This window comes from Mustela lutreola, chromosome 9 (genome assembly GCF_030435805.1).
Source record: "Mustela lutreola isolate mMusLut2 chromosome 9, mMusLut2.pri, whole genome shotgun sequence".
In the NCBI taxonomy this organism is placed as follows: Eukaryota; Metazoa; Chordata; class Mammalia; order Carnivora; family Mustelidae; genus Mustela; species Mustela lutreola.
Genome location: NC_081298.1, coordinates 92,443,526 through 92,514,157, shown reverse-complemented (window position 1 = coordinate 92,514,157; position 70,632 = coordinate 92,443,526). Strand labels below are relative to the sequence as shown.

The window sequence follows — 70,632 nt, the reverse complement described above, 5'->3', positions numbered from 1 at the left end:
AAAGGGTGACAGGGGTACTTGGTTTAGACTAGGGGGAGAAGGCTTCTGTGAGGAAGTAATGGTTCAGTTGCAGCCTGCAGGTGAAAAGCCTTCTCAAAAGAGGAGGCAGCATGGGCAAAGACCACGAGGTGCAGAAGGCCCAGAGCAAGAGGCAGTGGGAGAAGGGGTGGGAATGGCTGAGCCAGCCCAGGGAGGGCCCAGGGACCAGATGCGGCAGGCCTAGAGGAAGGATTTGGGATTTTATCCCAAGAGCAGTGAGAAGCCATTGGAGTTTAACCAGGTGTGTGTGTGTGTGTGGGTAGGTGTGTAGGTGTGTGGGGAGAGGAGAGGGGGAAAGATTGAGAGAGATTATTTATTTATTTTTACATGAAAGGAAAAGTACATCCAGGGCGAAGATCAAGAGTCAGGAGGTTCAGAGGAATAGAATATTTTTTATTTATTTGACAGAGAAAAAGAAAGAGAGAGTGTGCATGCGTGAGCAGCGAGAGGGGCCGTGGAGGGAGACACAGACACCCCGCTGAGCAGGGAGCCCGACACAGGGCTTGGTGCAAGAACCCTGAGATCGGGACCTGAACTGAAGACAGACGCTTAACTGACCGAGCCACCCAGGTGCCTGGCATCATGTTTCTCATGTTTTCTCACTGAGGGTCCAGCTAACATAAGCCAAGAAAAGGTCATTTATTGGAAGACTTCTAGCTGGTAGCCTTGAAGAAAGGGTCAGCTCTGAAGCTTCAGGAAGACCAGAAAACTTGGACCTGGGTTTTCAAGAAAAAGAAGGCTGCCATTAGGTAGAAGCCATGCCAACCTCTTTGTGTGATCGAGACAGAGTCTCACTGGCTGGTCTGGATCCTGTCCAGACAGTCCCACTGGGGATTGAGGGAGATGGAGTTCTCTCTCAGAAAAGTGAGGTGCTGTATCCAGAAGAATGGGGAGGGGGGAGATTGCTAGACAGGCAGAACTGTTGACCATCACACAGGAGACTCCCCTCTCCCCCATCCTGGTGCTCCTGTAGGCCTGCCAGGTGAACCCTCAAGTGCAAAACGATGTAACTACTGCTCACCTCCCCTGTTTTCTTTTAATTCCTCCATCAGTTTTCCATTTCAACACACTCTGCCCAGCTGGGGCCCACTCTGCCTTGAGCAGGAGTGTGGCATCTTTACTCAAAGGGCTCCCCTGCTCCAGGGCCTCCAGCCTCCTCCCTCACCCTCTCCAAGGGTCCCAGACCCAAATCCTTACCTGCTCTTTACAAAGTTCTGTACACCCCACAGAAAAGAACCTCAGGCCAGTTTTAAATTTTTCGTTAGCTTTTTCCTACTTATACTTTTTCAATACTGACTCTTCTTTTTACTTTACCCTTGGCCCAGTCCTGCAGGAAATGTGTTCTTAGGAAGGCTGCTGGGAGACCTTGGGTTTCCAGTAGAATGAGAAGGCTCAACTGAGACTAATGGAAAACCCGAGTACTGACAGTTGCTGAGCGTCCTTCAGTACGGAGCCCTCCATAGGGCTGGAGGAGGGACCAACTCCCCACTTTGCCAGTCCTTTCTAAATTCCTCCTCTCCCCTTTTTCCGTGCCCCATATTCTACTGCAACAATGTCATCCACTTGAGGTGTCTAAAAGGCCTCTAAGCCTGAGGGTGGCACTTGGGAGGTGGAAGATTTTGTGATGACCACCTCAGGCCCAAAAGGGAGAGAGGCCCACCTTCTCAGTGCTGCCCAGTCAGAATATTTGCCTCCTAGAAGATTCCTAGCTCCAGTGCCCTCATACCCTGCCAAGGCTTGTCCATTCTAGGAACTTATTGCCTGCTGTGAGCCTGCCCCATCCTTCTGCCCCTATTAAAGCTTCTCTATCTCTTGTCTTATCAGCCTGCTGTATGTTAGATCAGTTATTCCCACAGAGGTGGTAAATTCAAAATCCCAGAAAACTTGTATTTTATAGGGGAGATTTAAAAGGACAGAGTGTCAGTTTCAAAGGGTAGCTCTAAGGATTAGCTCCTTACTGTGGGGGCCCCGTGGATAGTATAGTTTTAGTGCTAGAGGGAGGGAGGGAAGAAAGGGTAGACAGATGAATGAGCTAATGAGGATGGAAGGAACCAATGGGGAGAGATTCATAGTCACAGTCACCTTCTCAGAAGTCTGTCTGTCACAGAAACGAACGGCCACCTAGGTGTCTGCCGACATGGGCCTGGCTTGGGGGGCAGCCTGAGCATCACTTGAAAGTACGGAAAAGGATTTTGTGAAAGAAAACTGTCAGAAGCAGTGAAATGTGGCATCCACACAGGGGAATTTTTTCCTTTTCCTTTTTTTGAGATATAATAATCCAGAAATCACAAAATTTAGCCTTTAAAGTGTATAATTGAATAGTTTTTAGTGCATTTGCAAGGTTGTGTAACCATTGTCACTAATTGAAGAACATTTTCATTGCCCTAACAAGAAACCTTGGACCCATGAACAGTTGATCCCCGTCCCCCAGCATCCAGCAACCACTAGTGGACTGTACTCTCTGTCTCTGTGGACCTGCTTATTCTGAACGTTTCATAGGAATGAAATCCTGTAATAAATGCCCTTTGCGTCTGGTGTCTTTCACTTAACATAATGTTATCTACATTGTAGCTTGTGTCTATGCTCCATTCCTGTTTCCTGCTGAGTAATATTCCATTGTGTGGATATGCCACATTTTGTTTATCCTGCTGGATGTGTGAAGGGGTTCTAGTTTTTGGCTATTATAAATAATATTTCTATGGATATTCATGTACAGGCTATTATAAATAATATTTCTATGGATATTCATGTACAAATGTTATTGTGGGCATATGTTCTCAGGTTTTTTTTGTTTTGTTTCATTTTTAGTTTCCTTGAGTGTATCCTAGGAGTGGAATTGTTGGGTCATATGGTAATTCTGTTTAAGTTTTTGAGGAACTGCCATGGTTGGGAATTTTTGATGTCTTTTTTCCCTGATTATAAACAAAAGTTCATTGTAGAAAATTTACAATATATACAAATTTTGTGAAAGAAAACTGTGAGAAGAAGTAAGATTCTCTATATGACCCATTAAGAACTACCTTTAACATATCAGTGTATTTCTTGTCTTGTTTATGTACATCACTTAAAAATTGTATTGAGTTTAAAAAATATATAGTTTGTATCTTAATTCTTTCACTTTACCTTCTATTGTAAGCATTTGCCATGTCAACAAATATTATAATATTATTTCTGACCACATTCTGTCATCATCTGATGCATTATAACTTACTTAATTAACCGGCTATTCTTGGACATGTAGATAATTTCTACATTTTTGTGATTATCACAGGTGGTTCAGTATCTTTGTATGTAAATGTCCATCTACCTCTCTGATAAGTTTTTTTAATATGCTGGGGATTCGTTTTTTGTTTTGTTTTGTTTTAGTCTGCTAGGTGTTTTTGTTGTTTTTAAATATATATTTTTAGGTAAGATCTATGCCCAACATGAGGCTTGAACTTATGACCCCAAGATCAAGGTGCCTGGGTGGCTCTGTAGGTTCAACGTCCGACTCTTGGTTCCAGCTCAGGTCATGGTCTCTGAGTGTTGGGATCAGCCTCACATCAGTCTCTGTGCTCGAGCTGGGAGTTCCTTGAGATTCTCTCCTTCTCCCTCTGCCCCTCCTCTGCTCGCATTCTCTCCTTAAATGAATAAATGTTTTTAAAAAATGAGTTGCATGTTCTACTGATTGAGCCAGACAGGAGCTCCATATATCTCTGAAAAGTTTGAGATAAAATCTTAGAAATGAGATTTTTGGGTAAAAGAATGTGAACATCTAAAAAATAAACCTTTTGGGATGCCTGGGTGGTTCAGTTGGTTAAGCGGCTGCGTTCAGCTCAGGTTGTGATCCCAGCGTCCTGGGATTGAGTCCTACATCGGGCTCCTTGCTCGGCAGGGAGCCTGCTTCTCCCTCTGCCTCTGCCTGCCACTCTGCCTGCCTGTGCTCGCTCTCTCTCCCTCTCTCTCTCTTTGACGGATAAATAAATAAAATCTTAAAAAAATAATAAACCTTTTGCTTTGAAATAATTTTAGATTTATAAAAAGTTGTGAAGATAGTGCAGAGAGTTCCCATGTAGCCTTCACACAGCTCCCTCTAACATGAATATCTTACCTAACCAGAGTATATTCATCAAAATTAATAAATTAACTTTGGTACATTACTATTAACTAAGCCCCAGACTATATTTGGCTTTTATTAGTGCTCTTACTAATGTCCTTTATCCATTCCAGGATTCAGTCCAAGACAGCATGTTGTATTTAAGTGTGTGAATATTTTTAAATCTTTGGGGTTGTGTGTGTGTGTGTGTGTGTGTGTGTGTGTGTATGTGTTTAGGAAAGTTGTGTCAATTTATATTCCCGTCAATAGTATAGGGGAGGGCACCTGGGTGGCTCAGTTGGTTGGGTGATTGCCTTTGGCTCAGGTCATGATCCCAGAGTCCCAGGAGTAAGTCCTACATTGGGCTCCCAGCTCCATGGGGAGTCTCTTTCTCCCTCTGACCATCTCCCTTCTCATGCTCTCTATCACTCTTTCAAATAAAATAAAATCTTTTAAAGAAATAGTATAGGGGAAAGACTTTGTCAACCTAATAGGTATTATAGCAACAGCAATAACATCAGTTTATTGGACATTTATTTTTCCTTTTTTTAAAGTATATGGATATGTTATTAGAGAATATATGCAGGAGAGTTTTGTGGTTTTATTTTTTTTTTAATTTTATTTATTTGACAGACAGAGATCACAAGTAGGCAGAGAGGCAGGCAGAGACGATGCAGGGCTCTGTCCCAGGACCCTGGCTGGGATCATGACCTGAGCTGAAGGCAGAGGCTTTAACCCACTAAGCCATCCAGGCGCCCCTATGCAGGAGAGTTTTAAAACCACTTTGTAAATGAGGACCTTTAAGTGTATGATGCCAGTTATAGAAATAAACATACAGTTTTGGAAACAATGTTTGTCAGTCTTTTAAAATATTATTCTTTCTAGATTTTTTTTCTCTTTTTAATTAAAAAAATTTAAAAATGTGAATTCTGGTATAGTTAACATACAGTGTAATATTAGTTTCGGGGGTGCAGTACGGTGATTCCACAATTCTGCACATCCCCCGGTGCCTGTCACAAGTGCGCTCTCTGCCCCTGTCACCTAGTTCACCCATCCCCCACCCGTCTTTCCTCAGTTTGTTCTCCAGCTGTTGGTTTGTCTCTTTTTTCATTTGTTTTCTTTCTTAAATTCCGAATGAGTGACATCATATGATATTTGTCTTTCTCTGACTGACTCCATGTAGCGTGATATTCTCCAGCGCCATCCATGTTGCTGCATGCGGCAAGATCTCGTTCTTTGGGGCGGCTCAGTAGGGTTCCGTTGCATACGCGGCCCCTGCCATATATCCATTTCTCCATCCGCGGATGCCCGAGCTGCTTCCATACTTTGGCCATTGCAGAGATGCTGCTTATAAACGTAGGGGTTTGTAGGCACATATCCATGTATCCTTTTGAATTAGTGTTTCTGTATTTTTGAGGTAAATACCCAAGCAGGCTGACTGCGGGATCACAGGGTACTTTTATGTTTAGCTTCTTAAGGAACATCCATACTATTTTCTACAGTTGTACTGATTTGCATTCCCACTGACAGTGCACGAGGGCTCCTTTTTCCCCACATCCTGACCAGCAGTTGTTATTAAGAAATTTTTTATTTTAGCCATTCTGAGGTAATATCTCATTGTAGATTTGAGGTGCATTCCCCCAGTGATGCGTGATGGTGAGCGTCTTTTCGTGCGTCTGTTGGCTGTCTGTTTGTTTTCTTTGGAGAAACGTCTGTTCGTGTCTCCTGACCATTTTTTAAGTTAGTGAGCATTTCTGAATGGCAAGTGGCTTTACAGACTTTTTTCATCTGTTTGGTAATTACTTGTACTTGTTTTTTATTTCCCAATCATCGGTAGGGGCTTTTGTCAACATCTAAGCCTTTAGCTTCCATTCAAGCTGACATAGAGCCAATGTCAGATGAACATCCAGAAAGCCATCACGGGATCCTGCAGAGTCACCGAGGCAGTGTCACCCAGGAAGGGAGGCCTGCCAGATGTTTCCTGACGGCCTTGTTTTTCCTGCAGGGGCCTGCCCAGGGCTGTGGAACCTGGGTGCTCTCTGAGGGAGCAAGCTCTGCTGGTGACCCAAGGCCAGCTGTGTCCAGAGTGGTCCAGGGCAGGCAGTGACACGTCCTAAACAGCACTGTCCAGGAGTCCGCAGAATGGCGGTTTCATCCTGGTTCTCTTGCTACCTGTGCGAACTTAAGCAGATCTGGCCCATTTTCTGGGCTCTCTTTTTCTCATCTGGTTAGTGGTCAGGATCTCAGGGACTAAACAGACTATTGCAAAGCACTTTGAAAAGCACTGGACAGGTGGGTACAGTACAGTCCTAGGAGATGCTGTCCTGAAGCGTACTGAGGAGTGCCTTATGTGGATAGTGCAAGCCTCAATCCACCATCCCAAGGGGGCAAAAAAAGCTCCTGAGATCAATTCAGTTCCAACCCTGGACTCACATCTTACCTGATGGGGAGGAAATTTATTGCTGTCATTATAGGCCCCCTCTTAATAAGAGTCACCCCAGAAACCAGGAGGCTTTTGGTGCTTCCCAGAAAAGGGGCACTTCTGTAGGCTGTGCTCTCTCTCATGGGCCCTGGTACCCTGTGAAGCTCAGACTCTGCTTGCTTGCTCAGGCCTTGCTTGAGGCCTTCGTCCCTAGGGCCATGCCTCCCCACCGCTGAGGCCCACTGCTCTCTGAAGGTGCAGAGCACTAGTCTGGCTTCTCTTCCCACTTCCCAAGATCCCTCTTCCTCTCCCCTTTCACTTTTTCCCTCCCAGCGTGGCCTTTAGAACACTCCTCTGAGTCTGCAAGTAGCTCAGGCTCAGGAAAACAGATGCAAAGGGGAAAAGGGCCCAGGGGTGGCTTCTGTCTAGTCCTGAGACTCCAAGAGGACAGATCCCAGGCCTTCTTGGAATGAGAAGGCAAAGGAAAACCACAACCATCTAAACACAAATTAATATCTGAGAAAATAATCTGGCCACACCAAGAAGAAATTGGAAAATATGTCCTCTTGCCCAAATACTGTCACAAACTTGTGTGTCCTCCGGCATGTCATGCATTGTCTCCGAGGCTGTTTTCTCCACCGTGCAGTGAGGGGCTGGTTTCATACCCTCTAGAGCAACCCTGGACCCTCACCGTCCTACAGTCAGTACTTCCTGAGAAAGGCTGAGCTTTTCTTTTATTTTGACCTTGTTGGTCTTTTGTAGTCACTATCACGTGACCTGAACATGACCCCTGTAGCAGCATTGCCAACAGATTTTTCCTGAGGCCTGTGGTTGGTCTGATCTATGATCATTTCTTTTGTTGCTCTGTGTAATCATCATGGTAAATGGGAGCTAGCTCTGGGCTTGGCCTCAGCGCTTTCTCTGCATTATCTCATTTAATCCATGTAACTGTTTGTTGGGTTGATCCTACTGTTGTCATTGTATGAAAGAGGAAACAGAGGCCAAGTAGCTTTCCCACAGCAAGATGGTAGGTATGGGACAGAGCTGGCTTGATTCTGAAGCTGAGTTTTCTAGCCCACTGGGTTGTGTCTCCTCAGGGAGGCAGAGGGAACTGGAAGACAAATGTTCTGGGAAGATTGTGTGATCTTCCTCAGAACCAGTCTAGGAAACCTTCCCTGAAGCAACTCCCAGGTACTCATGTCTCCCCAGGGCCTGCAGAGACGGATACAGTGTTGGGGGGAGCATGGGAGCCCCCTCTCTAGAGTTCTCTGGGGGTGGGTTGCTACCTGGCCGTAAGCTCCGGGACCCTGGCTGCATGCTGACCCTGCAGAGGGCTGTCCTCCTTCCTGCCTTCCTTTTTTTTTTTTTTTTCCTTTTAAAGATTTTATTTATTCATTCATGAGAGACAGAGGGGTTGGGGGAGAGGCAGAGGGAGAAGCAGACTCCGCACTGAGCAGGGAGCCCAATGTGGGGCTCAATCCCAGGACCCTGACCCTAGGATCATGACCTGAGCTGAAGGCAGATGCTTAACTGACTGAGCCACCCAGGTGCCCCTGTGCTCCCCTCTCCAGTGGCTGAGGACAGGCGCCTGGCTAGTTGTGTTCATGCAAAGGCGGTCTGAGAGTGCGCCAGTGTGCTTCCCTCTTGGGCTGGGGTGGGAGCGATGATGTCGGGTTTACATCCATTCACTGGGCAGATACTCGCTGCTGTCATCACCACCCAAGGGCAGGGATGCACATGCAGGCTCATTACGTAGAGGCAGGTCCAAGGCAGCCTGGAATGGGGTAGCTCACACTGACACAAGCAAGTCTCCCCCTCAGTGGTTCTGGCCCATCAGTCCCTTCACTATCCCCTCAGAGTTACTCCTACTTCTCTCCTTTTCACCCCATGGACTAAACATTGGCTATGGAAAAAGAGAAAACCGCAACATCTTGTTACCTTCCTAAGATGCATTTTATCCAACTTCCCTGATGAACTTGTTGGGAAGTGGTATCTTAAGCCAGGTTTGGGGGTTATAGCTCTCAAAAATCATGTTGGACAGGGCTCCTTGGTGCCTTAGTTGGTTAAGTCTCTGATTCTTGCTTTCAGCTAAGGTCATGATCTCATGGCTGTGAGATCAAGCCCCGCATCCGGCTCCATACCCAACGTGGAGTCTGCTTCTCTCTCTCTCTCAGCCTCTCCCCCTGCTCATGCTCTTTCTCTCTTTCAAATAAATAAGTAAATCTTTTTTTTCTGTAAAAATTTTATTTATTTGTTTGAGAGAGAGAGATCACAAGCAGGCAGAGGCAGGCAGGGGGGCGGGAAGCAGGCTTCCCGCTGAGCAGAGAGCCTGACGTGGGGCTCGATCCCAGGACCCTGAGATCATGACCTGAGCCGAAGGCAGAGGCTTAACCCACTGAGCCACCCAGGTGCCCCTAAATAAGTAAATCTTTTAAAAAAAATCACATTGGACCATTTCTTATCATTTGTACATATTAAGCCCTTCCTAGGTTGTGCTGGGCCAGGCACTATGAATATAGTGGCAATCCAAGACAGAAGATCTAAAGCCCATCTTCCATTTAACAGGTGGAAACAGGACATCCCAGAGATGCAAAGGAGCTCATTTAAGGTCACACAGCTACTTAGAGCAGTTGTGGGCTTGGAACGTGAGGTTCCTGACTTTCAGCCCTGTGCTCTTTCAACAGCATCTTACACAACTTACAGTACAGTTGGTTGCAGGAGCAGGAACACTGGCTCTGGAACAATTCTAGAACTCAGAGGGGAGCAGAGTTCCCCTTGCTGGTGATTTCCCACCCACAGTGGGCTTGCTGCCAGTATCTTTATGTTTTTTACTTATAGATGCTTGTCTGGGAGTTGTAATTTTCTTTTGAGACACTGGGAAATCCCATAATTTAAAAAATGATTTGGTGAAATTAAATTCCTACATTTTTGCCCAGTTTATGCTTCTTCAGAGTGAGTGAGTGTGTGTGTGTGTGTGTGTGTGTGTGTGTGTGTGGTTATGGGGGCATTCTAGCAGTTCCTGTCCTCAGGCAATTTCACATAGGTTGATCTGGGTTAGGGCGCTCCATATGTGCTTTGCACAGGGCACAGTGACAAAGAGGAAAGTGGCAATGAAGTGTGGGGAAGACCTAACTCAGGCCCAAATGGAAAAAAGTCATGCCATCTTAATGATTGGGACACTCTGAACGGGGAGGGAGAGAAGGTCTGCATGGCTTCCCCTGGTGGGGTGAGGTGAGGTCTCAGGGCAAGAAGAAAGAGGCTGATGAGGGGTTTTCTTAACCCAGAAGTATCCAGTTTTGAAGGCTCCTGACTCATTGTCAGTATTAGTCATTCATTCACTCAGGTAATTCTGGAAAACATTCAACAAATCCCCTCTGGGCAAAGGCTCTGTGTCAGGTCCCAGGAAGGATGTGTTCTGTATCCAGGGAAATGTCTAGGCTGGTCTCTGTGGTCCAGGAGAGAATCAGTCTCCTGCAGGTCCTGTGGCCTGTGGGCTGGGGTTCTGAGGGCTCCCAACTCAATCTCATTGGCTTTGGAGCTGATTCCTGGCTCCCAGGGTTGGGATGGGGTTGAAGACTGCACATCCATCTGCTGCCTCACCAAGCCCAGCCTGAAGGGAGCGACTGTGGCGCTGGGCCTGGCTTCTCAGGGAAAGTACTACAGCAGCAAGCCAGGGGGCCAAGCAGCCAGGGTTGGAGGGTCATGGGTTTCCATCCCTCCCTGACTTACAGTGGACTTTTTGTTAGAGAATATGAAAGTCAGGCCTACTACCTGGAAATGAATCCAGATTTGGATCTCATGAGAGATCAGTATAGAGTCTCAAGACAGAAGGCTGGGGAATGTGGTGCAGGGATGCAGGCCTGAGTGGCCAGTCCTGGGTCAGAGCCTCCCTGGGCCACACAGTGGGGAGAGACAGGGTTGGGTGGGGCAGGACTGCGCTTGGGTCACATTTCTAACTCCTGGTGGTTTTTGTTTTTTTTTTGAGCTATGAGTCGGACAGATTTTATCTTGCTTCTTTTGACCCTCCATGAGGCAACAGCTGGGGGCCAGGGGAGAGACAGAGAGCAGCAAGCATGCTGGTTCTTCTTTTGGTCCATTTAGCAATTTCCTGTAATTTTTGAGCAAGAACAGGTATAACCCTTTACACCCTGAGGTGTGCAGTCTCCAACACATATGCCTGTGGCCCTGAGGCTATCTGGAAATTGACCCTGGCTCAGTGCAGTCAAAAACAAATGCATTGGGGCGCCTGGGTGGCTCAGTGGGTTAAAGCCTCTCTTCTGTTCAGGTCATGATCCTAGGGTCCTGGGATCAAGCCCTCCATCGGGCTCTCTGCTTAGCAGGGAGCCTCCTTCCCTTCCTCTCTCTCTGCCTGCCTCTCTGCCTGCTTGTGGTCTCTGTCTGTCAAAAAAATAAATAAAATCTTTTTTTTTTTTTTTAAAGATTTTATTTATTTCTTTGACAGAGACAGATCACAAGTAGGCAGAGAGAGAGGGGAAAGCAGGCTCCCTGCTGAGCAGAGAGCCCGATGCGGGGCTTGATCCCAGGACCCCGAGATCATGACCTGAGCCGAAGGCAGAGGCTTTAACCCACTGAGCCAACCAGGCGCCCCAATAAATAAAATCTTAAAAACAAAAACAAAAACACCCCCCCCCCCCCAAATTCATTGACCACAGGGAAAGGTCAGGCACACACTACATACAGATGCAACCTTGGCCAGGAGCTTGCATTCATCTGGCTGTTCATTCGGCAGAGAGTTTTGGGGCACTTATTTTGTGCAATGCACAGTGAAAGTAAAGGCCCACATCTTGGGACGCCTGGGTGGCTCAGTTGGTTAAGCAGCTGCCTTCGGCTCGGGTCATGATCCCAGCGTCCTGGGATCGAGTCCCGCATCGGGCTCCTTGCTCAGCGGGGAGCCTGCTTCTCCCTCTGCCTACCATTCTGTCCGCCTGTACTCGCTCTCTCTCCCTCTCTCTCTCTGACAAATAAATAAATAAAATCTTTAAAAAAAAAAAAAAAAAAAAAAAAGGCCCACATCTTACCCATGAAGACATGGGACCACAGGGAGAAAACCACGACCTGGCTTCTGTTTCTAAGTGAGGGAAGCTGGTGGCAGTTTCTTGGCAAATTCAAATGTGTCTGCTGCAAACAGATCCTTTTTCCTCAAGTAATTCTGGGTGCTTTCCAAACTTACCAATTCCCTCAAGAATAGGGGAGGAGGCCAGGAAGCTCTCCAGGGAGAGGAACAGAATGGTCAAAGGCCCTCTGTTAAAGGGAGCGAGACCCCTTTAAAAACCTGAGGGAAGGCAGTGTGACAAGGAAGGAAAGGTGAATTTGCAGGGCAGGTTGGGCTCTTGGTGGGTAAATGGGGACTCTCTGAGCGTCACTCACGATCCCACTTCTCCTCTTCTCCTCACCTAGGACACCCTTTTCCTTCCCCAGATCTCAGTTCAGGCATCCTAGCTTCCAAGGAAAACTGCCACCACAGCTACTCTGAGAAGCCAGTGGTCCAGTTCCATTACCCGGCATCTTGATTCTTAACCTGTATCTCCCATTATATTTCTCAAATTGATCTTTCTGAATGACTTGTCATTCTTTTTATTTTTATTTTTTTTAAGTAGTTGGGGCTTGAACTCACCACCCTGAGATCAGGACCTGAGCTGAGATTAAGAGTCGAACACTTAACCGACTGAGCCACCCAGGTGCCCCAAGGCCTGTAATTCTAGACTGGGAAGGCTTCCATTGCTTCCCATTGCCTTCTTTACTATCAGAATCACTGTTTCTTAAGCTTTCTCCAAGGGCCAGTTAAAACCCCTCTCCATCTGGTCTTGCCTTCCTTCATGGTCTTCTCTTGAGCCCCAAGGGCTAGCTAAAGTGAATCACTTGTAGTGGCCTGCATTCTCGTGCCTCAGGGCCTTTGAACCATCTTCCTGGAGCACTCTCCCACGTTCCTCACCTAGCCAACTCCATCCCATTCTTCAAAGCTCAGATCAAGGGCTACCGCCTCCAGGAGCCTTTATAAAGGCACCCCCCTTCTGCTCTTCCCCAGCACCCTCCACAGAACTATGTCTGTCAGGGGGCTGGTTGCCCTAGTTCTGCTTCCCCTATAGAGCTTTCTGAGAGCCGAGTTCATTTCTGCTTCCTCAGTACCTAGCGTAGAATGTAGCACATAGTTAGCAATAAGTAAAGATCAGTACTGAAGGAATGCATCAGTGAACAAACAAATGAATTCTGCTTTGAGGTGCGGTGCTCACTAGGGAGATAATATTTGAGGTTGAGTCCAAAAGAATGACTAAGAATTTGTGAAGCAGGAATTTTAATTTCTGGGACAAGGAATGGCAGGTGTGAAGCATGGAGGTTTGGAAGAATGGGATGAGTTAAGGAAGCTATGGCTAGTTCTGTAGCTGAAGCAGAAGGTGAGTGTGTGGGATATGCCAGAGATGGATCTGGAGGGACAGTGACTGTCGGGATCTGCGAAGCCTGACTCCACCCAGTATAGGACAGAGCAGGACATAGAGAGTGCTTTTGATGCCACTAGGAACATGGGCCGGAACGGGCAGTGGCAGGCCATGGGGGACTGGAAGAAGGCAATGGGGGGTGTGAGCCAAAGCAGATCAGGGGACAAAGAGCAGGGACAGACTTGAGTGGGGTTTAGATGACTGTGATCTACAGCCATAGGAGGTGTGAGGCTTGTGGGATGGTGACATTGTGGTTTCTGGCATGGGTTCCTGCGTGGCTGGCGAAGCCACTCACCAAGATGTCAGCCCAGAGAGGAGCCGATTTGAGAGCAAGAATATGAGTTTGGATTTGCTTATAAGACGTGAAAATTGTAGGGCGCCTGGTTGGCTCAGTGGGTTAAGCCTCTGCCTTTGGCTCAGGTCATGATCTCAGGGTCCTGGGATCGAGTTCCCATCAGGCTTTCTGCTTGGCAGGGAGCCTGCTTCCTCCTCTCTCTCTCTCTGCCTGCCTCTCTGCCTACTTGTGATCTCTCTCTGTCAAATAAATAAATAAAATCTTAAAAAAAAAAAAAAAAGACCTGAAAACTGTACATTGGAAGGAGCCATCAGGTTTGGAGAGCTTTTTGAGGTCCCTGTTCAAGGCAGATCTGTGGGGATGGGTTCAGATCCAGCTGTGCCCAGAAGATACTAGCTCCCAAGAGCTGATGTTAAATATTCAGGGATTTGCAAGAATGTAGTTAAACCTGCCTATTATTGAAACATTTAAGTTCATAAAATTACAATTAAGTAAATTGTATTAAAAACAAAGGTATTCAACTCATCACTTCTAAGAATTTCAGAATATTATTGTTTATGGCTTTAATTATTTACATCTGTTAGGTCTCTGGAAATACTATATGACATTGTGTTACTCTGCTATTCTTCCTAATGCCTTTAGTGGCATCACATTGGTAGCCTGAAATTGGCCATGGTGGGAATAATTGTACCATGGAAATTGATAAACACTACACATCGGGGCCTGATATATTGCTTTGTTGACTGCCTAGACTTAGGAAAATTATGGAGAAAATGTTAATAATGTACTTTGAACTCATATATATATTGTGCCTATAGCTATTATGTTGTGAATGGCCCAAAGAAATTGACCAGAAGTTCTTCCAATATTCAAAAAGTATTACCTGATTCAGTAAAGAAGTTGCTTATTGACAAAGGAGTGAAGTTGCATCATGTATCTTCATTGTTTCACTCTTTTTTTATTAGTCAACACAAGCAAAAATATCAACCAATATTCATGTAAGAACTACACTCATTTGTCAGTTATAATTACAGGTTAGTTATGGATTTAGCAGGTTGGTAAAAATCAATGAAGGTTTTCTGTAAGACTCAATTTGCTATATGCAATTTACAGTATAGACTATTGAATATTTTATTACTACTTATAAATTGCTAAACATCTTTAAATGTCAGTTAAGTTTGTAATGAACTCATATATGAGTTTTTTCTTTTTTTCTCCAGAGGGCCTGTTATTATGTATTTACCAGCACACCACTGGACAGATTGCCTTAGGCTAAGGAGTGACCAGAGACCAGATTGGACTCCTTGGAAAGATTCCCAGAAGAGGGAGGGAATCATGGATGGAAAGAAGCTTCCATCCATGTAGAGACTGGGGGCAGGTAAGTGAGGCTCAGGTGGAGGGACTGGGCTGGAGGGAGAGTTCTGAGAAAGGGTGTAGGAGTGAAGGGAGCCTGGGGTGGGAAGCAACTGGGCCCTACTCTTTCCTCTGCCAAGGAGGGTGCAAACTATGTCCTGAGAGTGAGAGGCAGATGGATGAGGAGGTGAGGTGGGGTGAAGGTTTGGCCCAAGTAGGCAGTGAGGAACACCAAGGGGGCTCTGGGAGGATGAGGCTGACTCAGGAAGACAGCAGAGACCACAGCACGGACATGTAACCGTGAGGGCCAGAAGATGGGGTGTGTACCAGATTCCTGCCATGGGCCAAGCCCTGCTGTGAGGACTGCTGTAGTATCTCCCAGGACAATCCTAGAGGAAACCAAGTCTGGGAGAGGTTAAGGCCTTTATCCCTAGCCCCCTGCCGGTTAGTGGCTGAGTCAGGATGGGAACTCAGGCACCAGGCTCTGTTGACAAGGCAGGAGCCTGCATGGTGGCACTTCTCTCCTTGGCAGAACCCCTCACACTATGCAAATAGAAATTCCTTCAGGGCAGAGATGAGCAGGTAGGTGTGGCTACATGCCAAGGGCTTACAGGCATCAGAGTTCCCACAAAGCCTCCTCAGCCTGCGGCCCAGGCCCATGTCTGCCTCCCAGCACATCCTTGCTGTGCCATTCCACGGTGTCTACTGGAAGCTAATAATAATGAAAGGGACTTGCATTTTTTTTAACACCTTTGTTACTTTATTTTCTAATAATTCATTTTATTATATTTTTAAAAAACAAAGTACATGACAGATTGGGAACTTAAAAAATTGGTCCTTGCCTTTAGAATATTTGAGAAGCACTGTTCTAACCCAGGCCATGGCAGACTTAGGAAAATTATGGAGAAAATGTTAATAATGCACTTTGAACTTATATATATATTGTGCCTATAGCTATTATGTTGTGAATGGCCCAAAGAAATTGACCAAAAGTTCTTCCAATATTCAGAAAGTATTACCTGATTCAGTAAAGAAGTTGCTTATTTTATTTATTTATTTATTTTTTAAAAGATTATTTATTTATTTGACAGACAGAGATCACAAGTAGGCAGAGAGGCTGGCAGACAGAGAGAGAGAGAGAGGAGGAAGCAGGCTCCCGGCTGAGCAGAGAGCCCGATGTGGGGCTCGATCCCAGGACCCTGGGATCATGACCCGAGCCGAAGGCAGAGGCTTTAACCCACTGAGCCACCCAGGCACCCCTTATTTTATTTTTTAAAAAAATTTTAAATTATTTTATTTTATTTTTAAACCTTATTTATTTATTTAACTTATTTTTGAGTAATCTCTGTGCCTGATGTGGAGCTCAAACTCACAACCCCGAGATGAAGAGTCCATGCTCCACCAACAGAGCCAGCCAGGCGCCCCTCTAGCTGCCTCTTCTAACCCCACTTCTCCCCTGCTAGAAACCCTTAGTGATTCCCACTGGCTGTAGCAGAGGTTTCAAATGGTGGATGGGGACCAGTTTGTGGAACTTAATTGAATGTGTTATTATCAGCATTAAAAAAAAAAGAAAAAAGAAAAGGCACTTTTGTTTCAGTTACTTACCTATTTCATGTCATATACTGCATGTGTGTACTAGCATATGGTGAAAAGGTCTTTCCACGCTCCCAGTAAATACAGATGTTCGAATGTCACTGCCCTGCAGATACGGACTGCAGCACCAGACCTGACACCCCAAGTCCGGAGGAGAGCATGGCTTCTTGGGAAAAAGGTGAAGGTGAGCAGCGATTGGAGGATGCCCCGGTTATGGATGAACAGAGGGAACAGGATGAGTCAAGTCAGAAAGACCATGACTTTCATGCTGAGATTGTGTCTCCAACTTTAAGAGGGCCTGGGTCATGCCACTGGTACCTCGCAGATGGCATAAGGGTTCCAGGCCCTGTGATGAGAGCTCAATGGGGAGCCCGTAAGTCTGCCAAGGAAATCGAGAGAGACTTCCCAGAGGGGGCAGTGCCTCAGATGGGAAGAGTTGGGTGTTCTCCAGAAGAACAGGCCTGCGGGGAAGGCTAGCCTGGTCAGGTGGAATGGCTTATGAGAAGGCACAAGCAAGCTCATCGTGTTTGGGGAACCATGAGGCACTTGGGGTATGTGGAGCGTGAATTAGGGAGGCGGCCTTCACGTGCTATGTTGTGAGCTGAGATTTTATTTTGGCATGAGCAGCCAAAGGATGACACGAGTGGGCTTCATCTCCGGACTCGGGTGGGTATGAGGAGAGTGGATTAAGGTGAGGAGATCCGCAGCTCCGTCACTGCAGTGGTGGGGCCCGAGGGAGGCAGTGAGGGGACAGGGGCAGGGAGACCCAGGAGGGGGATCGGCCGACTGTGGCTGGATTGGGCCCTGAGAAGAGGAGGCGGTGAGGGTGCCCCTGCTGTGGCTGACTCGGGAAACTGACGGGGTGGTGGCACCTTCTGCCCAGGAAAGGAACACAGGGGGCCAAGAGGGTCTGAGGAGGAGATCTAATGAGTTCGCTGTTGAAAAGAGCGCCTGCCTGGCTGAGATCATCGACGTGTGACTCTTGATCTCAGGGTCATGAGTGTGAGCCCCACGTTGCGTGTAGAGATTACTAAAAAAAACCCAGAAAACAAACTTAAAACCAAATGGAAGAGGCAGGTAGGAGAATGTGGCAGTGGGCAGCTGGAGCAGAGCAGAGAGCTTAGGCCTGGGGTACAGCCCAAGGAGAGCGCAGAGTGAGAGAGACAGCGTGCTATCAAGGGTGCCACAGGAAACTGGGGACAGTGGTCTTGGAGGCACAAGATCCAGAAGCTTGGGTCCCACGAGCCAATGGGACAGAAAAGACTTAGGAGGAAAAGCAGTGATGCAAATGCTGGAGGCCACAGGCTGTCCTCAGCCCTTCTAGGCAGTGGAAAGGAAGGAGAGAAGGAGTCATTGACCAAGGGAAGTGCTGGACCATGTGAGGGAGTTATTTTTTTTAAATGTGAGATAGTGGTACATGTTGACTCAGCTGAGAGAGGGGAACCCTCCACCAAAAAAAAAAAAAAAAAAAAAAAAAAGTAAGTCTAGGACAGGGACACTTGGAAAAAGCAGTGGAGTGGGTAGCCAGGCAGGAAGGTGCAGGCCTCTGGTGTGCCAGGGGCAAGGCTGGTGTTGCTGTCATGGGGATGGGGCAGGGACTGAGGAAGAGCATGGCTGTGTGCCAAGACCAGAGCCTGGGGCCCAGTGTGCAGGTCAGTCCCACCGGCAAGAGGTAGCTGAGAATCTCTGCACCAGGGTCCGGGAGAAGATGCTGAGCAGGGACTCAGTGACACAGCTGAGACTGCCTGTCCAGGGTGACGCACGTTTCCAGCCCAGGACTGGCTGACATCTAGACTTCACAGGCTTTCAGCCTAGAACTGGGCAAGACCAGGCTGGAGAGGGTCTTGGTACAGAGCTTTAGTTTGCTTATCTTACTTAGATTATGGAAAATTTTCAAACACACCCGAAAATTGTGGGAAACTCAAATGAACCCTCTTATACCTATCCTTAACCTTCAGTGATTATTATGATTTTCAATGCTATTGTATGACCTCCCCCTGTAAGTACCTTTTTGAAAACATTACAAAAAAATCATTTAATAGATCTTATTTTTTTAGAGAAGTTGTAGGTTTACAGTAAAATTGAATGAATGGTATGAAGAGATTTCCCACATAATCCCTAGTTGAAAACTTTATTTGGAATAACTAAGCTTTCAGAAATTGCAAGAACAAGTTTCTGTATTTTTTATATGTTTCTCTTATTAGAGAATATGTTCTCAGACTGTATATAGAAGAATATTAAGATCACTCATGATCCTACCACCCCGAAATAAGTACTATCACTATTTTGGTATATTTCCTCCTAGTCCTTTTTCTGTGCTTTTATGTACATATTTTTAACTGGATTTTTTTTTAAAGATATTTATTTATTTATGTGTCTCAGAGAGAGCGAGCACAAGGAGGGGGAGTGGCAGGCAGAGGGAGAAGCAGGCTCCCCACTGAGCAGGGAGCCTGATGCAGGACTCAATCCCAGGACACTGGGATCATGATCTGAGCTGAAGGCAGCTGCCTGATCGACTGAGCCACCCAAGTGTCCCTAACAGGACTTTTTAATCCAGAAAATAACCCCATCCCCTAAAACCTTCTTGTTAGGTGGGTCCATATGATCTGGCTCAGTCTAGATCACCCCTGAAGCCCTCTACAGAGACTGCAGAGAGCAACCACCATTGATCCAAGTCTATGGTTTGTGGCCACTCTCATTCCTTGTGTTCAGTGCCAATGCAGGTTTCCCCTTAACATTCCTTTCATTTTTGTTTTTTTCTTGGGTAGTGTAGGTTGATTTCTGTGGGATGCTCCTTGGATCACCGTCTTGCCCACCTTCCACACTCATCTCTGGATTTGGGGCATCTGTGTCTGAGCCTGTCTCCCCAGCTCACCTGAGCACTCCGTGAGGGTAGGGCCCCGCTGATTCATCTAAACAGTGAGGCACAGTTGGCCTCCAGAAATATGTATGGAATTGAATCAGCCCACTTATTTGGCATTGCCCATACCCATCTACGTTGCAGACTCTTGCCTTACACTAATTTACAGCCAGCAGCATGGTGTCTGGCATATAGTAGGTGCTCAATAAATGTTTGTTACTGCTACTACCAATAACTTGGGGATTTCTATACATGTTAGGGCTCTGCTGTTTTTCCTCCTTCCCTTTCCCACCTTCCCCCACTTCTCCCAGATGGAAGACCCTACTTTGACATGCCAGAGGGAAGGTGTCCCCCCTCTGTCCCCCTGTCTTCTGGAAGTAAGGAGCAAATCTGAGTTGGCAGTGGATTCACAAGAAGCCGTTCCCTGCTCTGAGGCTATTTTATATGTTTGCATTGCTCACAATACCAGTTATCATTAGCAGCAATTAAAACTATTTCAGGATCAGTTCAAAGCTGCCTTTGAGGTATTTTAAGTTGGACCAAAGTGTCTAGCTCTAAGCCAAGTTTCCTGGTGTCATATCAAAGCCCACTTGTATTTGGAGAATACCCAAGCTGTACATTTTGACTGCCTGAATCTTTCATAAATTTCAGGGGTGTTTTCCACAAGTGGGTCAGTGTCCCCAGAGCTGTTGAGACTGTCTTACAAGTCTCACTCCCACCCTTCATTAAGTGAAGGGGACCATGGAGATGGGAGAGGAGAAGGGGTTCTGCTAGGCCCCTCTGGCCAGGCAAACCCCTGGGCCCAGGGGGAGGGTGGCAGAAATCAGAGCAGAAAGAGATGAGGGTTTGGTCTAGGGTAAGGGCATCAGGGCTTGGGAAGAAGGTGGGAACCCAATTTGGAGGGCAGGCTATGGGAAGGGGAAAAGGGAAGCCTTCAGAACACCTTAAGTGATATTCATATTTGACTGAAAGATAAATATAGGGGAAAAAAACCCTTTTGGCCTATTGGACTTGTAGGGAGTTAGTCAGTAATGTGTTCTGACTCTTGCTTGGCTGTGGCCCTGACCCCGGGCCTGGAGGACTGGCACTGAGGCCTGAGATCACTGTTCTGGAAACACCTCTAGGGCCCTTTGGGACCCTGCAGGGCCACAGTGGGCACCCAGGCATCTTGCTGCCTGCTGACAGAGTGGGTTCAGCTGGTGGGCTGTGCTCGGCGGTTTTCTGATAGAAGGGTTCTGAACTGATGATAAAGGAAGGTGGAGGGCAATCCAGATGGCCAAAGAGAGGTTCGGGAACGTAGAGAAATGGGGAAGGTCCCCACGGGCAGAAGTGCTTGTTCCATCAGGGCAGTGGCAGGGATCAAGGAGGGAGACCAGTTAAGGAAAAGCTACCTCTGCTAATGCCTTTGGCCATGACTGATGTGAGTACTGGGTACTTCCTGCTTGGGAACGGCGGTGCTGGTAGTCGGAGGCTTTGTGGTTTGGGAATAGGGAACCTGCTGGTGCCTTGGTTTTCCCCACAAGCATTGCTTTGGTCAGAGCCCACCAGCCCCACCTTGGTCTCTGATCTGAATCCCTAATTGGATTTTTGTGTAGAATTCACCTCTTTGCCCTTCTTTTCAGCTGGAAGACCTGATGCCTTGCCCCACTGAAGCAGAACGCCAGAAGCACCCGTGGGCCCTGCTCCTAGGAGTCATGCCATAGACCCTGCACACCCACCCACGCACCCCAGCCCCAGGACTGGGGCCTCTGCACGGTCGGGGGGAGTTGTATGGGACAGGGGACCAGCACTTAGGGCCTTACTTGTGGTGGTGAGTGCCCAGAAAGGGGAGGAAGGGAGACCATGGTGTCCTTGGCCCCACACAGTCGGGGAGGGGGAGGCAGAGGGCAGGATGACCCACTTTCAGAGCGGCGGGCCTGTGACCGGGATTGCTTCACATGGTCAGTCTGCATGTGCATGTCTGTCTGCATCTCTTCAAAAGACTTAAACATCTGCGTCCTGTTTTCATTAGCTTGTCCGCCATGGTGATGGGACCTGCCTAGTTCTCTGAGCCAACAAGTGTGCCCAGAGGCTGATAAACAGCAGGTGCCTCCAATAAAACAGATTTTAATAGTCCGTGTAAATGTGCATGTAAATGTGCGTGCAAACACACCTGGGAAATGAAAGGTGGGAGCTGAAGTCTATGCAAGTTACACAATTTCAGAGCCGTTTCGAACTGAGGACTGCAGGGTAACTGTGTTTGCATGGATGGCATAGGTTTTACACTTACAGGAGGTGTGTGCAGTTGTGCAGGGAGCGCAGCCGATCGGAGTGCGGTGTGAAGGGGTAGGTGCATGTGCGTGTAGATGGGCATGTGGCCGAGAAGCCCCCATCGGATCAGGTGGGGACAAAACCAGCGGTGTACTCCCTAGGGCCTGGGTCAGAATGAAAGCGTGGGACCCCTTGTTCAAAATTATTGGGAATTTCAGGACAGCCGTAGCGGCTGGCCAAAGCCAGCTTGGCCTTTCTGAGCGCAGAGCCCCAAGTGACGTCAGGTGATAACTGCCCACGGAGCCTCCTGGGCTGGAGCACATGTACCTCCCGTCCCCCCGCCCCAGCCTTCCTGTGCTGCCCCGGTAAGTCCCTCTGCTCTCTCCCCTCCAGCTCCCAGGGTGACCCTGATTTGGGGGCTGGGATGCTAGCCAGAAGCAGCCCCAGATTCTCAGTGAGGGGGTGTGGAGGGTGGGAACTCCCTCGGTCCTTCCTGTTTATTGTCCTGGTTTGCCTCCTTTCCGGTTGAGTATGGTGTACCTGCTTCAGAGCACACTCAGGAGATGCTGATGGGTAATAAAGAGGGTGTTCCCGCCCTGATACCTGTACTTGTCAATAATTAACCATGATTTCCTAGGTTCTGGGAGGAGGCAGCGGCCCCTGGCCTGCCCCAGCTGGTTTAGCTCATCACTGTGGATTAACATACCAATTCCAAGGTCCCTGAATGGTTCTAGCGTGTTCCCTTTATGGCTTCTCCCAAGGGGTAAGGGACCTTGAGAAGTTACTTCACTGTGTTCCTGATCCTAGCCTGAGACCAGTTCCTAAACTCAAGGCCTTCCTGCTCTCTCCATAAAGATGACAGTGCTGTGTGCTTTTGTCTGGGGATCCAGAGGGGAACGTTCGAGCAGAACGTCTGCTGGTCCGCTCTGCCGAGGGCCACCCACCTCAAGCCAAAGGACCCAGGAGTGTAAAGGTTATTTTGGCAAATGTAAGGGGCAAGGTGGGCAAGAAAGGTGGTCAGGAGTGGAGATTTCGATAAATTTGTTAATCACTGGAAATGGGGCTTGGCCTGCCCCAGAGAGGGGGAGTGACCAAGGGCCCCCACCCCCAGTCCAATTGGCTTTCCAGGGGAAAAAAAAGTCCTGGTTAAGAATTTGCTAATATCTAGGGACGCCTGGGTGGCTCAGTTGGTTAAGCAGCTGCCTTCAGCTCAGGTCATGATCCCAGCGTCCTGGGATGGAGTCCCACATCGGGCTCCTTGCTCAGCAGGGAGCCTGCTTCTCCCTCTGCCTCTGCCTACCATTCTGTCTGCCTGTGCTCGCTCTCTCCCCCTCTATCTCTCTGATAAATAAATAAAATCTTTAAAAAAAAAAAAAAGAATTTGCTAATATCTAATTTAAAAAAAAAGAAGAAGAATTTGCTAATATCTGTGGTGTCCGTACTCCCACTCCCACCAGGTGCAATTTCAAGCTACCAGCTGGTTTAGGAACTGACTTACAGAACTCTCAAACATTTAACAACCAGCCCTCATGGCCCATTAGATCGCTGTCCCCACCAGAGGCCATCAACCACGCAAGCCCCCAGGGCCCACCCGCATGCCTCCTTGAGCCCCGACTCCCACTTCCCTGCCTGTATTTGCAAATACATTCCCTGAACAGTGTGTTCAGGCCCGCGTGGCCCTTCACACTCCTTGTGCTGCAGTCCTGGGGGAAGGCTGGCGAGTGGGCCTCTCGGGTCACGGCGGAACAGCGGAGGGAACAGGTGTGAAATGGCTTTGCCAAAGTGAACCCCAAACCCAGTCCAGTGCCCAAGTCCCAGTGACTACTATCTCTAGTCTGAAGCGATGGGGAGGTCTGACTCAATGTGTGCCCTGTGGGTTGACAAGCCCCTGTCGGGAGCAGCCAGCCGTCTGCCCGTTGAGGAGCCGCCCAGCCTCTCACCTCCCTCTGTCACATGCAGCCTCCTCACACCCTCCCACTTCCAGGGACCAGGTGAGCCCGGTGACGAATACCAGGTAACCAGGAAGCCACTGCTAGTTCAGTTCCTGGACCACAGAATGACACAACGCCCATCTCAGGGGCTCAGAGTCTGTCCACGAAGTTCCCTTGCGGAAGAGGCTTCCTGGTCTTGTGGGTGGCCAGAGCGTTTCTTCTTGGAGACCCACCTGCCCTGCCCTTGACACCTTCCCGGTGACTCCATTTCCCCCTCCTCTGGGCTTCTGGAACGGCACAAGGGCCCCACCCTAGCCGGGCGGCAGTGATGGGAGTTGTTGGCCCAGCTGCGTCTCTGCTAGCCCACTGTGTCAGCTGACACAGCAGCAGGGACTGGGGATTTTTCGGTATAGACAGGGACCCTGGGAATGTCCAGAGGCAGGACCGGGGCCAGGATCGTCGGGGACTCAGCCAGGCACTGGGGGAATGAGTGGTACAGGGAACGGATGAGAGACAGGCTCTGGGCCAGGAACCATAGCTGAGAGCCGCAGGTGTGCCGCTGTTCCAGCTCCTCTCCTGTCTTAATCCCTCTTGTTTGGTGACAGCACTCCGCTGGGTCTGGAGCCTGGCAGAGAACACCTGCTGACCTGAGAGTAAGTTTCTGTGGGGGCTGGAGACAGTCACATGTGTCTGGTTTATGTGAACCTCGCGTTCCGGTTCATTGCTGGAGACAGAGTTATGAATGAACCAGTACACCATCCTGCAACACACGCTCCACTGGGAGTGGGCAGGCGTGTGAGAGGCGCAGAAGGCTCCATGGAGGGGGTGACATTTGAAGGAGATCATGAAAGTGGGTCCCCCCAACAGCCCCAGTCTCTCTGCACAGGCCCAAGTCAGGCTCCAACCTTGGGACTCACAGATCTGCCTTCTGGGAACCCACGCAGTGGCCCAAGGCAGGCTGCACTCCCCAGCAGGAGGTCACACAGCCAACTTCCTCCATCCAAATCCTCCCAGAACCTCACCACTGGCTTCGCCAACATGGCGGGCATGTCCCCTTCTCAGAACACAAGGGAGTGAGATTCCCTCACTGCTCTTTCCGTGAATGAGGACGGAACTGGGAGAAAGAGGGCTGCGGAGCTTGGGGAAGGGGCTCTTGGAAGTTTCCTGGAAGGTGAGAGGGAACAGGAGGGGAGGAGACAACATCAGTGGCTCAGAGGTCGGGCCCGCCCAGCTCTGGAGCTGGAGCCCATCCGGATCTTGGCGTACACTCCCAGAAGTTCAGGGTTGGCACCAGCCCACTTCAGGGCCTTAATGAGGGTGCTCTGGCTGAGGCCTGCCCCCCTCCCCCAAGTGCTGACTCTGTACTGGATGTGATCAGTGAGGGAAAAACAACTGTAGCAATCGAGTTCATGGCAAATGCTTGTGTGTATGTGTGTCCCCTCACTTAAAAAACGTTTTCTGCGCATTCTTGATTTGGGGACTGTCCTCTATCTTCCCCTCTAGAGAATCTCACGGGATTCCACACTTGGTTCAGAATGAGAAACACCCACGCCAGGCTCACATATGGTAAGAGGGTGGTAAATGAATGCTCCTTTAGCCCCTCAAAGCGGCCACTTGGGCGTGGGGCAAAGGGCTTCCCCAGGCTGGAAGCTGGTGGGCCTTGGTCCTGGCCTCCTCCAGCTGATGACAGACACCTGGATGTCATAACATACTCTGTGTCCTCCTCTGTTATTCTCGGACACGGGCTGGGGAGGGTACCTGAGTGGGTCCCCTCTGACTGGGGCTGGACTTTCTTGCACCGTGGGCTGGCCTGTACCAGTCCCAGCGATGGATGCAGAAGGGTGAGGCACTGATCCTGCTCGTTGGGCAGGATGCTGGCAGGAGGGAGGGCTGAGCAAGGGCGGGGCTTCCAGAACAAAGGAAGAATGGGGAGCCCCAGGGCCTAGGCTAGGCATCAAAAAGGCTCTGCCGATTGAGCAGGTCATAGTAGCTGCCTGCCTCCGTGCCCAGCAGTCAGTCGGACAGCTCGTGCCGGGCCCCCTCTGCCTGCCCCAGACGGGCAGCAAACAACACTCCGCTCCGAGAGGCCTTCTTCTCCAGCGTGATTGCGCCCACACTGCTCTGCGCTTTGCTCTACTTGGCGTGGGTCGGTGCCGCAGTTCCAGCGGAGGACAGAGGGATGGCGGGGAGCGGAGCCAGGAGCCGGGAGGGCCGTCGGGAGCATGCCTTCGTTCCGGAGCCCTTTGATGGAGCCAACATAGCCCCACACCTCTGGCTGCACCGCTTCGAGGTCATCAACGACCTCAACCACTGGGACCACGTCACCAAACTCAGGTTCCTGAAAGAGTCTCTCAGGGGAGATGCCCTGGAGGTCTATAGTGGACTCAGCCCCAAGGACCAGGAAGACTACGGTGCTGTGAGAGAGACCCTCCTGAAAGCCTTCGGCGGGCCTGGGGCCACCCGCAGCCACCTGCCCAAGGAGATCGTCTTTGCCAACAGCATGGGTAAGGGCTACTACCTCAAGGGGAAAATTGGCAAGGTGCCTGTGAGGTTCCTGGTGGATTCCGGGGCTCAGGTGTCTGTGGTCCACCCCAGCTTGTGGGAGGAGGTCACGGATGGTGACTTGGACACCCTGCGGCCCTTTGAGAATGTGGTAAAAGTGGCCAATGGGGCTGAAATGAAGATCCTGGGCATCTGGGATACAGTGGTGTCCCTGGGGAAGCTGAAGCTGAAGGCAGAGTTCTTAGTGGCCGACGCCAGTGCTGAAGAAGCCATCATTGGTACTGACGTGCTCCAGGACCACAACGCCGTCCTGGACTTTGAGCATCGCACATGCACCCTGAAGGGGAAGAAGTTCCGCCTCCTGCCTGTTGGAGGGTCCCTGGAAGATGAGTTCGACCTGGAGCTCATAGAGGAGGAGCCCTCCTCGGGGGAGGGGGGACAGGAGCTCTCCTACTGAGAAGCCCCCTTTCCTTTACCCCCCAAACATCAGTGGGAGGACCCACCACAGTGGAAGGGAAGGGCAAATAGCCTCAGGGGTCACTGGGCTTTGCCAGCCTTCTGGAACCAACTCCCTCCTCCTCCCTTCTGTCCCTGGTCAGGGAGGCTTCCATCTGAGCAGGCACAGGTGAGGGAGAGCAGGCTGGCTATCTCAGAGGGAGGGAAGAGTCCTCATAGTGGTCAAGCTGCTATTGGTGGCAAAGATTTAAGACCGGAAGGTTCCAAGACGACTAGAAATGACTGTCTTTCAGGGAGGACTGGGGTACCTCTTCAGATCCCCTGAGATGTGGCTCAGTCCCTTCCAGCTCCATGCGGTCCTTCTCAGCTGGGCTGGGTCTGGGCTACACGGTCCTCACAAGCAAGACTCAGCCCTTGTGGGTGAGGGTCACAGCTGCCCTGGGAGTCTTCCCTGCTGGGTCTTCCCACCTACCTGTATGATGTAGTTTCCTTCTGTCATTTGCTCTGAAACTCATTGAGCCTTATGCCCATAATTCTTTACTTCAAAAACCAATAAAAATTGACTCATGGAAAAAAAAAACCCACATAATGTGTTGATTGGGGATGAATGGAATGGATGAGAGTAACTGGGTAAAACGGGGAGAAAATGTCAAAGAGAGGGAAGCTCCAAGGGCTCCAAGACTGATTAGCCTGGAGATGTAAGAGCATAGACACACAGTGCCTGTATATATGTCTCGGATTTTCTTAGCCTCGATTTCAAATATTTTTACTTATTTCTTCCATAATTCCTCTATAACTGAAAACTACAATATTTTCACACCCAAATTGCCTCTTCTACCCAAAAGTGACCCTAACTTTATTTGTGAGGTACTGATTGAGGGTTGGAAATTGATGGTTCTTGTAAAGAAGTGAGAAAGTAAGTGCATGGCAAATAGCTCTTACGGCAGCCTGGGAGACAGAGGCAGACCGGGCAGGGGGCAGGTATTGACCTGCACAGAGCAGCCCACGGGAGTCTGGAGGACAGAGTAGGGGTTTGGCCGTGGGGGCTCCGGCACCATGAGGGCAGCTTCTTCCTGGAGGGACGTGGAGCCTGAGACTAGAGAGATGGGATGGAGTGGTTAGGGCATTCCCAGATTTGGGAGTGGGGTGTTACTCTTTCTTTTCTTTAAAGATTTTATTTATTCATTTGACAGACAGAGATCACAAGTAGGCAGAGAGGCAGGCAGAGAGAGGAGGAAGCAGGCTCCCTGCCGAGCAGAGAGCCCGATGCGGGGCTCCATCCCAGGACCCTGGGATCATGACCTGAGCCAAAGGCAGAGGCTTTAACCCACTGAGCCACCCAGGCGCCCGGGTGTTACTCTTTCTTAGGGGGCTTCCTCATACCCGCTCCTAAGTTCCTGTCCTTTTGGAACTCAGCAGGCCTGAGTAACGACGGAAACACTCAGCCAAAAAGGATCTGCAGGGAAACGAGAGTGCAAAGCCTCAAGAGCTTTAATGGGAGGAAGGGGACATCTTCCTTTCCTGAGGGTGGGATGAGCCTCTCCTGGAAGTTTCCGCCTGGATGTCCCCAAAGGAGAGACAACTAGCTGGGCAGGCACCAGAGGCACGATGGAGTCAGCTGCCTCAGAAGCCTCTGGGGACTTGAGGCTGGCTGTCCCGCAGCTGCTCTGAGTCCGGGTCCCTCACTCCCCATTCCGACTCCAGCTGTGATTCTCCTGGAAACTGAGGCCCAGGCGCAGCCCCTCATCTTCATGATTACCGTAGCCCATCCCTAGGCAGCCAAGCACATTAAGAGGAATGAGCTCCAGCAGGCTCTGTGCACGGGGGCAGTGGGTGGTGGGTGGTGCTGGGTCACGAGGAAGTGTTTTTCAGGGCAAGTGAGGCCTGGAGAGGCCCAGCTGTGGCGGTGGGAGGAGCCGAGAAGGAGGTAGGAGAACCCTGCACAAGGGGACGGTCTTCTTGTGCCTCCCAGGTCCCTTTCTCAAGCTCCAAACAAATTTAGGGCTTCTCTCCTGCGCCAAACCCTCCCCTGAGGGGACAAGCCTGGCAGCACCTCCCCATGACCTATTTTCTCCACCTCCGAGGCAAGGAAGGAGGGAGGGTGGGGAGGCGGCCCGGCGATGGGGAATTGGGTGCCAGGCCCGAATTTCAGGGTGACACCGAGGTTGTCCCCTCTCTGCCCTTGCCCACACGTGGCAGGCTGCTGAGCCCTGTCCTATGGGAACAGGAACAGGGTGACCTGTGGCCCAGTGGCAGAGACGCTTGCTCCTCTGTTCTAAGCCCTGGGATGGGCCCGGTGGGGGTGGGGGCCCTGTGACTGCCTCAGCACAGGCCCCCAGGAGGAAGGAACCAAAGAGCGGCTCTCACGCGGGAGGGAGTGAGACCGGAGATCAGCGCATTTGAGGTGGTTACAGGTGCAAATGGAGCCTGGGGTTCAGGGGGCTGAACAGCTCTGCTAGGAACGGGGAGCATCCAGGGGGGAGCCCTGGAGAGCAGCTGGGAAAAGAAGGTCTGGACCCATCGCGGAGGGACTGGTGCCTGGGGGAAGGGTTTGTGCATGACCTGAGTGCAAGTGCTTCAACCGTGGTGGTCGACCAGGAACAGTCCTCCGGCTCCTGGGCGTCTGATGGATACAGCAGCAGCAGACAATGCCGCTCTGGAAGCCAGGGTGATATCCGGATGGAGGATCTCAATTTGAGATGATGGAAAGGCAGGGGCATCAAAGTAAGGAGTTAATCCCAGCTGCCAAGGAGAATCCGCTGGGAAGAGCAATGAAAGCCGGTTCCTCAGGGTCCCGTGGGGCAGCCAGGCTAGAGAACGTGTGGGCAGTGCCGCAGCTGTATTTACCCCCCGGTGTGACTCAAAGGGCGATACCGGGACCAGCAGGAAAGCAGCATCAGTGTCACCTGGAGCTTATTAGAAACGCAGGCTCTACCCCACCTAGAGCTGCAGGAGAGCCTCCACCAGGGCGCGTGGGTGTGTGTGGAAAGAACAAAACAACAGAAAGCCCTCTCCAGCTGAAGTTTGGAAAAGCTCTGGCGAAGAACATCTGATCCTCTAGTTACGGGGCAACTCATGGCTCCCACAAGGCACCCATTTCTCTACGCATGACCGCCACACCCCCAAGAGCCGTTAACTCCCCAGACTACGCTGGATAATTCCTCATGCCCTTATCCCGCATTTATTTTATTTTATTTCTAAGTTTTTGTTTTGGAATAATTTTAGACTTTCAGAAAAGTTGCAAAAGCAATGCAAAGAATTTCCATCCGTTTTACCTAGTTCCCTAAATAGTCACTTTTTTAAAGAATTTTATTTATTTTATCTTAAAATTTTTTTGAAGATTTTCATTTATTTGACAGACATCACAATTAAGTAGAGAGAAGGAAGCAGGCTCCCCACAGAGCAGAAAGCCCAACACAGGGCTCGATCCCAAGACTCTGGGACCCTGACCTGAGCCGAAGGCAGAGGCTTTAACCCACTGAGCCACCCGGGTGCCCCTAAGATTCTATTTCGTAGAGAGGGAGAGACAGATTACAAGCGGGGGGGGGGAGGGGCAGAGGGAGAGGCACAAGCAGACGCCCTGCTGAGCACAGAGCCCTGGGCATTAGATCTCATGACCCTGAATCAGGACCTGAGCTAAAATCAAGAGTCAGAAGTTCAACTGCCTGACCACCCAGGCAGCCCCACCCCCAAATAGTAACATTTTTATCAGTTAACCTTATTCTCTCATTCTCCCCTGGACTGTATTTACATGTATATGAACTGTTTGAAAATTGCAAATATGCATTTACTTCTAAAGACATTAGTGTTTATTTCCAAAAAGACAAGGAATTCTTTAAGAATAAAATCTTTTTTTTTTTAAAGATTTTATTTATTTACTTAACAGACAGAGATCACAAGTAGGCAGAGAGGCAGGCAGAGAGAGAGGAGGAAGCAGGCTCCCTGCGGAGCAGAGAGCCCGATGCGGGGCTCGATCCCAGGACTCTGGATGGGCTCGATCCCAGGACTCTGGGATCATGACCTGAGCCGAAGGCAGAGGCTTTAACCCCCTGAGCCACCCAGGCACCCAAGAATAAAATCTTTAAGATTTTTTTTATTTGAGAGAGAGTGAGAGAGGGAGAGCGAGCACAGAGGGAGTGGGAGAGGGAGAAGCAGACTCCCCAGGTGAGCAGGGAGCCTGAGTTGGGGCTTGATTCCAGGACCCCAGGATCATGACCTTAACTTAAGGCTTAACTGACTGAGCCTTAACTGACTGAGCCACCCAGATGCCCCAGGAATTCTCCTCTACAACCACAATACAGTGATCAAAATCGGGAAACTAACATCGGCATACTACTATTACCTGATCTGCAGACCTTATTACATTTTCCCAATCATCCCAATAGTGACCTTTAGAGCAAAAGAAACCACTGTTTTCCGTCCGGCATTCAGTCCAGCCACCTGCTGCATTTAGTTCCGTGTCTCTTTGGCTTCCTTAACCTGAAGAAGTCCTCAGTCTGTCTTTGTCTTTCACACCCTTGACATTGATGAAGAGGCCGGGTCAGTGACTTTGTAGAGTGTAAATCTACACTTGGGCGACTGACGCTTTCTTGTGACCAGATTCAGGCTCTGCATTTTTGGCAGGAGTTCGCAGGACCGTGATGATGTGTCCTCCTCTGTTCGCATCAGGCTGCCTGTTGGCTCCACTACTGGTGATGTTGACTTTCACCAGTTGGTTAAAGTGTCTGCCAGGTTTCTCTACCACAGACTGTTCTATCGCGTGTAATTAGCCTTTTCGGAGTAGATGCTGTGGGACCGTACAAACAGTCTGTTTCTCGTCGGACTTACCCACTGGATCCATTGATGATCCTTGCCTGCCAATGGCGATTTTCTAGTTCTACTTCCCGTGTGTACTAACTGGCACTCAATTCTGAGCTTTCCCTTCCTTTTTATTAATTGGATTTAAATTAATTTACTTTCTTAAGTAAGCTCCAGACCCCGCATAGAGTCCAATGCAGGGCTTGAAGACACAACCCTGAGATCAAGACCTGAGCTGAGACCAAGAGTTGGACACTCCGCTGACTGAGCCAGCCAGGCCGCCCGCCTTCCTGCTGGTTATTTGTGTCCCTGTAGACTCGGTCTCTTGTTGTATTCAGTGAGTGATCCTCTCTTACTACCATTATTTTGATACTGATGTTTTAGATTTGGTCTTGGGAGCCGCTTCAGACTGGCTTCGGTCTTCTTGGGCCATGTCGCCGTCATAATTTGAGCCCTTCCTTTCTGTCCTGAGATGTTTCAGCTTCATCTCTATCTTCCTTGGACCAGTCTTGGGATCGGCCATTTCTCCAAGGAAACTGGTTCCTTCTAGTAAAATCTGATATTTAGAAACTAGGATCTGGTGTTTGGTGTGTTCATTGTTACTGGGGTGTCCTTACATCACTGGTGTGGTCAGATCTAAGAAAAAAACACCTGCTTCATCCATTTATGTTTCTACATCTGTCTCTCTGTGTATTAACAGTGAGTTCATACTGATCCTTCCAACTCCAACCCAACTCCCTTTCCGTCTTCGCAGCTTTTTTCTCCAATGAGAAATCTAGCTCCAGGTGACTTATCTGCTCAGTCTCAGCATACCCAGAAAGTAGTTTCAGAATTGCTAACCCTGTGCCTATGAAACACAAACACACGAGCAACCACTTATTAATCACCTACTCAATGGGAAGTGTGGGTGGTCCTTGGCAGCAAATGAGAAGAAAAAGAAATGATGAAATCTGACCACAGTCAAATTAAGGAGAGCCAAGGCTCCCAGGTGTGTAAAGCCCTGGGTGCCAGCGTAAGGTTTTCTTTTGTCTTGAGGACACAAGGTACTTGTCACGTGAGCAGCTGGAGTCAGAGAGACTCGAGGTCATAAATCTTTCTCCTGTGGCAGTGCTGAGACCGTGGCTGGCCTCTGTGCCCCATAGTGGTGACCTAGCCTGCCCACCTGGTCCTCCGCCACTGAAGAAACACCGAGGCGTCTGTCAGCTGATGCCGCCACACGTTTTAGTCCCGTCAGTGGCTGTGTGATTCAGGGCCCGCTCTTGCCAAGCAATCCCGGTAATGCAGGTGCCTTCGCTGGCAGGGCCGCCAGGAAACTCTGGTCAGGTCTTCACCCCCTCTCCTGGCAGTTCTGGTCCTCACTGGGGGTTCGCATATTGGCTCTCAACTTCTGACTGCTCGGATACCATGGGCCAGCTTTCCTGAAGCCTGGACAGGGGCACTTCTCCAAGGTACAGGCTGTCATGGGACTCGTCTGTGGCCAGCCTTGCCCTGCCTCATTTCTCCGGGCTCCTGTTAGAGCATCTTCCTGCCCTAGGAAGTGTGTGAGAGCTGAGCCATGCCCTCTGGGGATCTGCAGTCTGAGGAAGGAGGCAGCCCAGCAAAGGGACCCCAGGTCTTAGAGCGGCCCAGCGCTGTGCCCCCTCCTCACTGCCCTCTGCACAGGGCCAGGAAGGGCTCCAGAGAGTGGATCTTTAAGGTGAAGACAAGTGGTTATTTCCCAAGAAGAAGCGGGGGATAGGGGGATAGGTAGGAAGGGGGAACCAGTGGGGCTGGCTAGTGGGGTGATTGGGGGTGGGGAGAGACAGAAGGCCAGTGTGGAGGGTCTTGTATGACTTTTGAGGTGACTCCAGAAGGCCAGAGATCATTGATGGTGGATTTTTTCAGCTTTAAGATGCACTCCATTAAAAAGTACACTATCAATTTATTTTAAAGTTTAAAGTTACAGCTTTACCTTCATGTGTATGAGGAAAAAATATACATATACTAATAGCTTGTCCTTTTGTGAACATTTTGGGTGCACTGGGCCCAAGGTAGATAAAACTTTGACTCCACCATCCATAAGCCAGAGGAAGAGGCAGTACAATGATATGGCAATGGGCATATAGGCCAAAATTTTGGAAGCAGTATGCAAATGACTGAAACTTGGGAAATACGTTGACAGGTTTCTCCTCATTAGAATGTAAGTGCCAGAAAAGAGCTCTTTTGTGCACAACCCCCCAGCAGGCTTGGTGCATATCAGGGCCTTGATAAACAGTTGTTGAAAGACTTGACAGGTGATTGAGCAAGGTAGTGACTCAACAGGTGTCCCTCCTAAGTGACATCAGGAGTGACCTCAGCCGTAGATCAGACAATATGACGGAAGGCTGAGATTTCTCTTGGAGATCATCCATACAGGTTCTCTGACACAGCACAGAAGCTTTGTGGGGAGAGGGGCAACAAATCATGGACACCCTGTGCACCGTTATCATGGAGAGGACCATGTCCCAGCCACATGGCTGTGCTGCTTTATGCCACATGAAGGAGCACGAACAGCCAGGGCCTCAGGTCTTGCCTTCCAAGGGACACCAGGCAGCCCCTCCCTGGGATGTCTTGACACCTTCGGGGCCACTGAGCAGTGTGTCGGTGTCTGTTCTCTCCAGGACTATCCAGCCACCGTGTCTTCCTCATCCCCTCCCTTACGTTGGAACCCACCCTACACTTCCTGGCTGGGGCAGTCAAATAGATTTTTTTTTTTTTTAATTTGACAGAGAGAGAGGTCACAAGTAGGCAGAGAGAGGCAGGGAGGCAGGCTCCCCGCTGAGCAGAGAGGCTGATGTAGGGCTCGATCCCAGGACCCTGAGATCATGACCTGAACCAAAGGCAGAGGCTTAACCCACTGAGCCACCCTGGCGCCCCTTGAATAAAGTCTCATTGCGGGTTTAGGCAGATACAAAAGTCGAAGAAGTTAGACAGGTACAAAAGTACCATGTCTTCTGGTCAATGCTGGCTGGTAGCCCAGGACCAGAAGCAAATCCTAAAAGGCTAAATTACTTGTCTGAAATGAGAGCGTCGGGGGAAGAATCTAGAGCAAAAGCCCACACGTTGGTGTTTTCGTGTCCCGCGCTGATGTGCATTCCAGTGTCCTGTGGACAGGGAACAGGCATAAGACTGGATGGGAAGGGGTTGTCTGCAGGGGAGGGGCGTCTGCGCTGGCCGGGGTGCAGGCTGAAGAGCCTGACCAGCAGCCTTGGTGGTGAAGGGGGGCCAGTTCCCGAGGTAACAGGGGTGGTTTCACCTCTCAGGGAACACTTGACAATGTCTGAAGACCTTTCTGGTTGTCACAGATTTCAGGGAGGTGGAGGGGAGAAGGGGGGTGCCACTGGTGTCTAGGGGGTAGAGAGAGGCCCGGGATGCAGCTCAGCCTCCCACAGTGCACGGGGTGGCCCCCCAACAGGGAACTCCCCAGCCCTGAATGTCAACAGCAGATCAAGGCTGAGGAACTGGCCTGAGGTAACTCACAGTTTTCTGATTTGGCAATTTCTAGGTCTTAAAAAGCTTCTGGAATGTAGGTTTTATCTCCATTTAACAGGTAGGAAAACTGACATTAGGGGGCGTTGGTTGGCTCAGCCTTGTTCAATGGTCGATGGCTGAACTGGGAATGTAAGCCTGCCTGCCTTCAGAATGTGCAGTTCAGTCTGCTGGGGTAAGAAGGATTTGTTTTCATCTATTATAAATAGACCCGGGAGGACAAAGTGGGTGGAAACGAATTTAGAAAGTGGAAATGTTCAACAAATGGGCCTTGGTGAACTAAGCAACATGTAAAGTATTTGTAAAACTTTTGAACGTGTTCACTATGGTTGAACACCGTTCAATTTATGAAAATTAAAAATCTATAAAAATTACCAAATGAGTAGAAGAGACGTGATTGGCTGAGAATAAACTTGGGAGGTAGAACTTCCCGAAAACCTTCCCCGAAGGAGGAGGAGGACCCCCCCAGGGTCCTTTAGTTACTTCATTGCTTGGTTAATTTGCCATTGTTTACATTCCTTTTAGTAATTGTTGTTGTTGTTTTTACAAATGCAGCGTGTGCTCATTACAGGAAAACCAGAAAATTAGGTCAACCCAAAAAATAGATAAAGAAACTTCTTGAAGAACCTTTTACCTCGTCACCCTCCCGAGGTCAAATATGGCCCATTTCCCAGGACCTTTTCTATGGACATTTCTATGGGTGTCTTTTCCTTCATCCTTTCACTCCCTCTATTGTTTTTTCTTTCTTCCTTTTTAGCAAAAATTTCGGCAAAACTTTAGTCTTCTTCCTTTTTAGAAAAAAAAAATTTCTTTCTTCCTCTTTCGTGCTTTCTCCTCGCAAACTTCCATACTTTATGTAACTAATGCCCTGTTTAGGACATGCGGATTGTTTCCAGCATGTTGCTGTGACGAGCCTCCCCTTCCAGTGAAGAAAAGGAAGGGACTCCAGCCACACACACCACAGATCTCACAGCCATGATGTCAGATGAAAGAAGACAGACCCAAACATGGCCTGTGTGAGTCCACGCACATAACCTAAAGCCAACGGCAAACTCAGCCACTGTGCGTAGAGACGCACAGTCAGGAGGCAAGGGAAGGTATGCAGTTATGACAGACGCGGGGCGGCCAGGAGGGTGCGTCGGGAAGGGCATCTGGGGACACGCGGGGGCCAGCAGTGTCTTGATTCGTGACTGGGTGGGGCTGGTGTGGGCATTTACTTTGCAATAACTCACTAGGCAGAATGTGCATGGTCTATGCAACTTCATCTGTGTGCATGGCATTTCACAAAACACTTTTAGAAATGAGCAGAATTAAGATAGGTGGCAGAAATATTAAGTAGAAATTTAAAAGAGGGCAAAACTATTCTGAAATGTAAGCAAAATCCTTGAGGCACAAAAAGATGCATTCTGCCTCCATACTACCTCAAAATCCCAATTTTTGAAAAATGTGGACCATATTTTTATTTTAATTTTATTTAAATTCAATTAGCCAGCATAGAGCACATCATGAGTTTCAGAGGTGGAGTTCAGCTAACCATCAGTTGCATAGAACACCCAGTGCTCCTCACATCACGTGCCCGCCTTCCTGCCTGTCACCCGGTCACCCCGCCTCCATGCCCACCTCACCTCCAGTGACCCTTGGTTCGTTTCCCAGTATCCAGAGTCTCTCACGGTTTGTCTCCCTCTCTGATTTCTTCCCATTCAGTTTTCCCTCCCTTTCCCTATGATCCTCTGCACAATTTCTTATTTTTGTGGACTGTATTTTTAGACCAAATTGTCCTTTGGGCTGAAGTGTGTCTCCTCCCCTGTTCTCATCCAGATTGTTTTCTATCAAATTGCTTTTGCTTGTGCCAAGTCATGTGGATTATTCTAAAGCCCAGGTATTTTTCGGGGCCCTCTGGCCTGCCTGCCTACAACTCTGCCAGTGTTCAGGTCCTTCATTTGTAATAAACGCCTCAGTCGCTGGCTTTCACCGTCGGCCCTCTGGGGTACAGGACCCTGGAGTCATCGTCCTGCCTCAGCTGTGAGCCTGAAGTCTGTCTCTTGCTTGTGTTCACTCATTTACTCACTTGTCCATCCGCCTACCAGTGTGGACGGCTGAACATCCCGTGTGCTGGGCACAGTTCTAGGTGCTGGGGCAACACTGTTCTGGAGAGTTCTGTCTCTGCTCTTACAGAGCCCCCTTTTAACATCAAACAGACAAAACAGAATGTCCTGTGGTGAGAAGAAAGGAGTCAGGATGAGAGGGAGAGTAGGTAGAAAGTGAGGGGGTTGTGTTGTTTGTACAGATGGAGTCCTGGGGACCTTGTGGACATGGTGACCTCTATGCAGAGACCCGAGCGGAGCAAGGAAAAAGCCATGGAGGTGTTGGGGGAGGACATTCTGGGCAGGAGTAGCAGCAAGTGCAAAGGCCCTGGGTGTTCAGGGAACAGTCCATGGGGTGAGGTGGTAGGACCTGAGGTGTAGGAGGGTGGCCAAGGCCAGCTCAGGTGGGGACTTGCCACTGAAGAGATCTAACATGTGCTGAGAGATGGAGTTCCACAGGTAGATTTTGTCCTGAGGAAGGCGGGGTCTGATGGCTGTTTAAAAAGGATAATAGAGGGAGGGGGCCTGGGTGGCTCAGTTGGTTAAGCGTCTGACTCTTGCTTTCGGCTGAGGTGGTGACTTCAGGGTGGCAGGATCAAGCCCTGCACAGGGCTCCACTTTGGGTGTGGAGCCTGCTTAACACTCTTTCTTTCTCCCTTTGTCTCTGCCCCTCTCCCCCTCTAAAAAGATAGTGAGGGGTATTGGGGGGGGGCGGTTCCTGGGGACAGAGAGGGGAGAGACCAGCTTCCTGTGACCTAGGGGCTTCACTCTGTGGTGGCCCCTTCTCTCTCTGAGCCTTGGCAGTGGGTGGCACTCCCCTCTGGGACTGGCAGGTCCATAGCAAGGACGGGGGCGTGTGCTCATCTCTGAAAAATGCATCTTGTCTGAGATGCCCCCTCACTTTAGCAGTCAAGAAGTTTTGGATCCTGATTCTGTTAGGCAATCAGGGTGTCATCTTACCACCTTGGGGTCACCCTCAGACGTGGGGAATGTGCCATCCATACCTCAGTCCAAATCAGTGTATTTATGTTGACTAGGACAGGATGCCTTCCTGTAGCTAGGCCAGTGTCCACTAGTCTAATCTCATGGGACCACAAGTTATTTATTTATTTATTTATAAAGATGTTACTTATTTTAGAATGAAAGAGAAAGCGAGCACAAGTGGGTGGCAGAAGGAAAGGGAGAAGCAGACTCCCCGCTGAGCAGAGAGTCCAATTCAGGGCTCAATCCCAGGGCCCTGGGATCATGACCTGAGCCGAAGGCAGATACTGAACAGACTGAGCCACCCAGGCGCCCCAGGGACCACAAGTAATTTATTAATACTGAAATTTGCAAGTGATTTTCTCTTTATACAACAGAGCAGAGTCCAGGCTAGTCCTGTGTAAATAATATTCTCATTTACTTACAATCTGATAAACTTTCTTGAGTTAAGGAGAAAGGGTGGTGTTCCTTCTGCTTCTGACAGGTGACTCAGACCCAGGCCAGCTCTGCTGCTGCCCTTGGTCTCTGTGGAAACCCCCAGAGGAGCCCCAGTTCCTCTAGACAGTAGGGATTACTTTCAGCCCTTCTATTCTTTGGCAAGTTTATTTCCACTGCTTTAAAATACCCTTCTCACCTTAAAATCCCCTACTCACCTTCCTTCTCCATGCTTTCGACCCCAATTACCTTACCCTTGCTTAGCCAACCTCACTGCCCTCTGCTGCCAAAGAAGGGACCAGAGTGTTTTTTGTTTTAACACACAGGCTGCCCTCTTTATAATTGTGTTCTTGTTCTCAACAAAGGTGATTCTGAAATGACTTCTAAAATTATATATCTTAAAATAGAAGAAATTTAAATAAAAATCAAGGTCAAGAAAAGGAGTAGGGGAAATTTAAATATACACAGACACACAGACACACACAGACACAAATCAGGGTCTCACATAGTTACTAATGGTGAGGTGTGAATTTGGCTCTGAGCTTCCTGGCAGCCTAAGCAATAAGAGAAAGGTGACCCATTTAATGATTCACTTTTTCCTGAGGAAACACACACCCATTCTTCAGGGAAAGCAATGGGATTCCTGCTCTGAGTTCCAGACAAGTAGTTTCACCCACCATTGAGGGCTGTAAGTGTGGTAAAGAGGAAGCAGTGCCCCACCCGAGTCTTCTCCTGGTCGTCTGTCTCCACTGATGACTCTTGTGGGTCCCATGCTGTTCCATGTCCTGTGCTGGTCTGTGCTTGCCCTGCAGCTGCCCTAAGCAACGGTTTTAATTGTAAAGTTGAAGAGAATTGTCATAACCTCTTGGTTTATACTTGAAACGTGGGTCTCTGTTGACTGGCTAGGGCTCTGGTGGCTGTTGTTCTGAATTTGCTGTTGGAAAGACACATGCAAACGCTGGGACCCAAGGCACTTCCTGCTCTTCTGAGGAGATGTCTACAAAATGGAGGCATTTTAGCTATGGGGTCTCTGGCTTCGCCCGCCCTGTACTTCCTGGTTTCTCTTTGAGAGGCTCTGAGCTGCTTTGCCAGGCTGGAGGGGTTTTAGGATTTGTGTTTTCACTTTTTGAACAGCAAGCAAGTGAGGTGCCACCTGAACAAAACACCCCTTTCCCCACCTTTGGCCACAGTCCATCCCTGAGTCACCCTCTTGTCTCTCCTCCTGTCATTTTAACCACTTCTTGCTTGCCCTTTGTTGTCTAAATAGCATGGTCAGAATGACATATTTGAACACTTCCCTGCCATCTCATGTAGTTTTCCCTTCCAGGCTGATTTCTTTTCTGAATGTTGGAATTTTGTCTTCTGGAGACCCAAGATACATTTCTGACCGCGGTAGTAAAATAATGATCGCTCATATGTATTGAATGCTCCCGAAAGTCAGGCACCAGGCTGGGCTCTTTCCATCTCCTCTCTCACTTAATCCTCCCAACAGCCCCAGGAGATAGATATTATTATTATCCTCCTTTTTCAAAATGGGGAAATGGAGCCCAAGACCAGTGGCCCCACGTCACCCGGAGTACAGTGGGTGGAACTGGCACTGGGCCTTGGGTCCATCCAACCAGAGTCTGTGTGCTTGACCGTCACCCAGGACCCCCTTTTGGGGTACCCCCGAGGATGTCTCATTCCACTGTCGATCAGGATCAGTGCCAGCGCCGTGATAAACAACTCCCTTCTGGGCGATGGGAATATCAGCAAGGCAAGAATTTATCAGACGTTTTTAAACTAGATGACCTTCTCAGCAGACGGTTTGGGTCTCTCAGCCCTATTGGCCACGAGGCAGGTTGAGGGACGGCCCCCAGATGCTATCCAGCCTGGCATCTGGGTGACCAACAGGGTTGGTTGGGCTGGTGTTTCTCCCTTTCCCTCTGTCCCCTAGGCCTTCCCAGGTGTCTCCTTGAAGGTAGACCTATTCCGGACACAGAGCTCCCTACCGTGGGTGTCCCCACTCACCTTTGCCCCCAGATGAGGCTAAGAGAGTCCTAGGAAAGCTTCCTCTCTCTTCCCTCAGGGCCTTGGTTCCCTCAGAACCTCTCCAGCCCTGAGTCCCCAGTCCCCAGCTCCATCCTGGCCTTGGGGCCACACCGTTTGCTCTGCACTGGCTCTGGCCTCCATTATCCCACAAAATCCTCAGCCTGTCTTTACCAGAGATATTGTGTTCATGCACGGGGAGGGCAGAACCCAGAAGCTGTAGCCTGGCAGAGCCTGTCCTCCTGTCTGCTGAAAGCATGTCTGTCATTTGCCTCCATCACGCAGCTGCTTTTTCCCCTGGGCAAATGTCCACCCCTAGTCAGCTGTGAGAGGTCTTGTCTGCTTTGTGTAGTCCCTGAAAGAATGTTCCATGCGTTCCACGTGGGGCAGAGTGGCCACCCAGTCAGTGCCAAGCCCAGAATAACAATTCCTGCGGAGTCCCTGCCTGGGGGGCCCTCGGCCACTGGAAGCCAGATGCCCTTCATGGATGTGAAGGCCCAAGTGGGCAATGGGAATTAAAGGCTGCTGTTCCAGAGATGCTTGGGGACAGGCTTGCTATATCCCTCCTTGTCTAGGTCTTGGTGACATCTAAGAAGTGGGCTGAAGTGTCACTAGATTCAAGGGAACGCCAAGGCTACGTGCAAGCGTGTTAAGGAAATACTGGCTGACTGAAATGATGTCCCAGGGCCCCTAGCGCAGAAGACATGGTGGAGAGAGAATGTCTTCAAGTCCCGTAAGAAGGTCTTCCTCAGCAGCGTGCTGGGTTCTTGTCACCAGAGCCCCAGGAGGTTCAGGAGTCGCCCCCCCCCCCCGCCAGAATGAACGGAGAGGAGCGTGAAGACGGAAGTGAGGATGGCGACTCAGCAGTGGTGACCCGCTGTTGTCTCATGTGTTCCCGGGTTCTGCCTCATCCCCTGGACCGTAAGGTCCCTTCACGGAAACTAGATCGCTGCGTCCAAAGGCTTGGAAAAGAAAAGATGCCAAATATGGAAAACCAACTGGGATGGGCACCGCTCTTGCAAAAATGGAGGCGAAGGAGTGTGGGCTTTGGAGTCCGAATCCCCCAGCGCCGCGGACTCAGGGCCAAATACCTCACTTCCCACTGCCCGTGTCCCCCATTCCCACAGATGGGGCTGATGACCGCAGTCACCCTCAGGGCTGACATTGGGACTCCTGGAGGTGCTGAGGCAGAGCCCCCAGCAGTCGTGAGCTGACTATCAGGGTGATGTGGACCCAGACGGCAGAAGCGAGGCCACTTCCTTGAGCTCCTGTGAACAAGCAAAGTCAGGAAACCTTGGGAGTAAGATTTGTCACCGTGCGGGGGAGGCTGTCTGTGCGAGCTGCCTGGGTGATTATCTGCAGCCCGGAGCTTCCTGTCATCTGCTCAGCAAACGGGGGACCGGGACCGGCACCGGCCCCTCGTGCCTTCCACCCCTGCTGCGGACCGTGTGCTCTCCGGTGGGTTTGCTCTGGAGCCTGTCCACGGAGGTCCTCGACTGGCCTGGCACATGGCCCCTGCTTTTGAGACAAAGCAGAAGGGCAAGGCTACTTTTCCCAAGTAGGAGGACCAGAAAGACCCATTTTTTAATAAGCCCCACGGGCTGCAGACCATCCTAACTTAAACCACTTCTTAGGTGGTTTTAAGAATGAGCGGTCACTAGTCAAGGAGAAAGCCCCCCTTTCTCTCCTCTTGACTCTGAACAAGTGCTTTCTTGAGGGATCAAGAAGAGGCCATTGAGAGGGCTCTGAGCTCAGAGGCTTGCGGGGCAGGGTCTGAGGGGCAGAGCCAGTGGGTGACCCTAAAAAGTGGCATCAGAGGGCAGGGTTTTGTGATCTGTCCCTATGTGTGTCCCTCTGCCCTATGACAGAGCCAGGCTCAATTTTGTTAAATGAGTGAATGTAAATTAACCAAATGGGTTCACATGTGAAATAACCAACACCCTAAAGCAGGTGCCTTCTCTCCTCTCGACCGCATGCATCCTTCACAGTTGGCTGTCCTCCCTGCACCTGTCCCATCACACACCACATGCTCTGTGCACCCCTGCCCCTGCCAGACTCCAGCCCTGCAGGGCTGCCCTCTTTCCCTGCACGCTTGCTCCTGTCCTAGAAGACACCTGCTCTCTTCAGGGCCCATCTGGAAAGCTGCCACTGCTGTGATGGCTCATGGTACGTCCCTGCCCAGCTTTAGTCCATAACTGACCACCTGGCATTACACTGTGACTACATCTCTGTCTTTTCCAGCAGAGCGTGGGCATCAGCAGGGGTGTCAGCCCGGTGACCAGTGAGCCTGGGGCGAGTGCGGAGCAGGGACAGGTGAGAGCAGCAGCCGCACGATCCGTGCCCGAGCCACGCCATCTCAACTCATCGGGGAACCCAAGAGCTGAGAACTTTTGGCCAGCGAACTTCCCATGAAATTAAAGAGTCTGATCACCTCAGTTCTGTAAGTAAAACCATAAGAGGTACAAAACATCAGGAAGACCAGAATTTCTTTAATAATGAAATAATTTATTTGTTAACGGTGGAACAGTACAGAAGTTTACATATACACAGCAAAGATTCTCTAAAACATGTAGTAGTTCTAAAAATGCATGTGCTAACTGTAGTAAAAAGCACCATTCTCTAGATCTTGACACAGGATTTACATTGGCTTCATTATTTACACCAAGAAATAAACATCTGGAAACAGAATTCCATACTCTCTCATCTGCTGCTCCCCTGTTTAGGCTGTGTTTACTAGAAAGATGGCCCCAACATTGATGGTTAACAGCAATATTCCCAGAGCACCAATTCTAGGGACAAGGGGTAAAAGGCAAGTTTGGTTCTCAGGTAAATACTAAAATGAGGAATGCCCCATCAACTTACCACCCTTCCCAGAATAAAAAATCAAAATAAAAAAATTTGGATAAACCTTAGAATCGGGTGCCTCACTAATTCTCATTTTATGATTTTGAGAGAAGACAAAGATACTCAATTTCTTCAGCCAGTCAAGAGCTGATTTTAGAAGTGCCAGTTATTTCTTCCTTCAGAAGAATTAAGAAAAGCGTCCATGGAACAAATATTGAGGAAATCATGATAAATCGCATATTGCACACACACCCCTCCCCATCCCCAGATAGCTTTGAGAACAAAACATCCCATAGTCACAGAGATCTGAATGAGAAAAACCACCCCGTCTGCAAGGGTCTTTGGGTCATCTTCTCCCAGAAAGGATTTGAAAACTCAGTAGCCAGCTACCTAAGCATGCGGTATTCCAAGAGTTAGACACAGGAAAACAACAACAACAACCCCAAAAAACAAAACCCAGGTTGACCTGCAGGAAATCGCCTTGTGGCACTGGACTTCCTGGGGTTCTATACACAGCAGGTTTGAGGAGGAAGGCAAAGAAGCTTGGGAAATAAGCAGAGAAGGAAGAGAAGACAGATTCAGGAACAGATTATAAAACACAAAGTGGTATTCTTGCTGATACAGTATGGTATAAAAACCTAAATGTGTATGTATATACTTTTCAAAAATAAGTTTTCTCTTTAAAGGATGGAGCAGAGGCAAGAAGAAAAAAAGCCCATAACACCCATTTGCAATCCCCCAAGACCCCGCTAGACAGTTATTTTGAGCACCACCATCCTACCTAGTTGACACTTTTTTTTTTCACCCCACAGCCCAGGATCTGTTCTTAGCCACTCTGGGGAAGGATCAGAGAGGCCCACGGGAAACCCAAAGGTAAGGACCCTTTGTTTCTTTTGAAAACAAGCAGAGGTTAAAGGACAACACTTTCCTTAGAAGAAACCTGCTCCATGGGCTGAATGCCAGGTCAGGGCTCTACCACAGTGCTCAATTTTGAATTGACCCTGAAATTGAGTCTGGGGTACACTGGGAGAGGAATTTAGATCCTGCTCAAAATAGTGATTCAAAGGGCATCACAAACTAGCATTAGGTTTGTGACTAGACACAGGAGTCAGCGGTCACTAGCAGCACCTTGAAGAATTCAAGATCTTTGCTCAGCAGCAGAAAACCCACACAATCCCCTGGGTGCTTTGCCGTGTTAAGCCAACAGGCGGAGAAAGCTAGGCTTTCTGGGCTGTTCACAGAAGCACACAGACGTAGTTTTCTCACTGCACAAAACTGGACTACATACTCTTCTTATCCCATCTGCATTGCAATGGTATCGGTGAGAGTATAGATTTCTCTTGTCTTTTAAAATCAATTTTACATAAAAATATGCATGTGCCTATATTTACACACATCTATAGTTAAGTACAATTGTCAAAGTCTTAAAGGCTGGGGTTTCTATCTTTGCCCATCCCCTCCCCCCAACAACCCTCATAGAAAGGTTTTTCATTTTTCTTTAAAAAACCCTAAACAACCAAAAAGACTTTATAGCTCTGAACAGTCACGCTGGTGGATCAGTGAATGAGAGGACAGGTTGGCAAATCAGGGCCGCTGATAGCCGCGTGGGGAAGGGGAGTAGCTGCCTCGGGCTGAGTTTGCTGGTCCTGAAGGATACAGTTTTGGTCAGAGAGAGGCCTGGCTGCCATGCCAATTCGGTCCACCTCGAGCTTTTGCAAAGTAAGGTCTAACCCTGGTGTCAGTTTATCACAAGTGCATTAAAAATATATCCATTTCCACATTATATATGCAGTCAAATTGAAAAGGACCAGACAAACAGTGCAAAGGTCAAATAATTACTGTTTTATATTGGGACAGTACATTTCAGATTTCAACCAAAAGACAAAAATGCAGTTTAACTTAAACACAGAAAATAACGGCATCTCTCAGATGCCTTATTTCTAAATCGAACAAATACACAAATTCTGTTCCCTTCCCTCCCCCAAAGCAAGCCCACCAGCTTTGCCCAAAGTCTTGAGTTTTCGATGCCATTTGGCATCCAGCATCTTGGCCTTGTGACGGGCTTCAATGTAGCAATTAAAACGCTTGAGAGGTCTAGCGAATGGCATTCGAAAGGGACCTCAAAGTGCAGATACATCTTTTCAAACATGTTACAGGCTGAGCTGGCTCTTTGAACACTATCACTCTGCTTAAATTCAGGAAGCAGGCTTTAAAAATGCGAAAGGCATACAAGTTGTATTTCAGTGCAAATCTTCAGCTGGTCATTGGAAAAGATTCCAAAAAAAAAAAAAAAAAAAAATCCTTTGTGTCACCTACCCCGCCCTCCCCCTCCCCCCAAAAGCTGAAATTCAGGGAAAAAAAAAAAAAAAAAAAAACAGAACAAAACAAAAACAGAAGTACAGATGACTTTGGAATCATTTAAAGAATCGACTATTTCCAATTAAAAATTTTAATACATTAGAATCATTAAAATGAAAGAACAAAAACAATCTTGCTTTGTTTAGACCACTCTAATGAATGAGCTTCCGCGTGGAGCGCATTTGAACTCTGAGTCGTGTAGAAGTTGGAGGCGCTGGAGGCGAGGCGAGGCTGGGGGGCCAGAGACCACAGGCAGTGGGGGCTCAGGGCGGCCACCCGCCTGCCGCTGCTTCAGCCGTGGAGCCCTTAGGTTGCAGTGCGTCTGTGGATTTTAGGAATGTTCTTGTCACTTTGTGACACACACTCTGTTTCAGCATCACAGGTTTTACAAATGGTTCAAATTCAATGAAAAAGATTTGCCAGAGGCTGAAAACCTCGACCTCAAAAATATGAATGCAAAAATATTAAGGGGAATGAACCAATTTTGTAGATACCTACATACAAAGTTTCTAGAACATCTATAAAAGCACAAAGTCATAAGAATTTGTTTTCCATTACATTAGTTTATATAAAATGAATAAATAGTATTTATAGATTTAATGTGTCTTATGTACATATACATGTGCTCTGTTTTAGCTTAAATAAAAATGCTACAAAGTGGGAGACCACTTGAGGGAGAAATCATAACCAAAAAGAAAGATCAGCCTTTTAAACTAGCAACCCCAGAAGCCTCCATAAAGAAGTTTCTGGGTGTATCCAAAAATAAGGAGAGGAATTCTAATAACACTGTACCATCCCCTCCTGTTCACCTGCAACACAGGGTAGAAATGTGGACTTTTCCTTTCACTGATGATGGACACTAGCTCAGCTAGTGCCAAAGCTCAGTTATTGCTGAAAGTTAAATAGGAAAATAGATTAGAGTTGGACCCAATGTCACTTATTTTGGGGTGAAAAAAAGGCATAATCACTTTGTTTTAAGTGGGAAATGGAGATCTCGTTTATCTCTGAGGTAGGAAAAAAAAATGTTCCAGAGACAAGTAGCATAACAAACTTTGAGGGGAAAACGTGCCTTGGGATAGCAGTATGCAGCGCAGTCCCAAGAACATCGCACACAAAGAGATTGTACCGTCCTGTTTGTGACAACAAACGCTGCTGGAGCTTGCATGAGCTGTGCGACCCCAAAGACGTGCTCTAGCATGGTGTCCACTTCCAGGCGAAAACTACTGCTCCCATCCACACGCGGCTGGGTGGGGGGCGGGGTGAGCAGGGGGAGCGGGTGAAGGGTGTGTTTTCTGGAGGTGTTCCTGACTCCTCACTGGGGTGAGGTCCACGGTGAAGTGCTCTTAAATGCCGCTTTCAAAGCTTACTTTGGAGTTCTGAGATCAGGATCTCAACTTTAAAAGTTTGTTTCCTTCCATTTCCTAAGCACAAGACACATTCGGACATTCCTGCTAGGTGAGTAACATAGCCAGAAAACTTTAAGACAGGTATGCTAGACTACCCGGGGACAGTAAATAAGGTGGGGGAGAGTGCTGGGTGGTGAAAGTTGCTTATTCGGTCTGAGAATTCTTGGGTGCTTCAGAGTGATTGGAATGTACAGTCTGGCAGACGGATTTTTATGGAGAGAAAGAGAAACTAGTGGATGCAATCAGAAACCCACCATCCTAAGCACTTCCTGGAAAACGTTTACAGAGCTGGTTCTGGTACAGGTGGTACACGGAGGCTGACGTGCAAGGGGACTGTGGTTGGGTCTGATACGCTACCTAATCCACTCGGCCGGCAGAGCCCTCCGGGAGGCAGCCGCGGCGACCCCGCGCTCTCAGAGGCCCAGACACGTCTTGTGATTGTCCTGGAGCTTTATTCTCTTCATGCTGGAGCTGGAGTAGCCCTCGTCACTGCCCAGGCTCTGCATGCTGCCCCGCTCGTCCGAGTCGCTCACGCTGCTGCTGCTCCAGTCCAAGTCGCCCGTGAGATAGTCTGTGCTTTCAACATCCACGTCGATCTCTTCTGCGGGAAGGACAAGAGACACGGGTGGAGGCACGCCACAGGATGCTCAGGCCCAACCGCCAAGCCAGCCCTGCCAGGCCCTGCACTGGAGCCCCAGCCGGAGTGCGAGGAGGAAGAGGGACTCGTCACTGGGAGTCCAGTGATTGGACATCGCGACAGCTCAAGGGGGCCAGGTCTCTGTTCCTCCCTGGTGTGGCCTCTGGGGACAGACACACACACACACACACACACACACACACGGCAGGTGCTCACCCCTGTCGGAGTCTGAGCGCTCCGAGGAGACCGTGGAGCCGATGCTGTCCATCCGTATCCTCTCGATGCCCAGCTTCTCCAGCTGCCGCTTCAGGTGCCGCTGCTCTCGCTGAAGCTGGTCTATTTGGTGGATGGCTTTTCTGTCACAATCTTCAAGTTTCTGCAAGTCAAATGGGGAGCTGTTGGAGCCCGCAGCCAACTTCCAAATGGGCAAGGACTCTGCATCTTGCCTTCGAGCCCCCTGACAGGCTGGTTTTCCTCAGAAGCCCTTCGGTGTCTCTTGTCTGACTTCTCCCAGGGCAGGATGGGGGCCTCCTACCTTTGGCTATGCTCTGCGGCACCAACCTCGCTGTGGCTACCTGCACAGTCACAGGTAGGGATCTGGGGGCTGAGCTCGGCCCCTCTAAGGCTGGGGAAGAGCTAGCAGCCCCCCAGGTCTGTGGGGAACACCCTGAGCACCGCTCTCTGAACTACAGCCCTCCTCGGGCTGGGAGCTGTGACACGGCCATGCAGAAGGAGGGTTCGTCAGCTCCGTGTTCTAATGATATCAACACCTGAGTTATTCCAGATCTCAATTAACTTCTGTTCAGTAGCAGGAAACAGTCTTTGCAAGTCCTGATTCCAAACTGTCCAACATAAGAGCTTAAATGTATTTCCAAAGACCACTTGTTTTTATGAATCTGTTTAACTGTGGTTATGTTGCTCTAGACAGAGGTTCTTTTTCCCTCCAGAACTGTCATGAAGGCAGGTCACTAACCATAATTAAGGAGACATTTGTCCAACAGTGACTAAAGGGTTATTGCTAAACAGTGAGCTCCGGCTGTGGCTTGCGGCAGTCTGACTACCACTTTACTCTCTCACCTTTTGCTCTTCAAGCTACGTGCTACACACGGCCTGTTTCAGACCCTCTGGGAGGTGCTAGGGATACAAGGTGAGCATCAAGACCTCGTCCCCTCCTCCGACAATGGAGACAACCAAACAGTCACACAAACCATGGTCAGATGACAACTGTGATAAGTGCTAAGAGAGAGAAAGATATCCAATAATAGCTCAACTGTCACAGGAAGGACGTAAGCAGGTCGAGAAAGGCTTCCCTGAGCTAGTGATACCTGTGTTGAGATCTAAAGGATGACAAGAAGTTAACTAGGTGAAGAAAGGAGGAGAAAACATACCAACCAGAGGGAACAGCACGTACAAAGGCCCTGTGGTTAGAGAGCATGACAAGTGCAAGGGGCTGAAAGGGCACAGGGCCCAAGATGCCACTGTACAGGCAGGTAAGGGCCAGGTCATGCAGCCTGCGGCAGGCCTGCTGACAGTCTGCCCTGAGCCACTGAAGAGTTTTAAACAGGGTGACATGCTGACTTGGGCTTTGGAAGGACTACTCTTGGGAAGCACAGAGCTTAGCTCAGAGGCAGCTAGAGGAATACAGGGAGGCCTCTGAGGAGTTCACTGCAGTAGATGGTAGGGTGAAATGGGAGTTAGCCTGTGAAATATTTAGGTCTTGGAGAGGACTCAGATATGGCTAACAGAGCAAGAGATAGCAAGGCTGACCCTGAGTTTTTGGCTTAATCAAACGGACAATTAGAGGACCCTTTAACTGCTGCTACACAAGGGTGAGAAATACTGAGTTGGGTTCTGGACATGTTTGGTTTGGGATGCCTGAGATCATCAAAGAGGCAGGCTGGAGGATGATACACATTTGCTAGCCCTCATTAACAGACAAATCCTTAATGGACAGGTAAAGCTAAAAACGAATCCCAAGGATCTTCTTACCTTTATGTGCAATTTGGCTTTTGTCAATAAACTCAATGTAGTGTGTCGGTTTGATTCCGGCCCAAGCGGAACCAGCCCCTTCAACTTCTCCAGGCACAAGCGAAGATGGGCCCGCCTAAAAAAACAAGGTCACAGTAGCATTGAGAATTTCACAGTGCGCCAGAAGGCCCTCTGGAAAAACAAGTTCTAAAAGAGTAGGAAGTTGCCCAGGCCCAGGCCCAACACCACCAATGACGTCTGGTCAAACAAACATCTTTGGACATTGGACAACTCTGGTGAAAGCCATAGAGAAGCCAAAACTGGGGTTTTCTCATCTCTTTATAATACAGGTGTGTTAGGGAAGGGACTAAGATCTACTCTTATTAGGCATATTTGTCAGGTTATATCCAAGTTTCTGGGTTTGAATGTGACCTGACAGCACATGCCAGGGTTTGAATCCTTTCAATCCATACTTCTTCTTTTCCCATTCATGGGCCACTAGAACTCGAGCACTGCTGTATGTAGCATTAACACACATGAATGGCCTTTGTGGTTACTCATTACAGCTTGCTTTAGAATAGCAAAGATAAAATCCACTTAAGTCACTAACATTGAGACCTGGTTAAAAAAAGTATCGTGTAGCTATCCGGCGGAATACTATGCAGCTATGAAAAGAACCAGAATGTGCTCTACTTACTACCAGGAAAGAACTCTCAGATACATTGTGAAATGAAGAAAAGCAAGATACCATACCATGCATACAACATGCCATCTCTGGACAAAACAGGAAAAGTAATTATGTTTTTTTCTATAGACATAAAATCTTGAACAATAAGTAAGAAACTAATCTAACAGCAAGGAGAGAGAAGTCAAGAAAGAGGTGGGAATAAGGTAATATTCACTGAATGACTTGTATCTTTTGGCTTTTCAACTATGTAAACTGTTCAAAAAGTACATTAAAGAAAATGAGGGGCGCCTGGGTGGCTCAGTGGGTTGAACCTCTGCCTTCAGCTCGGGTCGTGATCTCAGTCCTGGAATCAAGCCCCGCATTGGGCTCTCTGCTCAGTGGGGAGCCTGCTTCTCCCTCTCTCTCTGCCTGCCTCTCTGCCTACTTGTGATCTCTGTCTGTCAAATAAATAAATCTTTTAAAAAGAGCAAGCACATCATAAGCATTGCTACACTACACAGCCATGCAGAACAGCTAGAGGTAACCACATGTGGGCCCCGGAGGGGGCCCCCAGAGGCACAGTGGGACAGAGCGGGAAGGGAGAAAGCCTGGGGGAGGCAGAAGCTGCAGTGAGCCCCTCAAGAGAGATCTTTAGTCACCGACCGGAGTCCCTAAAGTTTTGGAAGTTAACACTTCATTTCTTTGTGCTTTAGTCGGGAACCTAGCAGATCCCGCGAGTGGGAGAAACACCCAGGATTCAGAGTTTTTGCCTCAGCCTACCACATCCTAAAAGCCTTCACAGGCCATTCCAACCCATTGTGATTCCTCCACTTTGAGTACTTCCTGGTTTATACTAGTCAAGGGGACATTCACTGTTCTGCTGGAATCATTTGGTATTTGCTAGTCAAGGGGACATTCACTGTTCTGCTGGAATCATTTGGTATTTGCTACTTAACCACTCATTCATTGCAAACTCCTCAGGTTGGACTGCTGCTTAATCACTGCTGAGTTACTATGGTGCCTCCCCCTCCCACTTCCTTAATAAATGTCTGCTGAGTGGGTTGCATCACTATTCAACTAGACCATAAAAGTTTCTGGAGGACACAGTCCATCTCTCCTCCACCTCTGCTCCTTCAACAGTGCTCCGGCTCCTGGGGTTTTTGATACATGCCCACAGCCCACACACAACCACCCAGAGTGGAGTTCCTAGGAGCCTGGGAGGTACCAGCTGAACTGGGAGACAACCTTAAAGCTTAATTTGCTCCCCTTACCACTTAAAATTTTTGACCATATTAGCGAAAGTAAAAATGGCTTCAGAAAGCTCCAAGAGGTCCATATGTATGATAACAACCAAGGAAGTCCCTTCACACCCTTCATACCAAGACTTCGGGATGTTCCTCCCAAGGCAGACCTAACAAATGGTACATTAGACATCCTGATGAGCCCGTGTCTCATCTGCTTCCAAGCCTCCTTCCTTGTCTAGCTCTCAGAGGAGAGCTAGGAGCTGTCCTAGACTCTCCGAGGGCCCTTGAAGCCTGGACAGATTTGAAGAGCACAGCATTTGCTCTTGAGCTAGGAAGATTTAATGGCACAAAAATGCCTTACTCTTTGGTAAGACTTCCACTTGCCCTGAAACCCTGTCCGTGTGGAATGGCCACAAGCAAAGGGTCCCATGACAGGTATGCTCCGCCTACCACTGCAGGCGGGAAAAAGCAAAGCAGAACCTGTGTGTAAAATGGACCTATTCACCTTGGATGATAACATTCAAGAAGAGTCATGAAAACAGATCATATAAGAAACACCATGAGAAGATAAAGTCAATTATACAGTTATCCAAATTATTTCTCCCAAAGTTTATAAACAAACTGTCAAGTGAGGAAAAAGAGTTCAAAAATTAGATGCAGACATTTTTCAATTTAACTTGTTACCTGCAAAGACAGCATGATTCAGAACAGAGTCCTATTAGTCATTTTATGATGTGGGTTTATTGCAAATATGAGTATGTAAATTTTTTAGGAAGTTTGTCTACTGATAAAAATATAATAAAGTCATCTTTCCATGCATCGTCATTTCTAGTTCTATAGGGAGTCTAGCCCAGAAAAGTATAATTCTCACTACCCAAATGTGGGTTTTTCCAAAGAACACTTCAAGTTGTGAAACTAGAAAAAAGCCATTTGACTAATTCAAGCTAAGGATAATACGTGTACATTGAGTGTGTTTTTTTGGCCTGGTTCTATGAAAATAAGACCAGAACTTTCCCCATAATTTTGTCGAGATCCAAAGCCAACTTCTGTCCTTAGTAGTGCCTGCCTTGGCCTCCTCAAGTGCCCAATGGCTGCCCTGCCCACCTGCCTGCAGACATCCCCAGGCTGGCACCTGGGCCAGCCATAGGGGAGGGGTGAGGTCTACGGAGTGCGCTCAGTTCTGTCATGTAATAGCAAAATTCGACTCCCGAACCAGATAAACAAGCCAACAGACCCCTCTGTAAAAGCTGCCCTTGAGGTTCCTCAACCCTGAGACACACACGGGCATGCCGCACCCAGGATCTGGAACCCTTTAGCCGGCCTTGAGAGCACCCAGGAATCACGGGATCTAGAGCAAGTAACACAAGCACCTGCCTCAGCTCTTCCTCCCCAGTCCAGACAACTCCCCTGGCCAGGGCTGTGGTCCTCAAGGAGGGGGATCAGTATCCCGTTTTGAACCAGGTCTACCTCCTCCTTGGGGAACCAGCAGAGGTTCTACCACTCGTACTTAACAGGAAGCTACTCCATACCCCAGTCTGCTCCCCACTGAGACCTCCTCCCAGTCCCATCTTCTTCAGCCAGTCCTCTACCGGTTGCCAAGAGCTGCCTCCCAGCTCCCCGCCCCCAGGAGAAGAGGGTTGTGCCGAGTCCTGGCTCCCTCCTGCTCCCAGCTGCCTCTTCTGTTTGTGCAGATCCAACTGCTTTGTTCCCAGGTCATAAACTTTGACAAACTTCATGTGCTGACTCTTCAGAAATACTGCTTTAATTATTCTGAAGGGACAGATACACCTTTGGTCTACAGTGGCATAAAGAGACCAATCTTTGATCTGAGCTATAATCAGTAATGCTTAGAATCCAGTGTGCCCTGTGACTAGGGATAACTAAACTAGATACAAACTACAGTTTTTAAGATTTTGAAAAGGATCTCAAATTCTATTTTTGTTTTTAATTCTTTTAATAGTCACCATACAACCAAATGCCAGTGTCGTATGTAAGAAGAGCAAAGGTTTGGGACCTTGGCTTTGCCACTGACTTCCTAGGTGACCTTGAGCTAATCCCTTCACTCCACGTGGCACCAACTTCCTCAGCAGCAGACAGGAACACCATGCCTGACAGCACCAGTATATTAACTGGGACAAGGTATGGAAGTCCCTGGCCAGAGTCTGACAGGAGTGTTTGCTATGTGGTAGCAGTTATTCTTTCAATTCTAGCTTCTTCTTTTTTTTTTTTTTTTTTTTTTTTAAAGATTTTATTTATTTACTTGAGAGAGAGACAGTGAGAGAGAGCATGAATGAGGAGAAGGTCAGAGAGAGAAGCAGACTCCCCATGGAGCCGGGAGTCCGATGCGGGACTCGATCCCGGGACTCCAGGATCATGACCCGAGCCGAAGGCAGTCGTCCAACCAACTGAGCCACCCAGGCGTCCCTCTAGCTTCTTCTGTAGACCAACAATTACAGGGAACAAACAGATATGGATAGCACTATAATATTCCTCTGAAAATCAAAAGGGGACTCAAAGTGTCTCACTAGGTAGATAGAGGCTATCTGGTAAAAATCCAAGTCTTCCTTAAAGTAAACACTTGTAACCTATTTTCTATGGCAATACAGATCTTGCTTATGCTAAAGATACTATTTTTACATTAAAAAAAAAAATCAAGGACAGTGAAGGAGACCATCAACAAAAGCAACCTACTGAATGGGAGGAGATATTTGCAAATGCCATATCCAATAAAGGGTTAGTACCCAAAATATATAAAGAGCTGATATAACACCACCCCAAAAATATAATCAAATTAAAGATGGGGAGAAGACACGAATGGACATTTCTCCAAAGAAGACCTACAGATGGCCAAAAGACATATGAAAAGGTGCTTGACCTCACTCATCACCACCTCGTATCTCAGAATGGCTAAAATAAAAAACACAACAAGTGGGGGCAAAGACGTGGAGAAAAAGGAACCCTCTTACACTGCTGGTGGAAATGCAAACTGGTGCAGCCACTGTGGCAAAGTGTGGAGGTTCTTCAAAAAGTTAACAATAGAGCTACCCTATGATCCAGCAATCGCACTACTGGAGCAAAATAACTAAACACTAATTCAAAACAACTTATAAACAACAGAATTCTCTCCAACAGCCCACGTATGGCAGCAGCTCAAGTGTCTACAGACAGATGAACGGATAAGGAAGATGCGGTATAAATATACACACGACACAGTATTATTCTACCCTAAGAATGAAATCTTCCTTTGCAACGGCGTGGATGGAGCTAGAAGAGTATAATGCTAAGTGAAATAAGTCAAAGAAAGAAAATACTGTATGATTTCACTCACATGCGGAGTTTTAACAAAACAAACAAGCAAAGGCAAAAAAGAAAAAAGAGGCAAACCAAGAACAAGTCTCTTAACTAGAGAGAACCAACCTACAGTTACCAGAGGGGAGGCGGGTGGGGGAGGAGGGAAACCAGCAAGGGGCATTAAGGAGGGCACTTGGGACGGATACTGGGCAATGTGTGGAAGTGCTGAATCAGTCATATTGTACACCTGAACCTAATTATTACACTAGGTTAACTATACTGGAATTTAAAAAATTCAAAAACTCAGCAAGGATCTTATAAAGTTAATGCATGCAATAGAAAAAACTTCTTGGCCACACGTCATGTGGTGTTGGGTAGAAGGGAGCCCAAGGCTGGGGCGGGGGGCGCTGAAGAGTACCCGACCCTCCCTGCTCCCGCTGCCCTTCAACAGCCCAAAGAAAATACAGCTGCAAATACTGACCTTGGAAAGCCAAGCACATCTCTGGGTGTGCTGTCTATAGCCAAAGCACCTACAATCTCTCTCAAACAACAGCAAGAAGAAAGGAGAGCATATTTAAGAATGAACTTAAAACAGCTTTGGAAGGAAACTATAAAACGTTGCTGAGATACATAAAAAAATCTGAGTAAATGGAAAAAAGTGGCACCCTCCTAGATATGAAACTTAAAAGCAAAGAAGCCAATGTTGCCCAAGTCTGTCCACAAATTAAACCTAGTTCCAGGAAAAAAAAAATCCTAAATGTTCTTCTTAATGCTGGGACTCATGTAGAGTTTAGACTCCTGTAGAATCTACAGGAGTCTAAACTCCATCTAGAACAACACAGGTATAAGGGATTGCCAGATTTTTGAAAAAGAAGAATGAGAAGGAATGTGCTATACCAGATACTAAATTGTATTATAAAGCTTTAATAATTAAAAAATAAAGGAATGGGCAGACAAATCAAGTGAACAGAATAAAAAATTCCCAGAAACAGACTGAAGATATAGGTATGAATTTAACATATAACAGAGGTAACACTGCAAATCCTTGGGAAAGGAATGAATTATTGAGAAAATAGAGAAGTAGGGAGACGGACATCAAAATAAATTCCAAATATATTAAATATTTAAATATAAAATATTTATATTTCATATTTAGCACACTGTTGTCTGATAGCACACTGTTGTCCATTTTCCTTAAATCTTGTCAGCCATGAATTATGGAAAACTAAACACCCAAGTGAAAGGAAGTCATTAATGAGGTGGCTCTGGGCTGCTTGAGGCACTACCACATACCAGAGCTTGGGCACTGACAGAAGGCACCCGGGCCAGCCAGTGTGCTCTTAAGACAGTTCTGAATGTGGGGCGCCTGGGTGGCTCAGTCGATTAAGCGTCTGCCTTTGGCTCAGGTCATCATCCCAGGGTCCTGGGATTGAGGCCCACATCGGGCTCCCTGCTCAGCGGAGAGCCTGCTTCTCCTTCTCCCTCTGCCTGCTGCTCTGCCTACTTGCGTTTTCTCTGTCAAAATAAATAAATACGATCTAAAAAAAAAAAAAAAAAAAAAGAAAGTTCTGAAAGCTTCTCACTTTATTTCTGCCCCCAGACTTAAGCTCCCTCTAGTCTATCCATGTCTCTCTCCCTCTCAGGCCAACAGATTTGTCAACTGGGGAATAAACTGGGAAAAGAGTAAGATCAGAAGTAGACTGTGCCATCTGATAGTGCTCCTGAATTTGCTAGGTTACCCAAAAAGTTCTTCCTGACTTGAACATGGTCAGGAGTGGGAATGGTATCCAACAGGACATATGTGCGTGTCTGCGTGGTAAGGGAGGACTACTGTCAGAGATTTTTTTTTTAAACTGAAGGTCTAACTGAATGCTTTCCTTTCATAGTCAAGTATAGGACAGAACAAAGAATTAGAAGGTGAGAACAGAGTGTACAGGATGGCAGCCAGTGAAGGGGGTAGATAAGTAAGTTCACAGGTAGAAATATGGAAACATACACTTGACTCTTTCATTCATTTACTCCAACTACATTTCCCAGGGAGGATTACTGTGTACTGCTACTTTCACAGGTACTTGGATACAATGCTCAGTTAGATCAAGTCCCTGCCTTGGTGCTTCTTGAAATTTAGTTGGACAACAAAAGTAAACAAATTATTGAAGAATTATTGATCTGAACTACCTTCAGGCTATTACAAATAGCAGCTCTCACCAAAAGTTCTAGAACAGGCTCCCCTTTGCCCTCTATAAAGCCTATTCTTTCTTTTCCCTCACCCATATCTTGACTTACAAGGTGTCAAGCTTCCACAGAACATCAGAACCTGTTTTTTTCCCTTTCCAAATAGATCACATTCATTTCTTCATTCATTCACACACAGACTTCCTACATAGCCAATTGTTCTTTCATTACCAAGTAACAGGAAAGATCAAGACCTTCATTTCATGTTAATCCACTGGAGCCCAGAAATAACAATGTATCTGCAGTTGCTGATCTGAGAGTAGAATCTGGTATTTTAGGCAATCCAGGTCCCTTCTCTTTGGGAAAAGCCCTACCTAACAAAGATACACAGTACCTCACTGAGAACTACTTTTCATTAAAACTGGGCTTTATGGGGCGCCTGGGTGGCTCAGTGGGTTAAAGCCTCTGCCTTCTGCTCAGGTCATGGTTTCAGGGTCCTGGGATGGAGCCCCACATCAGGCTCTCTGCTTGGCGGGCAGCCTGCTTCCTCCTCTCTCTGCCTGCCTCTCTGCCTACTTGTGATCTCTCGCTCTGTCAAATAAATAAATAGATGTCTTAAAAAAAAAAAAAGAAAAGAAAACTGGGCTTCATATTCTTCACCAAAGGAAAAAAAGCAAACAATAAACAATAGCTGATTTAACTGTAAAGTTTCACCATCTTATTTCCTAGCTTTGTATGGGCACAGATTTAGCCAATTAAATAGCTTCATAAATGCTACAGGATAAATGGAGGTTTAATAAAAATTTCAGATATGCTACATATGAGCTGTATAGTGAGAAAAAAAGGTTTAGTATAGAATAAGAAGAAACAAATCATCTCATGGGGTCAAAAATTACTCCCTAAAAGTGATTACAGGTCACAAGAGATCCTTCCTCCAGATTTGGGGTTAAGAACAGAGCCTTCAACTGGTCAAACAAAAGGTCCGGGTGAAGACTACAAGTCATGCTTTGAGGGGAAAAAAAGGACTCTCCTCCTTTCCCGAAAATGATCCCTTTATAAATAATTGCCAGATGCATCACTATTACCAACTTAATTAGAACCTAGGAAGGTTTTAAAGATTTTTGATAATTGTGATAAGGAATCTTTATAAAAGATACAGAGATAGTTCTATATGCTAGCAGTATGGGAACAGGTCACTTGATGAACAAGGCATAAACAGCAATTCACGGTGGCTACATTTTGAAGTTATAAGATCACTTCTCCACTAAAAGTATGAAATACATAGTATATTCATTAATATGTCCTTTCCAGAGACCAATTTCCAGAGACTATTAATGCTTATGACAAAAAGTCAGGCAGTGCCCCCAGTGCTCCAGCGGGGACTGGAAATTAGTTGAATAAGCAGCATAGGTCTTTTCTCCAAGTTTTTCTTTTCTTTCTTTTTAAAAAAAAAATTTTTTTTTTTAAATTTATTTGACAGACAGAGATCACAGGTAGACAGAGAGGCAGGCAGAGAGAGAGGAAGGAAAGCAGGCTCCCTGCTGAGCAGAGAGCCCAATGCGGGGCTCAATCCCAGAACGCTGGGATCATGACCTAAGCCGAAAGCAGAGGCTTTAACCCACTGAGCCACCCAGGCGCCCCTCTCCAAGTTTGTCCAAGGGCAGATGCCATCTATCCAAGAGGTATAGTCCAAGGAAAACAGATTCTAGAAGTACAAATCTGGGTGTTCTACCTTCAATGTAGACCAGATTTGCACACTGATAACTACATCCCTTCTTTGTAATAACCAGGCCATGCCCTTAGCCCCATGTGGCAACAAAGCAATGCAGATTCGTTACAACACTCTAGAGTGAAATCTGAATGTGGTCAAGAAAGTTCAGAAACAGTAAGAGTGGCGCAATGCCTACCACAACTCGGGCCTGATGCAAATGTTACACCCCTACCCTCTTCCGATAGGAGGAGCTTGGCCATTTGGAAAGTGGAAATAATGATAGGGACCTGCAATCAATTAGAATATCGCCAGAAGAGACCTGATTGCAGGGATTTCTCATTCCAGACCAGAGGCTACTGCAATACTGTTAGACCAAATGAAAATAATAGCTTAGATCAGGCTGCTGAGTCCTCCCCACAGAGCGCACACAAAAATCTTTTGTCATGGGGTCAGAAGACTCTAGCAGAGGTAATCTCTCTAGACCAGCTAGCTGCCTAATTCCAGCAAGGCCTGCATATGTACCATTCCAGAAAAACGAGTGCCTATTATTAAAGAAGATTCCAGAGCCTTCTTTTGAAAAAAAGTCCAACCTAGCACCTGACTCCTGACCCACTGACTACAGCTTATATGCAGTCAGTGTCCATTTGCTAAAGTGTTATTGAAAGGCATTGAGACCAGAGGAATTCCCAGAAAACAGACGAATTATTATCAACAAAGCCATATAACAACAAGATTCAAAATTTTCCTATATTCCAATAAGAGTTAATTAGTAATTACAATGGGAATATAATAGTGATTTAAAAATTGGGGTGCCTGGGTGGCTCAGTGAGTTAAAGCCTCTGCTTTTGGCTCAGGTCATGATCCCAGAGTCCTGGGATGGAGCCCCACATAGGGTTCTCTGCTCAGCAGGGAGCCTGCTTCCTCCCCTCTCTCTGCCTGCCTCTCTGCCTACTTGTGATCTCTGTCAAATAAATAAATAAAATCTTAAAAATTTATATATATGTATATATATGTATATGTGTGTGTATGTCTGAATACCTCTTAAAAGAAATATGCAAGATGTACAGGGAAACACTATAAAACTTCAGAGAGAAAATGGATCTGAATAAATGAAGTCATATACCAAATCCTGGATGGAAAGAGCTAATACGTGAACATGAACTTTTATTTATTTATTTTAAAATATTTTATTTATTTATTTCACAGACAGAGATCACAAGCAGGCAGAGAGGCAGGCAGAGAGCGAGGAGGAAGCAGGCTTCCTGCTGAGCAGAGAGCCCAACATGGGGCCGATCCCAGGACCCTGAGATCATGACCTGAGCCGAAGGCAGAGGCTTTAACCCACTGAGCCACCCAGGCACCCCATGAACATGAACTTTTAAAAGGTTCATTTATACTAAAATTATTAGATTTTGATTTTGAAAGTCCCAAAAGGATTTGGATGTTGTGGAGATGGGTTGACCATACAATTCGTAGGGAAAAATAAACTAGTAAAAAAAGCTAACAACATGGTAAAATTAAAAAAAAGAAATAAAAGGACAAGGGAGTAGGGATTTGCTTTACCAGATCTCGAAGTTCATGGTAAAACCTCAATGACTGAAACAATATTCACTGGCAGAGGAAGAGCAGAGCAGATGATCAACGGAACAGAAGAACCAGTCTAGAAACGGACTCAGCCACAAACATGAATTTAGTATACAATAGAGGCAGCAAGTTCAGACAGTGAGAGAAAATGGATTCTGTTAAATGAAATGATAAACTGGACAATAATATGATACTCAAAGGGGCAATCTCTTTCATATATATCCTTCACATATAAAATCTTTTCAAAGTAAGGGGAAAAAGAATGCCCGAGTAGAAAATTGGGCAACGGTTATTAACAGGCAGCATAAACACAAAAAGGTAAGAAAATGATTTGATTATGCTAGTGACGTAAGAAATGCAAATTGAAACAAGTTGTCTGTTTTTACTTTTTACGTATCAACTTCATAAAGGTCTTCAATTATAATATCACCTTGTGAAGGTGTAAGGAAAATACAGCCGATAATCTGCCGGTGGGCAATCAGCAGTCACATCGAAAACCCTAACAATGTGTCTATCATTATTTCCACAACTGTAAGTTCACCTTAAGGATGTAATTATGGTGGACAGTGGTTTATCTACGACGTAGTTTAAGGAAGTACTGTGTGTATTAGCCAAATACAGGAAAGAACCTAAAGCAGGGGACTGGTTATATGAGTTACCACCCATCTGTAGGAGAGAACATTACTAAACATTACTAAAAGTAATGTTAGAGGAGACTTGACACTGGAAAATATTGATAATGTAGCTTGAAAAGAAGATAGATATTATTTACTGTGGGATCCCATGTTGATTAAAAAAAAAAAAAAGGCATGCACAAAACCTAGATGGGTACAGAACTTAGTAGGAATATTAGCAGCTGTTACTACTGCAATTAGGACAGGCGATTTTTATATTTTTTGTGCTTTTTGGAACTTCCCAATTTTCTACCCTAAACTATATATATATTTTTAACAATTTTACTTATTATGAGAGAGAGAGAGGCAGAGGCCAAGGGTGAAGCAGGCTCTCCACAGGGAGCCCGATGTGGGGCTCGATCCCAGGACCCCAAGACCATGACCTGAGCCGAAGGCAGATGCTTAACCATCTGAGCCACCCAGGCGCCCCCTAAACTATATTTTTAAGTCATTTTCCAAAAGCAACTTTGGCGATACACTTCAAAGTTCCACTGCTGTCTTCTGGCAGCTAGAATTATGGATGATTTAAATTGTTCTTAGACTCTCTATAGTTCTCAAAATTTTTGGTAAGATTGTTTTTTTTTCTTTTTTTTTAAAGATTACATTTATTTGAGAGAGAGAGAGCAAGTGCGAGAAAGATCACAGAAGGAGAGAGAGAAGCAGACTTGCTCCTGAGTGGAGAGCCTGAGATGGGACTCCATCCCAGGACCCCAGGATCATGACCCGAGCTGCAGGCAGATGCTTAACTGATGAGCCTCCCAGGTGTCCCTGTAAGATTAGTTTTTTTTTTTTTTTTTTTTAAAGATTTTATTTATTTATTTGACAGAGATCACAAGCAGGCAGAGAGGCAGGCAGATAGAGAGAGAGGAGGAAGCAGGCTCCCTACTGAGCAGAGAGTCCGATGCGGGGCTCCATCCCAGGACCCTGAGATCATGACCTGAGCCGAAGGCAGCGGCTTAACCCACTGAGCCACCCAGGCGCCCCTGTAAGATTAGTTTTAAAAAGAAAAACCATGGGCACCCGGGTGGCTCAGTGGGTTAAAGCCCCTGCCTTTGGCTCAGGTCATGATCCCAGGGTCCTGGGATCCAGCCCCGCATTGGGCTTTCTGCTCAGCAGGGAGTCTGCTTCCTCTCTCTCTCTCTCTCTGCCTGCCTCTCTGCCTACTTGTGACCTCTTTCTCTGTTAAATAAATTTTTTAAAAAAATCTTTAAAAAGAAAAACCATACACTCAAAAGTGTTTCCTGAGGAGGCTGGATCCACAAGGCCTAGTCACAATTCTGGGAAGCACCGGCGGAGTGACAGCCGCTCCCATCTAAACTGATAAACTGAACCCTCCACCCCGGGAGCATGGGCTTCATCAGACTCTGTATTCCCAGCACCTTAGGACCCAGAATCTTCAGGCCTCCAGAATGCCTCATCTAGAGAACGGAAAATACAAGCCTTCTAGAATGGTGGAGGTGGGGTATTTTCCTACCAACACCAAGGATAGTGAAGTGGTAATGTTGAGTATATTGTCCTCATAGTGGAGTCCTGATGAAGACCAATTACTCAGAATCTCTAAAGTGCCACAGAAAAGGATTTTGTTTAAAAATCTAACCCAAGCATAATCAACTCTGCGGTATCAAAGAGGAAAACAAATTCCCATTGTTGAAAGCTCTTTTCCTAAGGTTTTTGTTTTTTTTTTAAGAGTCATGTCAATCTTTCTATGTGATGTTTTAAGGTAAAAAATGGCTAAAGTGCACATGCACTTGGCAAAGCAGGGTTCTCTTATGGGAACCAACTACTAAAACCAGGAGATGACCACAGTGGCTGCTCAGCCGTCTTCAAAACCGAAGATTCTTAAGCATCTACACTCATATGGGGAGAAAAACGGAGCAACTTTAAGTTCCTCTCCTGGACTGCAGCAACCAATGTTTGGTTAAATTAAGAAATTTGAGTCTTTACTTCCTTCTTTTCTGTTCACATGCTCTGGACTAGAGAAAGAATTATCAAGACCTTAAAAGACCGAATTCCAAAAAAGAAAGGACAGTAAGGAAACTAGATAAGTCTTCAGCAAGCAAAAGTGGACTGGTCACACGGAAGCTGTGTGAATTAGAAGCAGCTTGCTCAGTGGGGGCTCCAAATCTAGTTTTCTGGATTCTTTGCCTCTACAGCCTCTCATGTATACCTCAATCTGAGCACATAGTGTGTTCATTGAGATGGTCTCTCCGTCTTTCCCATTAGACAGACTACACTTCTCACGGATGGGGATCATGCTGATCTAATACCCCCAGTGTGAACTCATTTAATACCTAGTACTGAGCACAAATTCTGGAGACACTGGAGGCAAAAAATAAACGCGGCTGAATGGCTAAAAAGGAAAACTGACATTGTGTGGCATTCTTGCATAGGTAAAAAGCATAAAGTAGTGGTAAGTGCAAAAGCCCTTATCCAAAGGGGTAAAATTTTCATAACAAAATGACTGTCTAATGGAATAATAAAAAAGTAAATGCCTAAGTAAGGTGGGGGAGAACTAGAAGACTTTTCAGCAGAAAGAGTCCCAGTTTACTCAGTTCACCCCCAAGGCAGAAAGCTGAGAATCCAAAGATGAGAAAGAGAGGCGACATCTGACTACCTTTCCAACTTAAAAGATACTTTTGAGTTCCCAATTCATGAGCCGGAAATCCCTAAAGCATAAAGGAAGCTCTGACTTCAAACACAGTCCCAATCACAGAATAATTAAAAGGGAAGAAGAGGGATGGGAGCACGTGTGCAGTGAGGCACACACGGAATTCTTCAGCGGAGTCACGCTACGGGTTCACCCTGTTCCAACCTTCTCCTTTCCAGTAAGTCAGGTCTGCCCTTTCCCAGTGGAATGGGTCATTCAGATCCTGACTTTCAGAGGCAAGCTCCGTCTTCAAAGAAGGTTTGCATGAAATAACCATATGTATTTGCAGAACCATCACTACCCATCATCATCTCGCTCACGCAGAGCACCGAGAAAGCCACTCAGTCTGAACGGTAGCCTGTATTTCAAATTGATGGGCGCTCGGAGACCAGAATGAAGCTTGTTCAATGGTTCTCAGCCCTGGCAGCACATGAGAATCACCTGGGGAGCTTTTAAAAAAAGTACTAGAGCAGAGTCTCAACCCAAACCAATTAAAGCAGAATTGCTAGGGGTGAGGTCTGAGCATTGGTTTCTTTCTTTCCTTTTTTAAAGCCCCGCAAGGAATGACTATTAATTCTCCCTCCCACCACAGCATAGTAAAAGTGGTTATTTCTTTTTTTAAGTCTTTATTAGAGATAAAAGATTTGCTTTAAAATACTCCACGGAGAGGGGTAGTTTTGATTATCTAAGATTGACAAAATGATAATGATGGTTGAAGCTGGGTAATGGATACACAGAACTCGATTACATTATTTGTTCTCATATATTTGAAGATTTCTAGAAGTTCTTTTATAAAATTGGCAGAAATAAAATCTGTTCCTTCTCCCCAAGTGAATAAATGTAATTTAATACAAAACTATTTTTAAGAAAACATTAAAATAAAAACTTCGCAAGTGACTAAGTACAACCAGAGTCAAGATCCACTAGGCTACATCATTGAAGAAGGGGCAAACCAAATTTAAAAACTAAAGATTCAAACAAACAGCAAGAGGCAATCCAGGTGAGAGAGATCAACTCAGGCTCAGCCAGATGGATCCCAGGGAGGGTGGCAGGCCTCCACTAGTGAATCACCATCTCCAATTCGTGCTATGCATATATTTGCCTGAATTTTGAGAATCTTTATTCTCAAGTAAACTGTAAATACACACACATATGTATGTATATTTATATATATCTGGGTGTGTACACGATTTAAGACAGAACTACCAATTATATTCAGCAGCATGTCATTTTTTTAAAAAACACTATTTGTGGAAACATGGCTCATGACCTAAAATGCTTTGGCCTGTGAAACAGTCACCCAGGAAGGCGCTCCTTAGGAGAAGCAGGTGGCAAGAGTGAGGGGTGGGAGTGTGGTTTCTGGAACCTTGCAAGCCCTTCGTCTACCTAAGTGATTTAGGGGCAGCGCTGCTCAACAGACTAGAGGAAACTCATATATCAGGTGTTGCTTATGGGAAGAGCCAAGAAAAAACAGCCATATCTCCAAAATCAGAGGACATATCAAAGAGACCCCCATCCCACCCCCAAATCCCCAACTCACCTATTCTTCTCCATTTCATTGTGAGTTGATCTGAAAGAAGGAACAGTAAGAAAAAAGTGAGATTCTTCTGCTCTTAAAGGACTGCTTCAACACCAATACAGTTATTTTAACTTCTTTCTCTCCAGAGTTGGCAGGAGAGAAAACAGAAAGGGAAGGAAAACTTAGTGGGCTCTGCTACACAAATCAGTTCCTTTGAGGAGTTAGATAAACGTAAATGTGTAAAATAGAGTTCAAGGACAAGTGGCCAACTTAAGAGGCGTGCAATCCCTGGTGGAAATGTAATCCATTTTAAGAAAGGAAATAAAAGGGGTCTATTTATACAAAGAGAAAAACAGCTGTGCCATGTGATGCGAATTCGGGTTCTAGAACAGTGAAGAAGCTTTCTTCAGGCTGAGGGTAGAAGAGTGGTGGTGTCATCCCCCTGAATCCTGCAGTTTTTCTAGATGAGTAGATACACCAAATTTTTATGCTAAGTTTCTTAACAATAGGATACAATTTTAAGTGGATAAAAATAATCCCTCATCCCTCAATCTTTCTACTCCCTGACATAATTATCTGATCATGTCCACCCTCCTGAAAAACGCTACTGGTGAACAGCTCCCAGGGATTTCGGGAAAGGGCTTCTAAAACTGAGCTCCACATAAAGACGATACGGATTGGTTTAAAGCTTCGGTGAGGGTGAATTGTGAAGTCTAGCTTTGCCACTGACTGGTGCTGTAGAAGAAATAAAATCCTTTACCATCTTGTCCTTGATTAACCCCTCTGTAAAATGGGAGTAAAAATTAGTGTCAATTATCTACTCAACACACATAGATCAATGAGGTAGCAACTGTAAAAGTGATTAGAGAGCCTTGGACGAAAGCTGTGGTGGATGTGAAATCCTGTTATTAAAGTGTTTATAGCTGACCCTGAATATAAGGCCTGGTCTAAGAATTTATAGACAGATTTCCACAGAAGTCACAGGAAGCCAGTCAATATGGCCACTACAGTGTCCTCCTCACACAACTCCTCCCTAATTATAAATTTGAGGAACCTCCCAGCGTTATAAAGGAGCTGAATCTTGACTTTTCTTCATGGAAATTCTCTGGAATCTAAACAGTTCAGGAGACAGTGCCCTGGCTCAGGCCAGAATCTTCTGGGCCTACAGAGAAATTCTCACGGTAATCACAGAAAAACAGGACCTCTGTGAATGCTCCACCACTCATTTATACCGGGGAGGCAATCACACCCAAGTTCATTCACACCAGAGAAGGCTGGTGGGGTGTGTGTAGGGGTTTGTAGTCTCAGAATGAGACATTTCCAATCCTGCAATAAAACTTCTCTTCCACAAGGCTCCTGGGACACCAATTTTTATTAATGAGGAAAACTGAGAAAATAATGACAGTATTTTAAGTTTTAGAGTATTTGTTTTCTAGGTAAAGGACCTCAAAATTGGTTACTGTAAAAGCTTTATATTGATTTGCTTGGTTTTCCCTTAGCCTTCTTCAGTTACATTTTTCTGAAGATTTACTTCCTGCAATGGCTGGCAGGATATCACAGTTAACAAGTTGGGCCCGCGCTACAAACCTTTGGCTTTAAAGCATGTGGCATTTTAGTTTTAACAGGGAATAACAAGTTCAAAGTCTGACAGATTTTTTAAATGCATGAAAGTATATGACAGCAGTTGGTCAGGATTTCCCTATTTAATTGTGGGCAAGGACCATCCCAGGAAGGTGGTGGAGGACAGAAGGCTGGGTATTTGAAAGCATATCATCTCTGATTACAGAGAATAGCATGCAGGGCACTCTTAGCTAAAATTTCTGGATTCTTTGAAGCTACATACAAGAAAAATTCTGAATCCCCAAGATAAACTTTTAAACAAATTCCATAGGAAGGACAACTCCTTCTAGACTTTGAACAGTTTTGGAAACTACAGATCTTATCTGATTACTTAAGAGTCTTGAACACAGGGACCTAGGTGCCTCAGTCGGTTGAGTGTCTGCCTTACCTCACTGCAAAATCCTGACCATACATGGCCTTGGAGAGAAGTCTAAATCAAAGGGGTCAAACTGCATTCTCTGGGGCGATGTCTCACTGCTAAGGTAAGGGTCATTCCTTACCTGATCACATTTAAACAAAACCACCTACTCTTGCTTCATGTTTGCTTGGTGCCATGTCCAGGTTTAATTAAGGTCTCTCTCAGAGATCCTTGCACCACTGAGGATATGACACTAATTCTTTAATGGTCAAGAACATGGGAAACTGTGATAGCCTCTGGTCTGTAACCATGGAAAGCAAACCAAACCCATTAACGGAAGACAGCTTTTCCAAAACTCAGTAGTTATAGCTATTTCTTCCATAATAGCACCGGATAGTAAAGAGAAAGAATCTGTTTCTTGGCTTGCATTTCTCAACTATCATTATTTTTCTTTCCTAATCACCTTTGAGGACCAGCCTGCTTCTCTTTCAATATCCCTTTCTCTTCCTCTCCCCACCACTGAACCTCTTCAAACTTTCCTATGAAACTTAGGGAAAAATAAAGTGCTAAAGATTAAGCCTTGACTAGCAGAGTGGACAATTCCTTCCAAATCATGAGTGGACAAGAATAAAAGTAACAAATGGAGTACCCTTTTCAGGAAAAATAAACAAAAAGGCTTCAAAGTTCTTCCAAACAAAATTCAAAGAATACTGTAACAAAATGCAACATAGCTAAATTGTTTTATCCCCCTGCAAGTCAATATTAACATTCTTCTTATAGGCCCTTAATACCCACACACAGATCTATTAGCTACCACCTTCAAGTAATGTGAAACATGGGAGGGAAAGGAAAAGCCACGAGGTTGTTAATTACCAGGTTCATCCCTCAGGTGCCTTCTTATTTAAGAGCTTAGCACATGTGTGTGGCTCACATCCTGTGGTTCTGCCAACACCAAGTACAATGGGAAGAGTCAAGGACAGAAGCAGCAGTAAGAGCAAGTGAGTTTTAGGTTTAAATGGGACCTCCTGGCTTTGAGTGGTCTGTATTATGCCACAGAGGCTAACCAAATACAGTTACTTGCAGCCAGGAATAAGGATTCTAAGTCAGTGATGAAAATGTGAATGACTATTGGAATGAAAGGTATAAGTAAATAGACCTAACAGATTTCCTAGCTAACTTATATTTTAAGGGCAAAGAAGGGAAAAAGGGGAAAGTAACATTAATAGAGTACATCATAGGTAGCATGAACTATACTCAGGGTTTTAATGTGATTTCACTGATCATTAACCACATACTTCCTAGTGAAATTCACAGATTTTAAGAACTAGAAGGCTAACATAAAAGGGTTGTGGCATATTAATATTTTAATATTAATTTTCCATCACCAAAAAGGCAGGTCTTAATCTCCATCATTCCTCTTTGCCACTATAAACAGATTTAACAGTTTATGAGACAAACCACTGCATTTCATTTACATGTCAAATATGAAATCTTACCACCTACACTAAATTGGATACTTTAGCATGTTTATAAAATCTTCACTATGAAAAGTAAAAGAAATGGATAATGTCCAGCATTTCCAATTATAAAAAAAACCTGCCTTTAATCTGATTTCTGAAGGCAACATATTGTCATTGTTCCTAATCTCACTGGAAGTTTCCATAGATTTTTGTTCCAAAAGGGAAGAAAAGCAAAATAAAGTTTAAAAGTTCATAAAGAAATGTAAAACACTTCCATTTCTCTCTTCTGTCTCAACTCAAACACAAGGGCTCCTTCCTCCAATGGCTTAAGACCATGTGTGCCTGACTGAATCATGATCCCTACTTAATGTATTTACTGGGTTATAATCACAACAGACAACTTCCATTCTGCAGTTTGTATCATCTGCAATCTAAAAGAGAAAGAGAGAAAGAGAAATATTTACCAAATTACCTGCTACTGCTGTTATTCTTCTTGGATTTGTTCCTCCGTTTTAAGGCATCTCTGTCCTTGTTATTGTATGGTAACATGGAGGCATAACCATGTTCAGCTTCTAGAAAATCGAAGGATCCAGTTAATGAATGAGCCTAGAACATTCAATATTCTCTCCCCTCTACAGTATTTCCTTTTTAAATTTTATTTTTCATTAAAAGAATATTGTGTTAAGAAACAAACGATGCAAGGTGGAATTCTTAGAACAATGATTTTTTTTTTTTAAAATTGTGTGAATACCCTCAGTTCGGAGCAGGTGTAAGAAGCATTCCAGCTGCTCATTGTTGAGAAAGACACAGCAAGTCGCTGAGCTCATGGAGCTTGGGTTCCCCACTGGCAACGTCCAGCAGGTTGGCGTGCTTTAAGTGGGACCAGCCTCGGGCGAAGGTGCGGGGCAAACACCCGAAACCCAGAGGGCGGGGAAGAGGGCGCGCAGGGGAATCGCTGCTCCTCCAGCTGGGAGACGGGGCGCCAGGCCCAATTGGGGGCCGCTCCGGACAAGCCCCGGTGGGGTAAACCAAGGGTCTGGCCGAGAGGACCCCAGGCACCCCATTTGCTTTGCGGTGGGGGGGGGGCAGCGCTCGGGACTCCGTAGGCAGCGGCCCCTTTCCCCACCCTCATTCATTGCCTTTGGGGCAGCAGCGGCCTCCCTTCGGACCGCGCGTGGGGAGAGCTGGAGGGGTTGGGAGCGCTCGCGGTCGCGGTCTCTGCGCCTCCAACCACCCCCAGAGAGGCTGGGCGCCCCTACCCCGCGGCCGGGTCCCTCAGAGCCCCCGGCCCCGGCTCGGGATGGACCCCTCCCGTCCCCGTGCACCTCTCTCCCGCCGCTCCAGGTAGTCAGCCGCCTCCAGCAGCATCTGGATGTTCATCCGAACCGCCGCCGCCATTCTGCACCGGGGGCCGGAGCCACGGGACCAACCCCCACTGCCCACGGGCTCGCCGCCGCCGCCGGACACCCGCGCCCTGCTGTGGACCCCGCAGAGCAGGGTTGAGAGAGCCTCTCTGCCGACCACGCTCGCCGGAAGCGGCGAAGGGGGTCCGGTGAGCTGGGCACCGCCGACACCGTGACAGAACCCGAAGAAGAGCAGCAGCCGCCACCGCCGCGGAGTGTTTATCTCCGACTCACCATCCCCCCGCCCCCAGGCCCTTCTCTTGACAGGCCCGCTTCGGCTGCGTTCCTCATTGGGCACCCTAAAGAATGCCCCGCCCCTGGCCTTGTCCGATTGGGGAAAAGCATTACAGCCCCGCCCCCTAGAGTCCGCTCCTCTCTCTGGTTGGTCACGCTTGACAAGGCCCGGGCTCCACCCCCCCTTTCCAATTGGTGACAGGATTCGCAACTCCGCCTCGTGCTCCTTCCCTGTTTTCCATTGGTTCTATGCCGACAACCCCCTTTTGCTTTGTTAGTATTGGCCCAGAGCTACAGAAAGCGAGCCACTTTGCCTATCTCCCATTGGTGGAGCTGGCTGAAACCTCCCAGCTACGATGACGCCACCATCCTTCGGGCCCAGCGAACCCTGAGTGGCTGGTGATCAGCGGCGCCGCCACTCCTCCCCTGATCTGGCATTGGCTGGGAGGGCTGACCTGGGCGCGGGCGCTGATTCACCGCCGCCGCTGGGCTCCGCTCCGTCCGGCCCATCCCGGCCCCGCCTCGGACCTGTTGCCCGGACCTGTCCCCGGGGAAAAGTTCCGAGAGCCTGCCGGTTATCCTTCGAGTGAAGGCTGGCACCGCGCGTCGCCTGGGCTCTTTGTCCTGCTCGGATTCCTGGCCGGAGCCCTTGGTCCGGCGGCCACAGTCCCAGAGGTTCCAGGCTTCCCAGCTCCCTGGCGGCTGTGGGCCCCGCTGCGAATCCCACTGAAGCGAGAGCGGCGCCGGCAACCTGGTGGGCCCGGGGCTT

General features: G+C 47.4%; 2 protein-coding genes across 52 annotated transcripts in view; one reads left to right on the top strand and one right to left on the bottom strand.

The window, feature by feature from the left end:
• ASPRV1 (aspartic peptidase retroviral like 1) overlaps positions 1-26,775 on the top strand; it is a 115,972-nt gene extending 89,197 nt beyond the window's left edge. For 43 of the 50 annotated variants that reach the window (XM_059187947.1, XM_059187942.1, XM_059187941.1 and 40 more), the window contains 3 exons: positions 14,507-14,664; positions 16,345-16,416; positions 20,715-26,775. In XM_059187947.1, the coding sequence (XP_059043930.1) occupies positions 25,453-26,232 (780 nt within the window). In that variant the 5' untranslated portion in view covers positions 14,507-14,664; positions 16,345-16,416; positions 20,715-25,452 and the 3' untranslated portion in view covers positions 26,233-26,775. The other 7 variants (XM_059187921.1, XM_059187916.1, XM_059187940.1 and 4 more) reach the window with 7 other exon arrangements.
• Positions 26,776-44,729: 17,954 nt separating this feature from the next.
• Positions 44,730-69,845, bottom strand: MXD1 (MAX dimerization protein 1). Of its 2 annotated transcripts, XR_009357296.1 has the most exons (7): positions 69,552-69,845; positions 68,699-68,798; positions 64,810-64,839; positions 49,298-49,412; positions 47,525-47,684; positions 47,029-47,272; positions 44,730-45,587 (listed from the first exon to the last, which is right to left on the bottom strand). XR_009357296.1 is itself a non-coding variant. In XM_059187904.1 (6 exons), the coding sequence occupies exons 1-6, from the start codon at positions 69,622-69,624 to the stop codon at positions 47,085-47,087; spliced, it is 666 nt and encodes a 221-aa protein (XP_059043887.1). In that variant the 5' UTR covers positions 69,625-69,844; the 3' UTR covers positions 44,730-47,084. The 2 variants fall into 2 exon arrangements, 1 of the variants encoding a protein (XP_059043887.1); XM_059187904.1 differs by having other exon boundaries at positions 44,730-47,272; positions 69,552-69,844.
• Between the last annotated feature and the right edge of the window lie 787 nt (positions 69,846-70,632).

Bases quoted from the DNA above. Each gene is read 5' to 3' on its own strand.
- MXD1 (XM_059187904.1), bottom strand. From the start codon at position 69,624: ATGGCGGCGGCGGTTCGGATGAACATCCAGATGCTGCTGGAGGCGGCT. The intron at 49,413-64,809 runs GTGAGTTGGGGA...TTGTTTTTTTAG, and splicing joins AATGAAATGGAGAAGAATAG to GCGGGCCCATCTTCGCTTGT. The intron at 47,273-47,524 runs GTGAGCACCTGC...TCCTTCCCGCAG, and splicing joins GCGCTCAGACTCCGACAGGG to AAGAGATCGACGTGGATGTT.